Source organism: Cherax quadricarinatus, chromosome 88 (genome assembly GCF_038502225.1).
Source record: "Cherax quadricarinatus isolate ZL_2023a chromosome 88, ASM3850222v1, whole genome shotgun sequence".
NCBI classification, from domain to species: Eukaryota; Metazoa; Arthropoda; class Malacostraca; order Decapoda; family Parastacidae; genus Cherax; species Cherax quadricarinatus.
The window spans coordinates 6,124,424-6,196,077 of record NC_091379.1 but is presented as its reverse complement, the minus strand read 5'-3'; the positions used below and the strand labels follow the sequence as shown (position 1 = coordinate 6,196,077).

The 71,654-nt window shown below is 41.3% G+C and overlaps 2 protein-coding genes across 3 annotated transcripts in view; both read left to right on the top strand.

Moving 5' to 3' along the window:
- The window catches only part of LOC128698519 (zinc finger protein on ecdysone puffs), a 26,623-nt gene extending 1,624 nt beyond the window's left edge, over positions 1 to 24,999 (top strand). The window contains exons 1-17 of one of the 2 annotated variants that reach the window (XM_070103921.1): positions 1,297 to 1,415; positions 2,192 to 2,263; positions 2,441 to 2,617; positions 3,269 to 3,503; positions 4,778 to 4,849; positions 6,873 to 7,171; positions 9,448 to 9,550; positions 14,501 to 14,581; positions 15,315 to 15,416; positions 17,301 to 17,429; positions 18,218 to 18,313; positions 18,744 to 18,834; positions 19,345 to 19,452; positions 20,172 to 20,314; positions 20,679 to 21,047; positions 21,224 to 21,312; positions 23,845 to 24,187. In XM_070103921.1, the coding sequence (XP_069960022.1) occupies positions 2,193 to 2,263; positions 2,441 to 2,617; positions 3,269 to 3,503; positions 4,778 to 4,849; positions 6,873 to 7,171; positions 9,448 to 9,550; positions 14,501 to 14,581; positions 15,315 to 15,416; positions 17,301 to 17,429; positions 18,218 to 18,313; positions 18,744 to 18,834; positions 19,345 to 19,452; positions 20,172 to 20,314; positions 20,679 to 21,047; positions 21,224 to 21,312; positions 23,845 to 24,040 (2,361 nt within the window). In that variant the 5' untranslated portion in view covers positions 1,297 to 1,415; position 2,192 and the 3' untranslated portion in view covers positions 24,041 to 24,187. Of the gene's footprint in view, positions 1 to 1,296; positions 1,416 to 2,191; positions 2,264 to 2,440; positions 2,618 to 3,268; positions 3,504 to 4,777; positions 4,850 to 6,872; positions 7,172 to 9,447; positions 9,551 to 14,500; positions 14,582 to 15,314; positions 15,417 to 17,300; positions 17,430 to 18,217; positions 18,314 to 18,743; positions 18,835 to 19,344; positions 19,453 to 20,171; positions 20,315 to 20,678; positions 21,048 to 21,223; positions 21,313 to 23,844 lie in introns of those variants that run through there. The other variant, XM_053790777.2, reaches the window with a different exon arrangement.
- A 2,938-nt stretch (positions 25,000 to 27,937) lies between these two features.
- On the top strand, positions 27,938 to 60,267 carry LOC128698518 (glutamic acid-rich protein). Its single transcript, XM_053790776.2, has 17 exons — positions 27,938 to 28,097; positions 29,850 to 29,906; positions 30,772 to 30,942; positions 34,804 to 34,978; positions 36,513 to 36,590; positions 37,313 to 37,602; positions 44,200 to 44,437; positions 46,134 to 46,217; positions 48,057 to 48,158; positions 48,387 to 48,497; positions 48,660 to 48,752; positions 51,896 to 51,974; positions 52,589 to 52,693; positions 55,245 to 55,384; positions 55,916 to 56,119; positions 56,996 to 57,162; positions 57,261 to 60,267. The coding sequence occupies exons 2-17, from the start codon at positions 29,851 to 29,853 to the stop codon at positions 57,322 to 57,324; spliced, it is 2,157 nt and encodes a 718-aa protein (XP_053646751.1). The 5' UTR covers positions 27,938 to 28,097; position 29,850; the 3' UTR covers positions 57,325 to 60,267.
- Positions 60,268 to 71,654: the final 11,387 nt, after the last annotated feature.

The window sequence follows — 71,654 nt, the reverse complement described above, 5'->3', positions numbered from 1 at the left end:
GCTTGAAGACTGCCAGGGGTCTGTTGGTAATCCCCCTTATGTATGCCAGTATTACTGTGTATTGTATGCCAGTATTACTGTGTATTGTATGCCAGTATTACTGTGTATTGTATGCCAGTATTACTGTGTATTGTATGCCAGTATTACTGTGTATTGTATGCCAGTATTACTGTGTATTGTATGCCAGTATTACTGTGTATTGTATGCCAGTATTACTGTGTATTGTATGCCAGTATTACTGTGTATTGTATGCCAGTATTACTGTGTATTGTATGCCAGTATTACTGTGTATTGTATGCCAGTATTACTGTGTATTGTATGCCAGTATTACTGTGTATTGTATGCCAGTATTACTGTGTATTGTATGCCAGTATTACTGTGTATTGTATGCCAGTATTACTGTGTATTGTATGCCAGTATTACTGTGTATTGTATGCCAGTATTACTGTGTATTGTATGCCAGTATTACTGTGTATTGTATGCCAGTATTACTGTGTATTGTATGCCAGTATTACTGTGTATTGTATGCCAGTATTACTGTGTATTGTATGCCAGTATTACTGTGTATTGTATGCCAGTATTACTGTGTATTGTATGCCTGCAGTACTGTGTATTGTATGCCTGCAGTACTGTGTATTGTATGCCTGCAGTGCTGTGTATTGTATACCTGCAGTGCTGTGTATTGTATGCCTGCAGTGCTGTGTATTGTATGCCTGAAGTGCTGTGTATTGTATGCCTGAAGTGCTGTGTATTGTATGCCTGAAGTGCTGTGTATTGTATGCCTGCAGTGCTGTGTATTGTATGCCTGCAGTGCTGTATATTGTATGCCTGAAGTGCTGTGTATTGTATGCCTGAAGTGCTGTGTATTGTATACCTGCAGTGCTGTGTATTGTATGCCTGCAGTGCTGTATATTGTATGCCTGAAGTGCTGTGTATTGTATGCCTGCAGTACTGTGTATTGTATACCTGCAGTGATGTGTATTGTATGCCTGAAGTGCTGTGTATTGTATGCCTGCAGTGCTGTGTATTGTATGCCTGCAGTGCTGTGTATTGTATGCCTGCAGTGCTGTGTATTGTATGCCTGCAGTGCTGTGTATTGTATGCCTGCAGTGCTGTGTATTGTATGCCTGCAGTACTGTGTATTGTATGCCTGCAGTGCTGTGTATTGTATGCCTGCAGTACTGTGTATTGTATACCTGCAGTGCTGTGCATGGTGTACCTACAGTGTTGTGTATTTTCTACCTTCAGGATTCTATGTATATACCTGGAGGTTATTCCGGGGATCAACGCCCCCGCGGCCCGGTCCATGACCAGGCCTCCCGATGGATCAGGGCCTGATCAACTAGGCTGTTACTGCTGGCCGCACGCAGTCCAACATACGAGCCACAGCCCGGCTGATCCGGCACTGACTTTAGGTATCTGTCCAGCTCTCTCTTGAAGGCAGCCAGGGGTTTATTGGCAATTCCCCTAATGCTTGATGGGAGGCTGTTGAACAGTCTTGGGCCCTGGACACTTATGGTGTTTTCCCTTAGTGTACCAATGGCACCCTTACTTTTTATTGGGGGCATTTTGCATCGCCTGCCCAGTCTTTTACTTTCATCGGGAGTGATTTCTGTGTGCAGATTTGGGACCATTCTGACTTGACTCACGAAATCGTAATGAGACACGATTGCAAACAAACCATACCCCGGCCGGGATTGAACCCGCGGTCAGAGAGTCGGGCTGGAGTTTTGAGACTCTGACTGTGGGTTCAATCCCGGCCGGGGTATGGTTTGGGACCATTCCTTCCAGGATTTTCCAAAGGGGAGTATGACTCAAGAGTCGGTGGTAACAGCAATCGTTACAGGTAGACTTCTCTGTTTTTATTACTATCTACTATATATTTGGTGTTCTGGCATTTTATTTCAAATACTGTACTATATACATGTACATGTATATATGAATGATAGTTTTAGTACAGTACTTGTGATAATGGTGTGCTTGCTGTGCTGTCTTGTTTGTCTGCAGTGCTTTTGCAAGTTGTTGAAGAGATCTTGATCCAGGGAATCGAAGCTACAATTCCCATCCTTGTATGAAGCCTGACTTTCCTTTCTCCAGGCACTGTTTGAATCCTACGACATTAGTATTTCCTCATGAATACGATAATCTTCGCATGCACCGTACCCATGTCTTAATTTTGCTCATTTTTCAGGATGCCAGGATATTATGACAAAGGAGAGTATGACTCAAGAGTCGGTGGTGGTGGTAACAGCAATCGTTACAGGTAGACTTCTCTGTTTTTATTACTATCTACTGTATATTTGGTGTTCTGGCATTTCATTTCAAATACTGTACTATATATATGAATGATAGTTTTAGTACAGTACTTGTGAGCTGTGTTTTATAGTAACTTATTTTACAGCGTTTCAGTAAATTTAACTCTGACCTGTTTAATTCTTAGAGGAAGAGGCCGAGGGCATGGCAACTATAGCTGGGGAAGCAGCAGAGGTAGCAGCACTAGTGGAGGTGGTGGGAGGGATTACAACCATGGTGGTAGCAACTACAACAGTGGGAGATATCGTGGAGGTGGAGGACATGGTGCTTCTGGAGGCTACAGAGAGTCTGGGGGACATGACAGGCAAGTTGTCTGGATTATGTAATGCTCTTGAAGCTGGTTTAGCATTCTTCCTAGATACTGCATGCAATTTAGCAATTGACTGGCAGTTAAAGTATGTAATAATGTTGGTAGAATTACCGATAATATGTAAAGTAAAAGGACACAAGTTCAACTAATGTGACATTTTTATTGTAGCAACGTTTCGCTCTCCAGGAGCTTTGTCAAGCCATTACGGCTTGACAAAGCTCCTGGAGAGCAAAACGTTGCCACAATAAAAATGTCACATTAGTTGCACTTGTGTCCTTGTACTTTACACAGTTAAAGTATACGGTGATCATACTGTATATTTTCTTCTTTCATCAGACTGGCCTGTTTCCCACCATAACAGGTGGCCCAAAAAGAGAAAAAAAAGTTTCTCTTTTTAACTTCAGTAATGTATACAGGAGAAGGGGTTACTATATATTTTGTTGCTCTTAAAATTTAATTTACAGTAACTGCATTCAAAAATTTGGATGTAGTCTAGCCTGAAACTGCTCTGAGCATCTGATTACAGGTTTTATTTGTATATAGCTGCAAACAATTTAAGGCAAGTTATCATAGAGTATGTAATGGTGATTTTCATTTTATCCTGCTATAGTGGAAAATATATTACCCAGGACTAAAAATTTTCAGATACGGGGATACCAGAAGGTCGAGTGCACAAATGGAAGTATGGGACGACATGGGATCCAGGGAGACATCCGGTGGTGGTGGTGGTTATTCATCTCGCATGTCCAATGCTGGTGCATCCGGTGGGATGGGTGGAGGGGGCACATCAGATCTGATTGGCTCCCTCAGCCAACTAAGTCAAATGGGAAGCGATAGATCAAAGCTGGCCATGAATATCTTAAATGCTGTTTTGTCTACAGTAAGTTGGCCATCCTAAATCAGCTGGGCCCTTTTCTATTTATTAATTTACTAACCTATTCACTGAAGTTAAAACCTAAGGACACACTGTGCAGCGCTTATTAAAAAATAATTTTACAAAATTGCAATTTGAGAGTGCAGTAAATTTCACAAATTGTAAGCCTGTTTCACTACCTCAATACATTACTGCTACTTAGCAACATTTCCAGTCTAGTCAGTGGTCCAACTTGGACTGAAAAGTCATTATTATCTTCTTTCTCCTGTGTTAGGTTATTTGTGTATTGTTCCAGTCACTATCATGCCTTTTGTTCTTTATTTCCAGCCTACTTTATATTTGATTTTCATTTTTCTCAACATTTAATGTTTTAGGTAGCTAGAAGAGCCATTTTCCCCCATAACTGTCTTGATACTGGTAGTTACTGGTTGTCAATTACTGTATATACCATGTCAAAAATTGTAGGCCTTTTGTGAATAGTCCTACTAATTAGATAGCATGGTTGGTATGAAGAAATTGCCATATACAAAGTATTGTATTGGGAAATGGGGTAATGCTAATAAACAGTAGCTACAGAATTGACAGATGTACATGTATTAGTAATGTGTAATGACTGGCACTGAACACTATATTAAATGGCAAGGCATTTAATTATGGGCAGTTTGGAGGGATATGTTGTGTATCTTTATACGTATATGCTTCTAAACTGTTGTATTCTGAGCACCTCTGCAAAAACAGTGATAATGTGTGAGTGTGGTGAAAGTGTTGAATGATGATGAAAATATTTTCTTTTTGGGGATTTTCTTTCTTTTTTGGGTCACCCTGCCTCGGTGGGAGACGGCCAACTTGTTGAAAAAAAAAAATAGCAACAATGAAGTTTATTTTCAGATATAATTTATGTTCATGTTAGTACTACTTGTACTCTTCTGTAGCAGTTCACACGTTAAAATGGCGAGTAATAATTTACCATACATACCCATGTTTAGGTCAAGATTTTATGACCAAATTTTTAAGCATAAATTTGAGGGTCAAGATATTTATGGATTCTACTTTTGAAAGGTTGAGGGAGGGAGGGAGAAAGGAGACAGAGAGGAAGACAAGGAGGGTGGCTAATAATGCATAATGGATATTGTTTTGTTTAATTATTTTCCTTCTGAAAAGTAAATACTGTACTACCATACCTTGCTTCAAGTTTTAGATTATTTAGGTAGTATTTGGTTGTTTTCAATATTGTAGTACTGTATTTTTTCATATAGTGTTAATATTGTGTATCATTTCAGGATTCATCAGTGGCTGAGAGCCATGATAGTTGGGAAAATGGTCCACCCAGGAAGATGAGACGTATGGATTGGGTACGTATGTGAATTATTACAAAATTTGGGTACCCCAAGCCTATGATGGTTTTATTTCAACTTTAGAATTGTGGTATGAAAACTCAAATGGTATTGCATATTTTTACAAAGTATTGAAGTGACGTTGACTGAAGTTTTATTTTATGTACTTTTAGTTCCACACTACTTTAGAAGCTTTCTAGATATTTGGCAGTTCTTTATCATCAATTTTGATAAAATTTAGCTCATTCTACTCTTGATCTGCTGGTTTCTGAACATGAAATAGGATGGCTTAAGCATAATCCTCATTATCATGATGATCGTGGTACTGTAGTAAATTAAAGTATATTTTTGTGCTTTATAGTATTCTTTCAATGCACTGGCCATATCCCACCGCTTTATAGTATCATTTTCTTATATTCTTTAGAAAATGGAAAAAATTCATGATATTAGTTAAAATATTTAAATTTGTTGATTTAGGTTGATGTGGAACCTTGTAGTAATGAAAGGTGTTCATTAGTTTGCTGATTTGAAGGTTAACAAGTAACACAAATGAAATTAGGGCAGAAAATATGCATACCTGCTGAGGTTACATATAAACATTCATAAGTTAGCATAACATAACTGATGCTATGTAGATAAAACATTGTGGCTTAAGATCAATCATTATTATTGTTTTGTAATTTTTAGAAGATAATTAGATATGGGACAAGTTCATTTAATTCATTCTGAATGTAGATATTAGCAAAATTTAAATGGTTCACTGGCGTTAGGTGCAGGAGGGGAAGGTGGGATGCATAGGTGAGGGGTAGGTGGTATAGAAATAGTTTGTTAGTTGCTCTCCTATCATCATCACTTTGTATGGAGAGACTTGTGGTGTGGTACCTGTAGTGTAAGAAGTGGGAAGAAAAAATTACCTTCAGTAATCCATGGAGGGGAATTTTTGTATGACAAAATAATGAAAAGTAAAATTCTTGCATATCATGTAATTATTTTTACAATGAGGAAAGTCATTACAATATTACAAAGTTTGCATGTAAGCTAACACTTGACTTTACCTGGTGATGCATTGTGAATCCTCGGTTTGAAAGAAGCGAGGTACATGCCCGTGCATGATACATTTCATGCAAATTCCTGATCTTGTGACCACAGACTCCTGAAGCAAAGAAAATAGTTTGCTGATTATAATAAGAAACAATTATTTTATGATAAAAGAACCATGAAACTTTTTCTGCAGTCTGTGTTGAGCAGGTGATCTGAGTACTGTACTTGGGTACTAGAACTGTCTTCAGTAAAACATTTAACTTCAAAAAGCACTGTACACCACCTCGTGAGCTTTTCTTATACAGGTGCACTATTATATAAATATGTGATTGCCAGGTGCTGGTCTCTTGACTTAAGTCTGCCAGTAATGAAGTGTGTGGCTCAGGGTACACACAGGTGAGATACTGTAAGCAGGTGCTTAATGGCATGCCAGTTAATCACTGGCAACGGTTGCCTTTTATTGACCACTTGTACATTTCACAAATTAAATTAATATGTTCTTGTTTATGTTCAGATGAATCACGGTGGTATAACATGCTACATAGTGGTAGGTTATTTTAACCTTCCTCTCAAGATGACATTATCATCAGCACCATTTGACATATGGATGAAAGCACTATATCTGCTCCACATGGAGAAGATTTTGATATTTACAATTGAAAAGTTTCCACCAAATTACTAGGTCAATATCTCAAGCTTCAAGTTGGGGATGATCTTGCAGATTAATAATTATTGGCATCCCTGTGTCACAGTATTGAAGTGCTTTACAGTATTAGTGATCTTCTCTTGCCCGAAAGTTTTAGGGTAAGCTGGTGCTGTGGTGATTGTCCCACATTATATACCTTTACTGCTGGTCCTAGGCCCACCCAGAAATTACCCACATTGGTCTGCCGAGGTCAGATACTGCCTCGTGCTAACATGGGATTCCATCCCTTGGATAACCTCTGCTTAAAGCAGACAGTTTGCCGAGGGGTAACTGAGTGGTGAGTGTCTTCCACAGGATGGAATGCATCCACCACCTGCGCGCAGGTATCCCTCGCGTGTCCGTCGCTACAGCCCTCGGCGGACCTGGGTACCCCGTGGCCGAGGTGGCCGCCCCTACTTCCCCGCTGAACAGCATGCTGGGAATGAGTACCAGTCCAGGAAGGTGGCAAGGGCCCGGCGTGGTAAGCCCTGGCATGATACCAGGAATAGTAAGGGCCCTGCCAAGGACCAGAAGGTGAAGGATGAGGGAAAATCATCTGATGACCCAGAGGGGGACACTGCTGATGCAGAGGATGCAGCTGATGCCAGCCAGAGGTAAGCTGCCTACATTTACCTCTGTTACACCTGTGCCTCACGGAACTTCCGTGACAGAGACTTGCCTCTCTGTGGGTGTGGGGAAAAGGGCTGGGATTTTATCTTTCAGGCAATTCCCAGTTAAAAAAAGTGGTGTGCTGCTGGAACTTCCTTGTAGCTTTCCATCAGGTGATGTATTTACATATTCCATATTAATTCTGTAAGGATATACAGTAGTGTATTACTGTAATGAATGACTATTTTATACATGTGATAATTAGGTTATAATACTCCCAAGTTTAGTTACAATGTGATTAGATGCATGGCTTGTGGCATTCTGTGGGTGGAACAGTTGACTTGGGTCATTCATGTGATATTAAAGGACATAATTATTATATAAAATCAGAGTAGTATTGACATAGTTTACTTTTACCGTACAGTGTAGCAAAATTATTTAGTTTATATAAAATTCTTTGACAAGTGCTTTAGGTATTCTCAAAATTTTTAATGCAGGAGTATTTGAAGTGTTAGGGAAGTACTGCATATGACTGACTGGCTTGAGACTGGAGAATATGTAGGGGTAAAACAAACCAAGATATTGGTTAAGTAGATAATTTTACTTTCTGTTAGTGAAGCCACACTGAATGTTAAGAATGTTGCTGAGTGTGGTTGAAGAGTGTGTTTCAGAAATCGTATGAATTTACTAGTGGCATTGTTCTTTACAGGTACAGTACTGTACAACCATGTACAAATCCTGTTGCTTTATGCACATAGGACATTAAAACGTGTGATGACGTTTCAGTCCTCTGTGACTTGTTAATGGTCCAAGTGGAACAAAATGTCATCGTACATTTGTTTGGTATATGCGGGTTGTGTGTGTGTGTTCACACAATCACTTGCACCCTTCCTGAGGGACACAGACATTATTAGTAATAAAGGCAAAATATTCTTGACCCCTACACCTCTTTCCTAGATTTATATGCCTTCCTGCTATATGACCCTTGTGGGTTTAGTGCTTAGTTTTGATAATAGTGTAGTATATGCCCTCCTAGTTGTCCTATTTTGCTCCATCCTGGTTTTTGTATTTTTTTAAAATGGCACTGTTTTGCTAGGTCCCCTCTCCCTCCCCATTACTACTACTACTACTGCAGATTACATTGCTGAAGTATAAGATGCCTGTTGCTCTGAAATTAGGCAGTTGATAAGTCTTCAACATGCACATGCATGTACACACAGCTTAGCTTAAAACCCATAAGCCTTTTTCAGTTTTTTTTATTTGCCATTTGTTTTGTTTTATTTTTCTTGTTGTATTTATTGTTTCTATAGACCTGATTTGATTAGAAGAAATCTCTTGCCTTACAAGATGTTTTTGGAGCCTTTGTTGAAACTGCAGTACTTTCTATGTTCATGTATTTGGTGATTAATAAAGGGATAAAATCATTATTGGCTGTTAGTGACATCTAAACTGTCATGTGTGGGCACCTCTGCAAAGACAGTGATTATGTGTGAATGATGGTGAAAGTTTCTTTTTTGGGTCACCCTGCCTCAATGGGAGATTGCCGGCGTGTTGTAAAAAATCATTAACGCTTGATAAGTTGAATGTTGTATTAGTTGTAGATATTTAAAATAATGGTGAAAGAGTGAGGACTCCTGGTTTTACACCTCTGTAACTGCAATTTAAGCAGTTAAAGTTACTACCTGTTGACAGGCTTTTTATGAACGGGTAAGTAGCAGTAATTAGTGAATGAAGTGGTGTTTATGGGCTAATGAAAAATAGAGAGATTGATTAGAAAGTAGTGAATGAAAATGAAAGTTCCCAATTGTTGACTAGTAGTAATAATCTCTCGGAATGCTTAATTATACCAGTTTCCGCCACCTCCTTGTGTGCATTAGTTTTAACATGGTGTGTGAGGAAGTGTTCAGATATTTACTGAGCTTACCAGTCTTCCACCATCTGGTAAAAGGTTGTATGTTCATTAATATTAATGAGGGTTGCAAGAAAATGTTCACATTCAGGATTGCTAATGAGTAAATTGCTATTATATTGTAAGGATTTGTGAGGTACAATTTTATAAACCTGGCTCTCAGATATCAGCTGTCAGTTTATTAATTGTTTGAGTAAAATTGAAAGTCCATATCAGTTGATTATTCGTGAAGTTATGGGCACCACCATGTGGTTCATGATGTATATTTAGTTACATTGGTGGAGGTTGGACTTCAGCCCAGTTTTAGTAAGTAAATGTTAGGAAAGCAAACATATATACTTGCAAGTGAACTAAGAGACTTGTCATTAACAGTGAGACTGAGAAGGTGGTAAAGGCAAAGGTAGATGAAGCAACTGGTGAGGAAGCAGAGGGTGATGAAGATGATGATACAGAGAAGAAAGATAAGGAAAAACAGGTGAGTGAAGGGATGCCTTGTACATTCTTTGTCTTGGATGTGGTAAAGTTGTTATTAACCCTTTGACTGTTTCCGACGTATAAATACGTCTTACGAGCCAATGTTTCTGACGTATTTATACGCATAAATTCTAGCAGCTTCAAATCAAGCAGGAGAAAGCTGGTAGGCCCACATGTGAGAGAATGGGTCTCCATGGTCAGTGTGCACCATATAAAAAAAATCGGGGAGCCAGTGGTGCATTGTGGGAATGCCATTTCAGTTGTCATTTTTCAGCATGTCTAGCGGTAAGAAATATGTGATTCCCCAGCAAATCTGGGACTCTTCTCTTCCCAAGTGATGCTCTAACACAGATGGAAGTGTCAGTGAAGATCAATTTCATGATTTGGAGGAGTTTGAGACCAAAAGCAATGGAGGAGGAGGAGGGGGAGGAGGGGAGGAAGAGGAGGAGGAGGAGGAGGGAAGGAAGAGGAGGAGGAGGAGGAGGAGGAGGAGGAGGAGAAGAGGAGGAGGAGGAGGAGGAAGAAGATGATGTAATAATATTGTTCCCTTGAAGCAAGAAAAAAAAAAGTCCACCCCATGACAGTGACAAGATAAGGGGAGATAACATCTGATAAGAGCTGACTTTGATGAGGGTAAAGGAGGGTAATATTACATGACCATTGCCCTCCCTTTGTTTTTGCTGGTACACAAACATTTCTGTCTGTCTATTTGTCTGTCTGTCAAGCTCCCTGTCTGTCCATCTAGCTCTCTGTCTCAGAGAGAGCCACAAGACTGTGTCATCACGTTTACTCACATCTTCAAGCAGAGTATAGCACTTTGTCTGGATTTCTTGGGTTATCCTAGGTAATTTACACTATGTATACTTGTATTTATGTGTACCTGTGAGACAGAGATAGGCAGACAGATAGAAAGAGAGACAGATTGAAAGATATAAAATGAGGGAGAAAGATAATTAGATAGAATGGAGGAGGGGAAGCAGCATCCGACCCCATTGTTTTGACAGGCGGTAGGGTAGTGACTAATGACACAATATGTCACTTTGACAGCTGCCGACTCCTGACTCAAAACAATTATAAGCCACACACTTGCACACAAGGAGGAGGAGGAGGAGGAAGAAGAAGAAGAGGAGGAAGAAGAAGAAGAGGAGGAAGAAGAAGAGGAGGAGGAAGAAGAAGAAGAGGAGGAAGAGGAGGAGGAAGAGGAGGAGGAGGAGGAGGAAGAGGAGGAGGAGGAAGAGGAGGAGGAAGAGGAGGAGGAAGAGGAGGAGGAAGAGGAGGAGGAAGAGGAGGAGGAAGAGGAGGAGGAAGAGGAGGAGGAAGAGGAGGAAGAGGAAGAGGAAGAGGAAGAGGAAGAAGAAGAAGAATTGTTTGTTTGTTTTTGTAAACAAGTTTTGTAAACAATATATTGATAATTATGTTTGTGTGCTTGTTGTGTTGTATACAAGGAGTGTATATATATACATTGCACCTTACTTTGGTCTCATAGGCCACATAAGTTATGTGAAAAAATAAAATAGTGAAAAAAACAAAAAACCTTCAATTACAAGTAAACTAAAGTTTACCGGGTGAGCGGCAGTCGCCGCTGTTGCCATACGCGGCTCATTTTCTGCAAACTTCATGGCTCTATATCTCGGTAAGTACCGATGGCAAAAATTTTTTTTTTGGACTAAAACACTCAGAAAAATAATCTTAACATTTTCATAAGAAAAAATAATTTTTTTTTTTTTTGAATATTTGGCGACATAGAATGACAGTTTCAGAGAGGGACCTGAAACAGTCAAAGGGTTAACTATTTGTAATTGAGGGAAAGCTATGCTTGCAGTGTCACATCTTCAGTGTTTGTCGTATTAGTTTGGAGTTGCAAGTTTGTAATACACAGTACATCTTGGTATTCATTCCAACAATGTTATGATATTCATGAAGAAATATGTCAGTGAGACAAGATTACAGATCAAAGTCTTCCCTTTTGTCTTGTATAAATATCAGCAACACTTTGCCATTTTTCCAGCTCTCTATCAGTTTAATGTTTACAATGATTCAATGAACTTGTAGTATAGAATGCAATCATTTTACATATTTTTTGAATAACTAGTGATACTTCATTTGATGCTATTTTTGTTTTTAACTGGTGGTAAAAACATTTTTCTTTGGGTAATTTAAGGTTTATTACATCTTCACTTGCACATTTCCACTTCTGATTTGCCATTTTTTGTTCTTTACCCTTTTTTTTTTTTTTTTTTTTTTTTTTTTTTTTCTTTTTAGTCTGTTATAAAGTGTAATGTGATACTGTTCAGATATGTTCTTGTTTATTTTATATGCTTTAGTATTTCTTCTTACATTGGTATACTAATTTCTAACTTGTTTAATTTTGTAATTTTTGGGGTTGGGGGGTTGGGCTTTGTGTTGGTATCAAGTTTTTCATGATCATGGCATTACCACGTTTCCTGTTAAACCATTCTTTGTCATTCAATTTATTAATTTACTTTCTTTGAATGCTACTTTGTTTAGCTAATCCTGTTCTCCATCCCCAAAGGCATGGTGACTCAAAAAAGAAAACCTTATGAAGCTTTTTTTTTTTTTTTATTATTTATTATTATCACACTGGCCGATTCCCACCAAGGCAGGGTGGCCCGAAAAAGAAAAACTTTCACCATCATTCACTCCATCACTGTCTTTCCAGAAGGGTGCTTTACACAACAGTTTTTAAGCTGCAACTTTAACACCCCTCCTTCAGAGTGCAGACACTGTACTTCCCATCTCCGGCCTGCCGGTTTCCCTGAACCCCTTCATAAATGTTACTTTGCTCACACTCCAACAGCACGTCAAGTATTAAAAACCATTCGTCTCCATTCACTCCTATCAAACACGCTCACGCATGCCTGCTGGAAGTCCAAGCCCCTCGCACACAAAACCTCCTTTACCCCCTCCCTCCAACCTTTCCTAGGCTGACCCCTACCCCGCCTTCCTTCCACTACAGACTGATACACTCTTGAAGTCACTCTTTCGTTCCATTCTCTCCACATGTCCGAACCACCTCAACAACCCTTCATCAGCCCTCTGGACAACAGTTTTGGTAATCCCGCACCTCCTCCTAACTTCCAAACTACGAATTCTCTGCATTATATTCACACCACACATTGCCCTCAGACACGACATCTCCACTGCCTCCAGCCTTCTCTTCGCTGCAACATTCATCACCCATGCTTCACACCCATATAAGAGCGTTGGTAAAACTATACTCTCACACATTCCCCTCTTTGCCTCCAAGGACAAAGTTCTTTGTCTCCACAGACTCCTAAGTGCACCACTCACCCTTTTCCCCTCATCAATTCTATGATTCACCTCATCATTCATAGACCCATCTGCTGACACGTCCACTCCCAAATATCTGAATACATTCACCTCCTACATACTCTCCCTCCAATCTGATATCCAATCTTTCATCACCTAATCTTTTTGTTATCCTCATAACCTTGCTCTTTCCTGTATTCACTTTTAATTTTCTTCTTTTGCACACCCTACCAAATTCACCCACCAATCTCTGCAACTTCTCTTCAGAATCTCCCAAGAGCACAGTGTCATCAGCAAAGAGCAACTGTGACAACTCCCACTTTGTGTGATTCTTTATCTTTTAACTCCACGCCTCTTGCCAAACCCTCTCATTTACTTCTCTTACAACCCCATCTATAAATATATTAAACAACCACGGTGACATCACACATCCTTGTCTAAGGCCTACTTTTACTGGGAAATAATTTCCCTCTTTCCTACATACTCTATCTTGAGCCTCACTATCCTCGTAAAAACTCTTCACTGCTTTCAGTAACCTACCTCCTACACCATACACCTGCAACATCTGCCATCTGCCACATTGCCCCCCTATCCACCCTGTCATACGCCTTTTCCAAATCCATAAATGCCACAAAGACCTCTTTAGCCTTATCTAAATACTGTTCACTTATATGTTTCACTGTAAACACCTGGTCCACACACCCCGTACCTTTCCTAAAGCCTCCTTGTTCATCTGCTATCCTATTCTCCGTCTTACTCTTAATTCTTTCAATAATAACTCTACCATACACTTTACCAGGTATACTCAACAGACTTATCCCCCTATGATTTTTGCACTCTCTTTTGTCCCCTTTGCCTTTATACAAAGGAACTATGCATGCTCTCTGCCAATCCCTAGGTACCTTACCCTCTTCCATACATTTATTAAATAATTGCACCAACCACTCCAAAACTATATCCCCACCTGCTTTTAACATTTCTATCTTTATCCCATCAATCCCGGCTGCCTTACCCCCTTTCATTTTGCCTACTGCCTCACGAACTTCCCCCACACTCACAACTGGCTCTTCCTCACTCCTACAAGATGTTATTTCTCCTTTCCTTTACAAGATGTTATTTCTCTCTTTTCTTTTTATATTTAGTAATTCATACAGAAAAAGGGGTAACTAGCCCCTTTCTCCCTATCACATTAAAAAAAAATTTCAACATGCTGTCCATCTACCAAGGCAGGGTTACCCCAAAAAAAAAAAAATGCTTTCACCACCATTCACAACTAATGACTGTCTTTGCAGAGGCATGCAGATATGACAGTTCAGATGTCACTCCAGAACTGTCCTGTCTGCATGCCTCTGCAAAGACAATGATTATATGTGAATAATAATGGTGATTTTTTTTTTGGGGGGGGAAGGGGGGAGAGGGCATGCTGCCTCGGTAGGAGATGGCTAGTGTGTTGGAAAAAAAAAAAATAATCAGTACCAATATCTTTATATTTGATAAAAGTTTTCACTGTACAGGTTTAATATTTTAATTCCAGTGTTACATTTATTTGGATGCTTGATATATACTTTGTTTCACCCGTACAGTATAAAGCAATTTTTATGCCTTATTGTATATGAAAATAAAGATGGTTTGCGAAATTAACACGAGCATGTTTTGTCAGTGTGATGATGAGATCACTTGGCTACCCAGGGAGGCTCTCCGCTGCCACATGTGCAACCTCAACAAGTTCCCCGACTTGAAGGTAAGTCTGGTAATGAGAGTAATTTAGCTGTGAAGACTAGGATGTGCTCTTATCAAATCAGTTATTATATTATTGTTTCATAGTCATAGTGCACTTTCCATTTATTATGCATTACTTTTTCATTGCATTTATTTACTCAATTCATGCTTAAATTTATGTTGATTCTCTAAATTTATTATTTTTGCTGCTTTAATGACACATTCTTGGACAAAAATATGATATTAATAGGAAAGAGATGTATATTTCAGTTTACATCAGAGAGTAGATTAAGACCAAAATATACGAATTGTTCTTACCTTAAATAACAAAAAGGTACAATACCGTGACTGGAACAATACACAAATAACCAGCTTTTCTCTCCCATTTGCGGGTTGTTTATTGTTCTTGTTTCATAGCTATCAAAGCTGGTTTCTCATAAATAAAAAAAGGCACAATACCGTGACTGGAACAATACACAAATAACCCGCACATAGAAGAGAGTAGATTACAACCATGTGTCAGTCGGACTTGGACCATTGACAAAGTGACTTTGTAAATGGTCCAAATCAGACTGAAGCGTCGTCGTAAGCTCCTCTCTTCTATGTCCGGGTTATTTGGGTATTGGTTTTTCATTTTGCATTGATAAATATTAAACGCTTAGGAAAGTCAGTATGTTTAGTATGGTAACACTTTTTTTTTTTTTTTTTTTTTTTGAAGAGTTAATTAAATAACTAATTTTTTGTATTGGTCGTAGGCATATTTGCGGCACCTGGAAAGCAAAAAGCATGAAAATATGAAATATTCATTCCATGCCAAGGGTGCTGCCATTCTGCATTTCCTGAGGGCCGAGTCTAAGGTAATATTTTAAATTATGCAGTTTTCTTACTGTTGAAGAGTTTTGGTTTATACCACTTTTGTGAATATTTTACATGAACTTGCTTAACCCTTTGACTGTTTTGGTCGTATATATACATCTTACGAGCCAGTGTTTCAGACGTATATATACTCAATAATTCTAGCGGCTTCAAATCAAGCGGAAGAAAGCTGGTAGGCCCACAGGTGAGAGAATGGGTCTGTGTGGTCAGCATGCACCACATAAAAAAAATCCTGCAGCACACAGTGCATAATGAGAAAAAAAAAATGATAGTTTTTTTGGATTAAAACGCCGACTTTGAGGTGTATTTTCGTATAGTATTTATCGATGTATTTGCGTTTTCATGGTCTTAGGTGATAAAATGGAAAACATATTACAGAAATAGAGATGATTTTCATTACTTTGACAATGAAAACGACCTTGAAACTGAGCTCAAAGTAACGGAAATGTTCGATTTTTACCAATGTTCAGGAGTAAACAAATCACACCACACGTCCAATACACATCAACTGGGGAGTCTAATATTCTTTCACTAGTGCACTGATATTATTTATACCATTTTTACAATAATGCAGTAGTCTGCATAACAGTAAATTTTGTATTTTTTTGTATGAATAAAAAAATCAAAATAGAAAGCAATAATAATATAAGAGGGGTCTAGAGATGTGACTAATGAACAGAGGATATGTTATTTTAGTGCCAAGAATGTCTACATTGTTTATTCTAGGCCCTATTTTGAAACTGGCATCTTTTTTAGTTTGCGTGAAATTGGCCAAATTGCCAATTTCTGACCACAATATTGGGTAGTCCAAATTGGTAAATGGGAGGTTTCTTGTACTCAGCTGATAGATAAAATGGAGTTCTAAAGAAATAGCTATGAGTTTGGTCAACTGGAACAACGGAATTGGCTGAAAATAGGGCTCAAAGTCGGCGAAATCGCCGATACGCATATGTCGCCGAGACCGCTAACTTCGCGGGAGCGTAATTCCTCGAGTTTTCGACCAAATTTCGAACTTCTGGTGTCATTACCATCGGGAAAAGATTCTCTATCATTTCATAAGAAAAAAATAATTTTTTTTTTTTCAAAAATTTAGCGACATAGAATGACAGTTTCAGAAAGGGGCCTGAAACAGTCAAAGGGTTAATGGTAAGGTTTTACCTTAAATGTAATGTAAATTATCTTTATAAATTTATTTTTAACCCGTAAACGGTCCAAGCAGATCCACGTTCACATGTGTAGTGCTACAAAAGTAGATCTACATTTTTTTTACATATTTTCAAATATAACAAAAAAAAAAAAGTAGATCAAAGTTTTTTTACACATTTTCAAATGTAAAAAAACAAAAAGAAGATCTACTTTTTTTTACATACTTTCAAATGTTGAAAAAACGTATATATACGTTTGGACCGTTTACGGGTTAAACAGCTATAAAAATTTTTATATATTATTATGAACCTACCTAACTTCCTCTAGATAGGCAGTTTTTTTTTTTTTTTTTTTTTTTTAAACGAGTCGGCCGTCTCCCACCGAGGCAGGGTGACCCAAAAAAGAAAGAAAATCCCCAAAAAGAAAATACTTTCATCATCATTCAACACTTTCACCACACTCGCACATTATCACTGTTTTTGCAGAGGTGCTCAGAATACAACAGTCTAGAAGCATAAACATATAAAGATACACAACATATCCCTCCAAACTGCCAATATCCCAAACCCCTCCTTTAAAGTGCAGGCATTGTACTTCCCATTTCCAGGACTCAAGTCCGACTATAGGCAGTTAGGTTCATAAAAATGTGCTAATCATTTAAAGATGTAATGAAAATTGATTAATATGTAACTTACGTTCATCATCTGGAAATACTACAGTTAGCCTCACAGCGGAGAATGTTGAAGAGTCAGAGACGGGGTATTAAGGGCCCTGTGATGCGCTGCCGCAAGTGTCAGTGTGATGTCTTTGGTTACATCAGAGAACACGCCAAGACTGTAGAGCACATTGTGAGTTGACTTCTTTCTTAATTCTAAGCAGTCAGTGTTGATCATTTACATTGAAGATGTAAAGTTACTGTAGGAGAGGAATAAGAGATGTAAGTGATGAAACAAGGGATACCAGGAAAAAATTGTGCAGAGGATGAAAAGGATAGAGGTGTATGAAAGAAAAATGAGTAATTTAGCACAGATGTATGTATGTACATTATACAGTGGGAAGTGTTTGCTAGATACATGAGCAATTACATTTTGGAAGGAGTATCATTCGTGGGAATATTTAATGTGCGATAAATAATGGTAAGTGGTGTAATTATTATGCAGAGAATTTGGAGCATAGAAATCAGAAGATGGTGTGGGGTATACTGAAAAGGACTTGAGAGTTTGAGGTGGTTGAGGGCATTTAGAGAAGATACAACAATATGGGATTTCCAAGAGGGCATATAAATCTGAGGTGGAAGTAAGAGGGAGTAGGGGTCATCCCAGGAAGGGTTGGAGGAAGGAGGTTTTGAGTGCTAGGGGCTTGAACATGTAGTAGGGTTGTGTGAACATGTTAGATCAGAGTGGAGACAAAAAAAATTTTGTGGACTTGTCATGATGTTAGTGTGAGTAGGGGTTTACAGAGTTCATTAACTGGACTTTAAGTCCTGGCAGTAGGAGGATGTTGCAATTTGTAAGGCTGTCTGAATTGTGATGTCAGCATGCCTATGGCATGTTGTGTATGGGGGAGGTAAATGTATCTGTGTTAAAAAATTAACACTAAATTTTTGGCTGCTTAATAACAAATTTGTTGACCTTAGGCATTGAGGAACTACCTCCGAGTTGACTGCTGTAACAACACATACTTCAACAGGGCAGATCTGGAAGAACACAGACTCTCTCTTGTCCACCTTAAGGTAAGCATTGACATCTTCAATTGTAATCAGTTTTTTTAAATAAAAGAGGGTCAGACCTTTTTCATACAACTTAAGTCTGTGACTTAAAAAGCTCATTTTTTCCTGTGGTTTGATAGTATCATGGTACATCTAGGTTTTATTTCTGTTTTGTGTAGTATGTACCTTTACTAGATACTCAACCTAATTTTAGGATATGTTGAAAAAACACGCCATTCCTGGATTAAACATCGTTTTTTATATCTAAACACTAGACATATATGTGAAGTTTTTATTCTTTTGTCCATGAATGGATGACAGTGTGTGATGTGCATGAAATAAAGTAAAATTCCTATTGCCTGGGAGTTCATATCCTTGCTATCCTATGGAAAATGACAATGTTTGTATTTAAGAAAATTAAATTTTCATGATTTTATTAAATTTTTTTTAACAGAATCAGCTGGAACAGAAACAAAAACAGAAACAGATGGAAGATGAGGAGGAGGAGGAGGAGAAGACAGATGACATTGGTGTTCCCGAGGATGGTGAGTTATATTTTGTCCAGTGTTTTGAAACAGTGGTAGACTTGCACATAATTAGGTTAAGAATTGTCTGAAACATGATTTAATAAGAATATAAGAGCTGGCCTATGCTGGGCAGGTCCAAGTCACATCCACTTAAGAAGGATGAAGCACTGCATCAGACCCACTAGCGCAAGCAAGTCAGGTTCCAGCTCGCACCCACCCTCACCTACTCCTATATTTGTCTAACCTATTTTATCTTTAATGACGGTACTCGGGAGTTGGTTCCACTCATCCACAACTCTATTAGCAAACCAGTGCTTTCGTATATATCCTTTCCGAACCTAAATTTTTTCCAGCTTGAAACCTGTGTCGTGAGTCTTGTCCTGGTTAGATACTTTTAGCACATTATTTTCATTCCTTGTATTTATTCCTGTTTTCCATTTATACACCAAGTCATATCTTCCCCCTTTCCCAAGTAATTCTGCTGTTGGGTTTTATGTATGATCATGCTTTTTGTATTTCATGCTACAGAGGAAGGGAAATTATTTGCTAAAGCTATAGCTCAGTTGAAGAAAAGTCCAGCTGCAGTAGTGACGAACCCAGAAACTCTGATGCCTTATGACCCCTCCATATCTCAAGGTACGTTAAGGTGGTTACTAAAAATGTTTTAAGGCTTCCCTACACCCCCTCCCCCCATTCTGTTGTATGGGTTTTTAATAGATCTGATTCATTTACCAGGAGGCTGTAAGGTATGACAAGTCATTCTTGGTTATATTTTATTATCTGACAAATAGAGTAGATGTTCTATTTTTGGGATTATGAATTCAAAATGGAAGGGAAGTGTAATATAGGAGAGGCCTGGGGATGTGACTTAATGAACAGAGGATGTGCTGTTTTAGTGATATAAATGTTTATATTGTTTATTTTGCATTCTGTTTTTAAATTGGTATTACTGTATTTTAATTTTGTGTAAAATTGGACAAATTGCTGACTTCTATGCACTTTATAGGGTAGTTGTAGTACTTGAAAGGGCAGTTTCTTGTGCTCTGTCGATAGAACGGAAGGCATACTAGGGAATTAGCTAAGAATTTGGTCAAATGGAGCGATGGAATTGACTTAAAATAGGACTCAAAGTGGGCACAATCTCTGATGCTTAAATTACACTCAGATCGCTAACTTTGTGCCTGCATAATTCTGTGAGTTTTCCATCAAATTCTGTATTTTTGGTGTCATTACCTTCAAAAATTTGCAAACAAAAATGCAAACATGGAATGATTGCAAGTAGGCACTAACCCAATAATTAATGTTATATTTAATGTGAATATTGTTCGTGTTAGTGATGTCTTTTTATTTTTCAGGTTTAAACTTCATTCAGATGAAGTCGCACTACAGGTGTGAAGTTTGCCCTCAGGCTCGTTTGCAGAGCGCTAAAAAAACTGAGAGTCACTTTAAATCCTTGGAACATTACAATAACTTGAAGAGTCATCTTAACAAACTTGAGGTTAGTTGGCAAGAACTAGACCTCATTATTGTTGTTATTACAGGATGGGTTGGATTGTTGTGGTTCTGAGGGGGGTCGTTTGAATTTCATTGTTTATGCACTTCTTGCAAAACATTTTTTCAGTGATTAAGATTTTTTCCTTAAGGGTCACCTAGCTTTTGCTGATGTTATAAAAAATTTCAGATATTGCTCACCCAAGTTCTTGGGGAATTGCAACTAGTTCAAGCAGCATTGACATGGTTCTGCATAAATTCTTGAATAATGTATTGTAAAAGTAAATATTGGTGGGAAGTGCAGTTATGCCCTCTAAATTTTATCTTGGTAGTTAAATGTTAATTATAGTAACACTTGTATTTATATCCAGGAGGAGAAAGAGCTTAAGAAAAAGAGGCTTGAAGAAGAAGCTGCAAAGGCAGAGCTAGAGAAAAAGAAACAAGATGAAGCAAAGAAGAAGAATGGGGAACAGGATGAAGGGGAGGAGATCAGTTTCGAGGACATGCACAACATGGAAACAGTAGATGAAGCATCAGATGATGGAGATATGGAAACTGGTGGCAAAGTTAATCATGGAGCAGCCGATGATGAAGATGAAATACTGAGTGGTGAGGATTTTGATGATGATGATGATGATATGGGAGAAGGTGGCGATGATGAGGATGAGGCTGAGGAGGAAGGTGAAGGTGAAGAGGATGCAGAAGACATTGAAGAGGAGCATGAGCATCCAGAAAGCTGTGTGAGTTAATGATAATTTCCCTGTATTTTGAATGGGTTGTTGACACGTTTTAAACCTATGGGAAATGAAGTTTAGCTTATATTCTCACTCAAGCATTATTTAACAGTTTCTTGAAAGATTTCACTGTGCAACATTTTCATGCACAAGTACTAATTGTGACTTTCTGGATGTTATAGGATGATGATAAGAATGAGGCCTCAGCATCTGTAACAAATCATCCCAAACAAGAAGTTAAGTCTGAACCTAAAGAGGAAGAAGATATTACGTGAGTATTGAGTTTTAAAATGTTTTATTGAAAAGTTTATGGTTGGGAATTTTTGTCATTGGATACCCAACATTTAGAGATAGTTTCTAAAATCTTCTTCTTTCTTTCAACACACCGGCCGTATCCCACCGAGGCGGGGTGGCCCAAAGGAAAAACGAAAGTTTCTCCTTTTACATTTAGTAATATATACAGGAGAAGGGGTTACTAGCCCCTTGCTCCTATATATATCACTAAATGTAATTTTGGTCGCCTCTTACAACACGTATGGCTTACGGAGGAAGAATTCTGTTCCACTTCCCCATGGAGATAAAAGAGGAAATAAACAAGAACAGATGTGGCAGATGTTGCAAGTGTATGGTGTAGGAGGTAGGTTACTGAAAGCAGTGAAGAGTTTTTACGAGGATAGTGAGGCTCAAGTTAGAGTATGTAGGAAAGAGGGAAATTTTTTCCCAGTAAAAGTAGGCCTTAGACAAGGATGTGTGATGTCACCGTGGTTGTTTAATATATTTATAGATGGGGTTGTAAGAGAAGTAAATGCGAGGGTCTTGGCAAGAGGCGTGGAGTTAAAAGATAAAGAATCACACACAAAGTGGGAGTTGTCACAGCTGCTCTTTGCTGATGACACTGTGCTCTTGGGAGATTCTGAAGAGAAGTTGCAGAGATTGGTGGATGAATTTGGTAGGGTTTGCAAAAGAAGAAAATTAAAGGTGAATACAGGAAAGAGTAAGGTTATGAGGATAACAAAAAGATTAGGTGATGAAAGATTGAATATCAGATTGGAGGGAGAGAGTATGGAGGAGGTGAACGTATTCAGATATTTGGGAGTGGACGTGTCAGCGGATGGGTCTATGAAAGATGAGGTGAATCATAGAATTGATGAGGGAAAAAGAGTGAGTGGTGCACTTAGGAGTCTGTGGAGACAAAGAACTTTGTCCTTGGAGGCAAAGAGGGGAATGTATGAGAGTATAGTTTTACCAACGCTCTTATATGGGTGTGAAGCGTGGGTGATGAATGTTGCAGCGAGGAGAAGGCTGGAGGCAGTGGAGATGTCATGTCTGAGGGCAATGTGTGGTGTGAATATAATGCAGAGAATTCGTAGTTTGGAAGTTAGGAGGAGGTGCGGGATTACCAAAACTGTTGTCCAGAGGGCTGATGAAGGGTTGTTGAGGTGGTTCGGACATGTAGAGAGAATGGAGCGAAACAGAATGACTTCAAGAGTGTATCAGTCTGTAGTGGAAGGAAGGCGGGGTAGGGGTCGGCCTAGGAAGGGTTGGAGGGAGGGGGTAAAGGAGGTTTTGTGTGCGAGGGGCTTGGACTTCCAGCAGGCATGCGTGAGCGTGTTTGATAGGAGTGAATGGAGACAAATGGTTTTTAATACTTGACGTGCTGTTGGAGTGTGAGCAAAGTAACATTTATGAAGGGATTCAGGGAAACCGGCAGGCCGGACTTGAGTCCTGGAGATGGGAAGTACAGTGCCTGCACTCTGAAGGAGGGGTGTTAATGTTGCAGTTTAAAAACTGTAGTGTAAAGCACCCTTCTGGCAAGACAGTGATGGAGTGAATGATGGTGAAAGTTTTTCTTTTTCGGGCCACCCTGCCTTGGTGGGAATCGGCCGGTGTGATAATAAATAAAAAGAACTAGAAAGAAAATAGAAGAAGACCCAGAGGGTGTGTATATATATGCTTGTACATGTATGTGTAGTGTGACCTAAGTGTAAGTAGAAGTAGCAAGATGTACCTGAAATCTTGCATGTGGACGAGACAGAAAAAAAAAAAAAGACACTGGCAATCCTACCATCGTGTAAAACAATTACAGGCTTCCGTTTTACACTCACTTGGCAGGACGGTAGTACCTCCCTGGGCAGTTGCTGTTTACCAACCTACTACCTATGTAAGTTTCTAAAATATTGAGGAATAATAATATTGAGAAGACTACACTAATATAATTTAAATACTATTTTTTTTTTTTAATGCACCGGCCATCGCCCACTGAGGCATGGTGACCTAAAATTAAATTTTTTCTTTTTACATTTAGTAATTTATTCAAGAGAAGGGGTTACTAGCCTGTTGCTCCTGGCATTTTAGTCATCTCTTACAACATGCATGGCTTATGGAGGAAAATTTTTTCCCACTTTTCCATGGAAATTTAGTGCTAGTTCTTGTGCACATAATGCCATTACATACCTGAATATTTCTCTTGTTACAAGACTGATACACTGACATATCAGGAAATTACTTCAAGCTTTTAAAACTCTTAAGTATGTCTTTCCTGATTTGGCTATTCAAAATGTATAGCAGACAATGGGTTTAACAATAATGTAATAACAATACTCGAACAATAATTTAATGTAATTCAACATTGGTAAGATGTTTCACTACAAATAGGATTGCTAAATTGATGAATGACTTAATGTAACAAGTAGAATTAGCACATCTGTCCATGAAAAAATTCTTATTTCAAACTTTAGCATTTGTCCCATGCTAGACTTGTATAATATTTATTTAAATAATTTTTATATTGTATTCTCTACAGCATGAAGGAAGAACTAATAAAGAAAGATGAAACTGAAACCAAGTTAGAATCTGAAACTAAAGAAGGGGTGAAGGTGCAGGAGCCAACAGTGAAGGAGGAAGACATGCCCAGCCAGACCAAAGTTAAGATTGAAGTGGCTACTCCCCGTGGCAGGAGAGGTAGAGGGAGGGGCCGGGGACGAGCTGCCAGGAACTAAGTCATGGCTCTCTCTCCTTAATGTAGACTTGTTTACAATAATTACAGTCAGTAATATGTTAAAAAACAATTACTGGAAAGTGAATTTTAAGGATAGCATTTAAAATAGAAAAAATTTGCAAATCTGGGGAGGGGAAACTGGTTTGTTCAAAATCGTGAAGTTGATCACCAGTTGTCTTGCCAGTAATTTTTTTTTTCTTTTTTTTCACTTGTAATTTTTGTGTTGACAGGGCATAAAAAAAGCAGCTTAATCTGGCAGGTGTAAGTCAGTCTAATAAATCTAGTTGTTTGTGTGGTCCTGCAGTTTGTATAGTCCAACTAGTGGTGTTAATTTCATAATAAATGCCTATTACGTGTTATGTATGTTACAAATGTACCAGTACATTTTCAAGAATTTGCTCAACTCAAAAACAGCAGTTTAGGACAACTGGAATTGCTGTTTGCACTAGAGGATAATGTACTAAGAGGACAGTTATTCTTGTTGCCTCTTGTGCAATAATCCAAGAGTAGAAATTTTTATCATAATTGAAGGCATTCAGTTAATTGATGCAACAGAAATCTTATGTATCGAGTTTGTAATTATCTCTGTGGGGGGCGATGATACTCCAAGGTGGAGATATGACTAAAGGTTGTTAGTAATGACTGCAAGTTAATTGTGTATGATTGCAGTAGTTATAAAACTAATTTTACACAAGCAAAATTTTTTTTTTTTACAAATATTGATGCAGTTTTGAAATCAAATTTGTAATTTACATGTATAAATATGAAATGATTGTAGTAAACCTTTATTTTGGACTTGAATGTCCAGTGTCTCAGTCTTTAGGTTTAGGTCAGTATCTTAAGGTTCTAAACCATTGTCATACTCTTAAGTTTTTTTTTCTGTATGTCAGATTATATTCTGTATTTTATTGACTGGTAAATCCTAATGAGATTGAAATAAAAGTTTCCAGTATTTGAAAAGTTTTTTTTAATGAAACCTTAATGCAGTATTCACAACAACTCTCGATGGACGCCCATCTTGAGTGGGGAAATTAAAGCCTATGTTTTTTTTTTATTAGCACATCGGCCGTTCCCCACCAAGGTAGGGTGGCTTGAAAAAAGAGAAACTTTCACAATCATTCACTCCATCACTGTCTTGGAGGAGGTGTGCTTACACTACAGTTATAAAACTACAACATTAACACACCTTCAGAGTGCAGGCACTACTTCCCATCTCCAGGACTGAAGTCTGGCCTGCCAGTTTCCCTGAATCCCTTCATAAATATTACAGTGCTCACACTCCAACAGCACGTTTAGTCCTAATAACTTGTCTCCACTCGTGCCTATCTAACATGCTCACGCTTGCTGAAGTCCAAGCCCCTCGCATACAAAACCACCTTTACCCCCCCCCCCCCCAACCTTTCCTAGGCTGACCTCTACCCCACCTTCCCTTCATTACAGATTTGTACACTGTCATTCTATTTTGTTCCATGATCTCTGTCCGAACAACCCCTTCTCAGTCCTCTGGATAATAGTTTTGGTTATCCTGCACCTCCTAATTTCCATACTATGAATTCTCTGCATTATATTCACACCACACATTGCCCTCAGACACATCTCTGCTGCCACTGGCCTTCTTGTTGCAACATTCACCACCCATGCTGTGCAAGCATGTAAGAGTTTTGGTATAACTATACTCTCCTACATATCCCCTTTTTGCTTCCATGGATAAAGCTGTCTCCACAGATTCCTCAGTGCACCACTCGCCTTTTTCCCCCCATCAATTCTACGATTCACCTCAGCCTATGTATTAGTATGGAAAAAAGTTCCTATACTCTTTGCTGGGCAAAAGTGACATCTGGCAACTCAGACATTGTAAATAGAGGAGTAAAGACTTCTTTCAACAAACCAGCCATATCCCATGGGGCAGTTTGGCCCAAAAGAAGAGAAAAAAAAAGGTTTTCCCTTTTAAGTTTAGTAATATATACAGGAGGAGGGGGTTGCCACCCTCTTCCTCACGGCATTTTAATCGCCTCTTACGACGCGGCTTACGGAGGACGAATTCTGTTCCACGTTCCCCGGAGGAGTCGAGACTATCTTCATGAATTAACACTAACGATGGTGATTGGTAGACAAAAGTAATTGCTGGTACTTTCTATGTATCTATGGCCCGGTGGCCTGGTGGCTAAAGCTCCTGCTTCACACACGGAGGGCCCGGGTTCGATTCCCGGCGGGTGGAAACATTTCGACACGTTTCCTTACACCTGTTGTCCTGTTCACCTAGCAGCAAATAGGTACCTGGGTGTTAGTCGACTGGTGTGGGTCGCATCCTGGGGGACAAGATTAAGGACCCCAATGGAAATAAGTTAGACAGTCCTCGATGACGCACTGACTTTCTTGGGTTATCCTGGGTGGCTAACCCTCCGGGGTTAAAAATCCGAACGAAATCTTATCTTATCTTATCTCAAGGAAGTTTCTTGTTGCTGCTGAGGGGCTCTTGATCTAGGGAACTGGATCTGTGCTCCAGTTCCCTGAATTAAGCCTGAATGTCTTCCATCCCCTCCATAGGCGCTGTAAAATCCTATGGGTTTAGTGCTTCCCCTTGATTATAATAATAATATGTATCTGTACAAAAAGAAAATTATGAATGCAGACTTTAATTTCCATTCAGATATAATATCCAGCATAAAACCATGGAAATGTGATAACTTGAGAGGGTTGTCTGCCTTGGAGGTGGGTATCCGTTGTTTTATCTTGGCGACCAGGTTTAATACGATTGTTATAGTCAGTAGTTTTTTTTTAATTTAAGATATGTATATATTGGACAAGTTAAAATTTTAAAGTTTGGGCATAATATAAGCTGCGTTTGACAAATTTTTGACTACCTATCTACACTGTCATAAAAAGGTCAGGTGTTGTAAGTTGACCGCGAGGTGTAATCTCACCCTTATATGCCTTTCTGTTGATCTTTGATGATGTGAGAAATCACGAAAGTGCTTGGAATTTCACTATTTTTTCGTAGTGGTTGATCTGCATGTGTGTGTTTGAATGACCTGTGTCTGTCTTATGTACATGAAATTTTCAATAAAATTATTATCTTTATTATTGGGAGCGCTAAACCGGTAGGAATTATACAGCACCCCGGGAGGGATATGGAAGGCATTCAGGTTCAATTCAAGGAACTGGAGCAGAGATCAGAGTCCCTCGCCAGTGTCAAGGAACCTCCCTAGAGGGAACAAAATATAACAAAATGAATAATAATGGTTGACACTTGAATCATCTCTTGTGGTTAATTGAACACCGTCATCCACATCATTGTTCCAGTGAAGTTACTGTAATCACGGGGAGCGCTAAACTCTTAGGTGTCAAATAGCGTCTGAAGAATGAGAAGCATAGAGGTTCCATCCATTTAGCCAACTATTAACCAGCAACAGCACTGGGGTTGAGGACCATCACAACCCTTCAACCCAACATCAGTTTTAACTATGGGACTGGGAGGAGTTGAGAGACGGTGCTATGACCGTCACAACCCAACAGCAGCTTAATATATAAGACAGAGGATTATTATTATAATCATGGTTTAGCGCTTCCTCCTTGATTATAATAATTATATTATTATTATAATTATGGGGGAGTGCTAGACCTGAAGGTATTCAGACTCAATTCAGGGAACCGGAGCATAGATCCAATTCCCTACATCAAGAGCCTCTCACCAGCATCAAGAAACCTCCCTTGAGGGGTTAAAACAGAGGAGTTGAGGGACATTAGCAGGATCACCATCTGGAAAAGACCCGGGCCGAGACAAGACCAGCGAACCTACTACAGTACAGAGGAACGTTACAAGGAAGGTCAGGACCCTTCAACCCAACAGCAGGTTTTATCCCTGGGAGAGGGAGGAGCTAAGATACAGTACTAGGACCGTCACAAACCTCCAGTCCAGCAGCAGCAACAACAACAACATCATCCTCGTGGAGGTTGTGACTAAAACCCTCAAGAACTTTTACTGTGGTGCTCCAGAAGACACAGAAGAATTTGTAATTGAACTTGTAGCGCGAAGAAACAGAATCTGTTTATTTTAGGTAAGTAAGAACTCCATGAAGGTGCAGATGACAGGTGAATGGTGCAGGAGATGAGAGAGAGAGTCTCCGCCATTTTATTTTATTTTAATAATGGGAAACGTTGGTTGTAGAGGTTATACATGCCTTGAGGGGAATTGAGATGTAGTTATATTACATCCAGGGACAGGGAGAATGAATGCAGTTGCTTGGATCAAGAGCCATAGAACACGTCACTGCTCCTGTAGGGAAGGTCTTCAGTCATGGCCTCGTAGGAGTCACTGATAGTAATAATAATCTATATTTCAGCATAATACAATGTTTCTACAGAGATGGGGGATATTTAGATGTGCATGCTGAAAGCCCCTTGTTATGCACAGCATTTCAGGCAAATTTAGCTAACTAACTTTACTTTTCTTACTTTACGTTCTTACTTTACTTTCTTACTTTACTTTCTTACTTTACTTTCTTACTTTACTTTCTTACTTTACTTTCTTACTTTAGTTTCTTACTTTACGTTCTTACTTTACTTTCTTACTTTCTTACTTTACTTTCTTACTTTACTTTCTTACTTTACTTTCTTACTTTACTTTCTTACTTTACGTTCTTACTTTACTTTCTTACTTTACGTTCTTACTTTACTTTCTTACTTTACATTCTTACTTTACTTTCTTACTTTACTTTCTTACTTTACGTTCTTACTTTACGTTCTTACTTTACTTTCTTACTTTACGTTCTTACTTTACTTTCTTACTTTACGTTCTTACTTTACTTTCTTACTTTCTTACTTTACTTTCTTACTTTACTTACTACTTTACTCACTTTACTTTACCTACTACTACTACATTTCAGCGTGATACATTGCTTTTTACAAAGGTAAAGGACCCCATTGGAAATAAGTCACTTTGACTGACTTTTTTGGGTTATCCTGGGTAATCTACACATATGCTGCTATGTATGATAATTTATGTAACTGTATTTGTACCTGTACCTGAATAAACTTACTTATTTAGGTGTAGATGCAGAACGCCTCTTAATACACACAGAGCATTTCGGGCAAACTTAAGACTAACTTAAGGTTATCATCTCCCCCTGTGGTTGTTTTGCATATCCTAGAGGGAATAGTACCAAACGTGCACATGAAAATCACCCCCTATGAAAGCAAAAGACTCGGCAGACAATGCAACATCCCCGCAATGAAAAGCAGGGACGCCACTAGCAAGATAAGAGACAACACGGTAAGTGTCAGGGGCCCAAGACTATTCAACAGCTTCCCAGCATACATACGGGGGATTACCAGTAGACCCCTGGCTGTCTTCATGAAGTCTCTTGGCAAGCACCTAAAGTAAGTTCCTGACCAGCCGGGCTGTGGTTCATATGTCAGTTTGCGTGCTGCCAACAGTAACAGCCTGGTTGATCAGGCCCTGATCTACCATGAGGCTTGGTCACAGACCGGGCCATGGGGGCATTTACCCCTGAAACCATCTCCAGGTTTACTCCAGGTATGATAATTGTACTTATGAGTACCTGTACTTAATAAACTTACTTGCACTCTATGAAAAGTGAGAAGCTCATGAGGAAAAAAAATTCTGAAATTATAGCCATATATATCACACAGTATTGTACATCTACTAAAGTTTGACATTTTTCTCTTTATATAAGCCGTAGACACAAATTAAAAGAAAGGTAGGTCATTTCATGTATTCTGTATGTCCAATGGTTAAGTTAGGTTGCTGTGTGTCCTAAATGATTGTGTGCTTTATTTTTTATTGACAGGATGCCAGCTTATAAGAAGGATGGTTATGGTGATGACCGAGGTGGTGTTCGTTACAGGTTAGTTACTGTTAAATGCTTAATGCTTTAAAATACCAAAAGGTTGTTATGTAAGACACGTGCAACAGTTAGGTATCTTTATTTTGAAATGTTTTGCCTATACAGTAGGCTTATTTAGTCAAGTACAGAAAAGTTGGTAGAAGCAGAAGAGATGTGAAGATGACGTAATCAGTCCATCACCCTTGAAAACGTAGTTTTGAGGTGGTCAGTCCTTCAGCCTGGAGAAGAGTATTTATTCCATAGTCTGAGACAATGTGAAGTTGAAGTGACAGTATGAAGCGTTATATATTGTCAGGAGGTGAGATGTAAGCTACTAGTAGTAATATTCACTCTGTCAGACACTGCAACACAATGGTATCTTGGTACAGAACTGAAAACACCTTGAACAACTTCTGTAAGTGAGAAAGGTTGGACTTGAGAGGGATGTGGCCTCTTAATGATTAAATTCTTTCTTCTGCTAGTGGCCTACAGCTCACCTGACAATATATAAGGCTCCATACTGCCACTTCAACTTCACATTTTTAGACTATGGAACATATGCTCTTCTCCAGGCTGAGGGACTGATCACCTCAAAACTGTCTTCAAGGGTGATGGACTGATTACATTGTCTTCACATCTCTTCTGCTTCTACCAACTTTTCTGTACTCGACTGATGAAGCCTGCTGTGTAGGCGAAACGTTTTGAAATAAAGATACCTAACTGTTGCATGTGTCTTACCTAACAACAGGTTAGTTACTCTTACCAAGCATGTTTAATTGTTAATGTTGGTTGTGATTCTCATGAGTAGGAGCCTTCCTTTACACAGTATCCTTTGTAATATTAACTTTCCTTTTGGATATTTGTGCACTACTTTCTTAACCCACAGGGGACGAGGCCGTGGTGGGTTTGGCCGGGGAGGACGAGAGAGTGGTGGTGGTGGGCGAGGCTATGGACGTGGTGGAGGCAGTTATGACCGTGATAGATACAAGTGGAACGACAGAGGAGGCAGACATGAAGGATCTGGAGGTTACAGAGACAGAGGCTATGGCCAGAACAGGTGGGTCCGTGCTTTTAACATCACAAGAAATGCAGTAAGATGTTCATTTGCAAAAAATACATGTGAATTCAAATGACGATATAACACCAAATTCCACATATGAGCAAATTTTGACAAGACCCTCTTTCTGTACAGCATTTTGGACAAGTCTTTGTCTAGCAGTTTTAATTCATATACTGAGTATTTTCAAAAAGGGTCGTAGACTAATTTATATGCAAATTGAATACATGTATACAGTGGAACGTCGTTTGAATGTACCAAATCTATAACAATTCGGAGTCTGAACAGATTTGTTCAGAAAAAAGTGACCTGGTCTTTGAAAAATTTTCTGGAGTCCAAACAAAATTGAAAAAACTTTACACATCTTAAAAGTGCTTAGACGTGACCTCTAACATTGGCCTAACTCTCAGAGACTTTTGGAAGAGTCAGTTCAATGTCCTTTAGTGTGTGAGGCTGATAATTAAAGCCTGGGAAATACTGTTTCAGACATCAAACTTTTCGCAGTTTGAACTCGACCTAGGAACCAATTAAGTTCTGACACCTGGGTTCCACTGTACAATACTTGTTACTGTACGAACAAAACAAAAATGTCTAGTACTACTATTAACCGTTTCAGGGTCCCCAGGCCCTCTCCCAGACTTGTTCTCAGGGTTGCCCAAATTTAAAAAAAAATTATTTTTTCTTATGAAATGATAGAGAATCTTTTCCTGATTATAATGACAACAAAAGTATGAAATTTGATGGAAAACTTACGGAATTATGCTCTCGTGAAGTTAGCGGTCTCGACGATGTTTACACATCGGCGATTTTGCCTACTTTGAGCCCTATTTTCAGCCAATTCCAGTGTACTAGTCAACAAAAATCATAACTATTTCGCTAGAACTCCATTTTTTCTATCGAATAAATACTAGAAACCACCCATTTACCGATTTCAACTATCCAATACAGTGGTCAGAATTTAGCAATTTTGCCAATTTCACACAAATTTCAAAAGATGCCAATTTCCAAATAGGGTCCAGAATAAACAAGAAAGACATTCCTGGCACTAAAATAACATTTCCTCTGTTCATTAGTCATGTCCCCATGCCCCTCTTACATTCTTTTGCTTTCCACTTTGAATTTTTATTCTCTCAAAAAATAGAAGATTTACTGTTATGCAGACTACTGCATTAGTGTAGAAATGGTATAAATAATATCATCGCACTTGTGAAAGAATATTAGACTCACCAGTTGACGTGTATTGAACGCTTAGCATGATTTGTTTACTTTTGAACTTTGGTAAAAATTGAACATTTCTGCAACTTTGAGCTCAGTTTCAAGGTACTTTTCATTGTAAAACCAGTTAAAATCATGTCAATTTCTGTAATATGTCTTCCATTTTATAAAATGAGACTAGGAAAACTAGAATACAACAATAAATACCAACGAAAATACAGTGCAAAGTCGCTGTTTTAATCCAAAAACACGGTCAAAGTTTTTTTTTTCTCATTACGCACTGTGTGCTGCAGGAGTACGTCAAAAACCCTGGTGCGTAAGCTGTACTAGTACGTCTGAAAGCCTGAAAGGGTTAATGGAGGATTTAAGAATATTATGACATAAGGTCGATAATATAATGTTGGTGATGTACAAGTTATTTTTAGTGTAATTTAAAGTTTACCTGGAGATTACCTGGAGAGAGTTCCGGGGGTCAGCGCCCCTGTGGCCCGGTCTGTGACCAGGCCTCCTTAGGTCAGTGTCCCAGGATGCGACCCACACCAGTCGACTAACACCCAGGTACCCATTTTACTGATGGGGAACATAGACAACAGGTGGAAAGAAACACGTCCAATGTTTCTACTCTGGCTGGGAATTGAACCCAAGCCCTCACCGTGTGAAGCGAGAGCGTTAACTACCAGGCCACCAGAGAATTATTGTAATAATAATCATACAAGTGCAATGTGTTACTGGGCTTCACTTGATAAAAAACATACAAAAAGGTTAGAGATTGTGTCATCACAGTACAGTAATTTTTTTTTAATCACGCTGGCCATCTCCCACCGAGGCAAGGCGACCTGAAAAAGAAACACTTTCACCATCATTCACATTATCACCGTCTTGCTAGAGGTGTGCAGATATGACAGTAATACAGGCAGACCCTGCTTTACATTGCTTTGCTTTACAACATTCACTAATACAATACAGTGTTTGCTAATAAAGCAGTTTTCAGTTATACTCAGTCTTCATTTATTCAAACCTCCTACAATAAGTGTGTTCACCACTCACTGTGAGTTAAGAATGAAAATATTTTTAGGGTGAGTAATGTATACTGTATATGCATTTTTTAGTCATAGCTATATTGCTCACTTAATATATGATAGTGTAAATATGTTTTCAGGCTTTGAAAGTGAAAAGTGGCTGTGATTCACTTTACAGTGATTTTCACTTTACAGTAGTAGCGCAGAATCTAACCTGCTGTATAAGTGAGGCCTTCCTTTATTATTAAAAAAAAAAAAACAGACTCCATTTAACATTGCTTTTCACTGATGTAGTATAATATCATTTATTCAGAAGGGGTTAAATATACCTTGAGAGTCTAGGCAACTAGGTACAGTGGACCCTCGACCAACGATGGCATCGATTAACGATAAATCCGACGTGATACATTTTAACGCAAAAATTTTGCCTTGACTAGCGCTAAAAAACTCAACCAACAATATTCGTTCCATCTGAGACGCGTCCACTTCTGGCCAGTGTTTACAAGCCAGCCAGCCACAGCGATCACTTCCAAGCATACAATCGGAACATTTCATATTATCACAGCCTCTTTAGTGATTGCACCTGCAAAATAAGTCACCATGGGCCCCAAGAAAGCTTCTAGTACCGACCATACAGCAAAAAGGGTGAGAATAACTATGGATATGAAGAAAGAGATCATTGCTAAGTATGAAAGTGGAGTGCGTGTCTCCGAGCTGGCCAGGTTGTACACAAAACCCCAATCAACCATCGCTACTATTGTGGGCAAGAAAACGGCAATCAAGGAAGCTGTTCTTGCCGAAGGTGCAACTATGTTTTCGAAACTGAGATCGCAAGTACTCGAAGATGTTGAGAGACTGTTATTGGTGTGGATAAACGAAAAACAGATAGCAGGAGACAGCATCTCTCAAGCGATCATACGTGAAAAGGCTAGGAAGTTGCATGACAATTTAATTAAAAAAATGCCAGCAACTAGTGGTGATGTGAGTGAATTTAAGGCCAGCAAAGGTTGCTTTGAGAGATTTAAAGGGAAGGGAAGTAACCCTGGAAAAGGACTTGCCCCCTCAAGTCCTAATGGAAGGGGATTCCCCTTCTAAACACTAAGACCATCAACACTCTCCCCTCCTCCCATCCCATCAATCATCACCAGATCTTCAATAAAGGTAAGTGTCATGTAACTGTGCATGTCTTCTTCAGTTTGTGTGTATAAAAATTAATATTTCATGTGGTAAAAACAATTTTTTTTCATACTTTGGGGTGTCCTACACGGATTAATTTGATTTCCATTATTTCTTATGGGGAAAATTAACTTGACTAACGATAATTTTGACTAACGATGAGCTCTCAGGAACAGATTAATAGCGTTAGTCGAGGGTCCACTGTACAGTGGACCCCCGGTTTACGATCAGCTCCCAATACGACCAATTATGTAAGTGTATTTATGTAAGTGCGTTTGTATGTGTATGTTTGGGGATCTGAAATGGACTAATCTAATTCACAATATTTATTATGGGAACAAATTCGGTCAGTACTGGCACCTGAACATACTTCTGGAATGAAATAATATCGTAAACCAGGGGTCCACTGTATTTAACTTTTTTTTTTTTTTCTTTTTTTCCTAACAATTAGGTTCCGAGATGGACCAGGGGGTAGAAATCAGGGCGGCAGCTGGAACAGAGGGTCTGGCTCAGGCAGTGGCCACATGGATCGAGGTAGAGCTTCAGACTTCTACAATCCTCTTAGTCAACTGAGAGGCAAGGAGAGTGAAATTGCCATGAGCATTGTGAATGCAGTCCTGGCCTCAGTAAGTGTATTTATTCACAATTTAGAGTGGGCTATTTGGGCACTTGATTCATATAGCATGGATGCTCCTTACTCAGGATGGGGTTTTGTTCCGATGAACCCATCGCAAGTTGAAAATATGTTGAAAATAAATATAAGATTCAATAAATAAATAACTACTGTCACTGAATAATTAAATAAAAAACAATTGCTGTAACTGAATACCAGTATTGAAAAGTAAATTAATGAATACAAGTACAGTACTGAATGAATGTAAATCGTCATTGCACCATCATTAAGTTGAACTATCATAAGTCAGATCCTCGTAAAGTGAGGAGCATCTATATTTCAAAAACTGAAATATAGACATTATTACTATCATCATTATGGTAGAGCTCTTAATCCTGTAGTGGTAGTACAGCACTTGAAGAATGGGAGTTAATCTGTCTGATCCAAGGAAAAAAGTGGATTGTTGTAATTACTACTAGGGCAAGGAAAAATTCACTGGAAAATTGCTTCATAATTGCTTCAGATGGGAAATTATATGTGATGTCCATGTTTAGGAATAACCTGGACACTTGTGTTCCTGGGGAAAATTTAATAACGCTTGTAGGCAAGTGTATTAGTGGCACGCTGGGTCAGTAATTAAGATATTTTAACATAGGAAACTTAAGATTGAGGTTGTGAAGTATGTAGTGGCTGTATATATATATATTTTAAACACTGGCTGTTTCCCACCAAAGCAGGGGGGGGCCCCCCAAAAAAAAGGAAACTCACCGTCATGCACACTGTCACTGTCTTCCTAGGGGTGCGCATATATGACATTTTAGATGTCCCTCCTAACAGCAGATATCGCAAACCCATCCTTTAGAGTGCAGGCATTGTACTTCCCACCTCCAGGTGAGAGTCTGACTAACCAGTTTACCTGAATCCCTTCACAAAATATTATGTTGCTCACATATTTTTTGTTTTTTCAATGAGCTGGCTGTATTCCACCGAGGCAGGGTGACCATATAGTATATAGTTATATATTTTAATACTAAACATCTCCCACTGAGGGAGGGGTGCCTCGAAAAGGAAACACTTTCACCATCATTTACACTATCACTGTCTTGCCAGAGGTGCGCAAATATATGAAAATATACGTTGGGAGAAAACCCAGATTGGGTGAATTGAATTGCTTGCTAGGTCATTGGAGGTTGAATAGAAATAGTGGTACAGTGTGCTGAAATTGGTGGTAGCAGTTTATTTGTCAGATAACAACACAGTGTCATAACAGGTGAAAGAATTATGGTATATCAGGTTAAGCATTTACCAGCTTACCAGAGCTAGGTTGTATGCTCTATTTAATACACAAAGGATCACATGCTGGTAGTAGCTGAAGTGCTGCATAAAGTATTATGGCATAGAGGAAAGTAGTTAAGATCAGCTTTGGAAAACTACTTTATATACAAGGGTTTAGAAATAAGTAAAGTGGTTTGACTCATCGTTAATATTAATTGCTCATTCCACGGCTGTACCATATTTGACATAAACAAAACATTTTTGATACACAGTCGCAGAATTCATCTGGAGGCATTGGTCGCAGCAACTGGTATGATGGTTCTCCTAGGAAGATGAGACACATGGACTGGGTGAGTGGTAGTCCACATTATGCAAGGAATGTGGTGTCATGTTATTTTTCCCATTGTGACATGTTGCATGAGTCTGGAATGAGGTACTATCCTTATATAGCATCTGTATTTATTAATTTAGTTTACTTCTACTGTCCAACGGGATAAACTACAACCTGCTATAGTCCTGCACACCATTACTACATGCATTTCTTTCTTCTGTTTTGTTGTACACAAAATTATCACATGCCTTAGTCGTATTTTAGTACTAATACACTTGAAGCAAAGCTTATGACTTATTGATTTTCAATCTTTTATTCCCCACTGATTCATTTCAATGTCAAGCTTTGTATATAACTCGTGATCATGATACCTCGATAACTGTTTGATAAGTGTGTGATGCTGATTCTTTGTAACTTAAGGTTTTCCACGTTCTTGAAAACTTTAACAATCAGTGCTCATGATTCCTCTTTAAAATAACCTAAGGAATGTGGTAAAAGCCACTACATTGTTAAAAAAAATATTTAAATATGTCGTGCTTTCACAAAATCTGAGAGAGGTGGAAGATTGGTGTTGTGGTAGTCCCAGTATAGGTGATAGTACACTGCACTATCACCAAGCACTGCTCAGTGGGGTGAGCATCAGAGCCTTGTGTAAATATGGGATGTGTGTTCCCTCAAAGAGGCTCTGCATGGAGGTCTGTGAATGCTGCGGGATAACTGAGTGGTGAGTGTCTTCCACAGGATGGGGTGCGATCACCACCCATGCACAAGTATAACCAGCGTGACTTTCGCATAGTGAAGGGCTACAGGGGCAGCAGTGGCTATGCTAAGGCTCCTATGGATTATCGAAAGATGTCAAAATCCCAGTTAAGAAAGATTGAAATGGCCCGGCTAGAAATGCCTCAACCTGAAAAAAAGGAGAGCAAAGACAGTGAGAAAAAAGTTTCAGCAACAGAAGTAAAAGAAGGGGAGCAGGAGAGGGCCTCAGCTGAAGAGAGCGGTCCTCCTGCTGATGCTGACAGGAAACAGAGGTAAGCTCTTACACGATGTGTTGCTCTCAACCGACTCTTGTCAAACCTCTGAATTCCAAGAACATAAACTGAGTTAAGCCCACTTACTGTGGTAGTGTTGCCTAGGTAAAGCTTCTCAACCACTGTTGTGGAACATGCTTCTGGAGATTAGTAATCTCTCTCTGTCTTCAAGTGGCTCACCTGTGTGCCTCATGCATCAACATGTTGTATGTTGGTTAATTTGGAGGGGATTTACCTAGGGATTTACAAATCTGTGATTATGTGTGTGTGTTTACTGTAATCTTCCTTTACTTCACATTGAATTGATTTCTCTATAAAAAATAATAATAGTATAATTACAGCATTTCTTGACCTCTCATGATTGCCATTGTCTGATGTGTTTTCTCCGCAGAATGACCTTGTCCACAACTTGCGGTTTACAACCCTCATTCTTGGGACCATCTAATATAATACTTTATTGTGTGTTACAATTACTGTATTACAGGATATATTATAAACACTGCACAATTTTCAGGTACCTCTTTGTTCCTTTTTGGTTTAAAAACATGCCATACAATAAATATATTATTGTATACTATTATCTCAGAATGGTGTAGTGTTTCTCAGTTGAAACAGTTTTTAGCTGTAGTGGAATTAGTATAAAGTGAAGCAAAAAAAGATATTTTTGGCATTTTTATGAACTGAGCAAGTACAGTGGCACCCCGAGTTTCAAACTGCTCCCATCTCAACCAGTTATGTAAGTGTATTAGTGTACGTGCTTTTGTAAGTGTATTTTTGGGGGTCTGAAACGGACTAATCTAATTTACATTATTCCTTATGGGAACAAATTCGTTTGGTAACGGCACTTGAACAGCCTTCTGGAACGAAGAAAGTTCGAAACTCGGGTACCACTGTACATTCAAGTACTCCAGCCAAGAATTTCACATTTCATTCAGTGGGAAAGATTTGATAATTCATTCACAAATAACCCACATATTATACAAGAAACCTTAAGCAACATTTTTGTCCATACTGGCCCATTATCATATCTGAGAAATGTTAGAGGATAGATCAAAATTTTGTCTAAAATTTCCAAACTATGGAATGGGTGGGGACTGAATCCATGGTGAGTTCTAAAACTCACAGGCCAGCTGGCTGACTCTAATGATATTCTTCCAACTACGTATTGTAGTCAACTGGCAGAGTGGCTTACGCACTGGCTATGGGTTCAAATCCCATCTGTTCCTTGGTTTGTTTGCGGTCATTTTATTACTCAAATTTCCTCTATAAATAAATAAATGATCTTTATTTCTACAAGTACATATACATGGTATACAGGCCATAGCTGACATCAATGACATACTACTATATACAAAGCCCCTTGTTATGCAGAGCGTTTCGGGCAAATTAGGTCAATTTTGTCCCCAGGATGTGACCCATACCAGTTGATCAGCACCCAGGTACCCAGGTGAACAGGTGTCTTAGGGAAACATGTCCTAATGTTTCCACCCATACTGTATTTATTACAGGTTAGGTTAGGTGAGGTTTGTCAGGAAACAGGACTAGCATTTCCTGATGTGGGTCTTAGTTAGATGATGACCTGCTGTTGGAGCTTTTGGTCATTTGACCGAGACTTTCCGCTGGCTTACCCCTCCACCCCTTAAAAAATTATGGTCATAGTTACAACCATTTGGCATACTATTTATTACATTTGTATTTGACTGAGTAATTATCCTGCTGGAGACCTACTTGAGGAAAAAAGAATACATTAAATTTTTTTTTTCCTTCTCACTTGGGAAGTTTATAATATGCCAGTACATATATATATATATGCAAAACAACCACTGTGAAAGAAATAGTGAAATTCCAGATGCTCTCGTGATTTCTCATGTTATCAAGGACCTGTAATAATAGACCTATATCACCTGTTTACACACACACACACACACACACACACACACACACACACACACACACACACACACACACACGCATATGCTCACACACATGCGCACACACATGCACATGTATATGCGCGCACACGCACAGGCACACATGTACACGCATGTCGAGAGATGACCTAGTAGGAATCAGTGAAGAGGCGGGGCCAGGAGCTATGGCTCGACCCCTGCAACCACAAATAGGTGACTATACGCACACGGGGCCAAGAGCCGTGACTCGACCCCTGCAACCACAACTAGGAGAGTGTACACACACACACACACACACACACACACACACACACACACACACACACACACACACACACACACACACACACACACACACACAGTGAGTTTAAATACTCTGTTAAGGTGAACGTTATAGTGGGCAAAGATGTGCGAGTATGTTTTAATTTTTATGAACATCTGCTTGGAATTGTAGATGGCAAGGCTGCAGGAGTGGGTTTCTTTGAAGTTCTTAAGGTGTTTTTTTTTTTTTTTTTTTTTTTTTTTTTTAGATCTGAAGATGTGTTTTGAAGGTTTTTGGAGGTTTTAGTGCTCCTGAAGGTCCTGCAATGGTTCATTAGAGCTTGTGGGAGAAATGGGTAGTGCCCCACAGTAGTTTATTGAAGGTTTTATGAGAGTGGGTTAGTGCCCCATGGTGGTTTATTGAAGGTTTATGAGAGGGGGTTAGTAACCCATGGTGATTTATTGAAGGCTTTAAAAGGAAGGAGTGGTTAGTGACTCGTGTGGATTTATTGAAGACTTTGGAAGGAGAAGAGTGGTTAGTGCTCCATGGTAGTTTATTGAAAGTTAAGTAAGTTAATTAAGGCACAGGTACACACAAATACAATTATCTTGCATAGTGTAAATTATCTAAGATAACCCGAAAAAAGTCAAGACGACTTACTTCCATTGGGGTTCCTTCATGGTGTCTTTAAAACTACATTATTTTTTTTTTTATTATCACACTGGCCGATTCCCACCAAGGCAGGGTGGCCCAAAAAAGAAAAACTTTCACCATCATTCACTCCATCACTGTCTTGCCAGAAGGGTGCTTTACACTACAGTTTTTAAACTACAACATTAACACCCCTCCTTCAGAGTGCAGGCACTGTACTTCCCATCTCCAGGACTCAAGTCCGGCCTGCCGGTTTCCCTGAACCCCTTCATAAATGTTACTTTGCTCACACTCCAACAGCACGTCAAGTATTAAAAACCATTTGTCTCCATTCACTCCTATCAAACACGCTCGCGCATGCCTGCTGGAAGTCCAAGCCCCTCGCACACAAAACCTCCTTTACCCCCTCCCTCCAACCTTTCCTAGGCCGACCCCTACCCCGCCTTCCTTCCACTACAGACTGATACACTCTTGAAGTTATTCTGTTTCGCTCCATTCTCTCCACATGTCCGAACCACCTCAACAACCCTTCCTCAGCCCTCTGGACATCAGTTTTGGTAATCCCGCCACTCCTCCTAACTTCCAAACTGCGAATTCTCTGCATTATATTCACACCACACATTGCTCTCAGACATGACATCTCCACTGCCTCCAGCCTTCTCCTCGCTGCAACATTCATCACCCATGCTTCACACCCATATAAGAGCGTTGGTAAAACTATACTCTCATACATTCCCCTCTTTGCCTCCAAGGACAAAGTTCTTTGTCTCCACAGACTCCTAAGTGCACCACTCACCCTTTTTCCCTCATCAATTCTATGATTCACCTCATCTTTCATAGACCCATCCACTGACATGTCCACTCCCAAATATCTGAATACATTCACCTCCTCCATACTCTTTCCCTCCAATCTGATATCCAATCTTTCATCACCCAATCTTTTTGTTATCCTCATAACCTTACTCTTTCCTGTATTCACTTTCAATTTTTTTCTTTTGCACACCCTACCAAATTCATCCACCAATCTCTGCAACTTCTCTTCAGAATCTCCCAAGAGCACAGTGTCATCAGCAAAGAGCAACTGTGACAACTCCCACTTTGTGTGATTCTTTATCTTTTAATTCCACGCCTCTTGCCAAGACCCTTGCATTTACTTCTCTTACAACCCCATCTATAAATATATTAAACAACCACGGTGACATCACACATCCTTGTCTAAGGCCTACTTGTACTGGGAAAAAATTTCCCTCTTTCCTACATACTCTAACTTGAGCCTCACTATCCTCGTAAAAACTCTTCACTGCTTTCAGTAACCTACCTCCTACACCATACACCTGCAACATCTGCCACATTGCCCCCCTATCCACCCTGTCATACGCCTTTTCCAAATCCATAAATGCCACAAAGACCTCTTTTAGCCTTATCTAAATACTGTTCACTTATATGTTTCACTGTAAACACCTGGTCCACACACCCCCTACCTTTCCTAAAGCCTCCTTGTTCATCTGCTATCCTATTCTCCGTCTTACTCTTAATTCTTTCAATAATAACTCTACCATACACTTTGCCAGGTATACTCAACAGACTTATCCCCCTATAATTTTTGCACTCTCTTTTATCCCCTTTGCCTTTATACAAAGGAACTATGCATGCTCTCTGCCAATCCCTAGGTACCTTACCCTCTTCCATACATTTATTAAATAATTGCACCAACCACTCCAAAACTATATCCCCACCTGCTTTTAACATTTCTGTCTTTATCCCATCAATCCCGGCTGCCTTACCCCCTTTCATTTTACCTACTGCCTCACGAACTTCCCCCACACTCACAACTGGCTCTTCCTCACTCCTACAAGATGTTATTCCTCCTTGCCCTATACACGAAATCACAGCTTCCCTATCTTCATCAACATTTAACAATTCCTCAAAATATTCCCTCCATCTTCCCAATACCTCTAACTCTCCATTTAATAACTCTCCTCTCCTATTTTTAACTGACAAATCCATTTGTTCTCGAGACTTTCTTAACTTATTAATCTCACTCCAAAACTTTTTCTTATTTTCAACAAAATTTGTTGATAACATCTCACCCACTCTCTCATTTGCTCTCTTTTTACATTGCTTCACCACTCTCTTAACCTCTCTCTTTTTCTCCATATACTCTTCCCTCCTTGCATCACTTCTACTTTGTAAAAACTTCTCATATGCTAACTTTTTCTCCCTTACTACTCTCTTCACATCATCATTCCACCAATCGCTCCTCTTCCCTCCCGCACCCACTTTCCTGTAACCACAAACTTCTGCTGAACACACTAACACTACATTTTTAAACCTACTCCATACCTCTTCGACCCCATTGCCTATGCTCTCATTAGCCCATCTATCCTCCAATAGCTGTTTATATCTTACCCTAACTGCCTCCTCTTTTAGTTTATAAACCTTCACCTCTCTCTTCCCTGATGCTTCTATTCTCCTTGTATCCCATCTACCTTTTACTCTCAGTGTAGCTACAACTAGAAAGTGATCTGATATATCTGTGGCCCCTCTATAAACATGTACATCCTGAAGTCTACTCAACAGTCTTTTATCTACCAATACATAATCCAACAAACTACTGTCATTTTGCCCTACATCATATCTTGTATACTTATTTATCCTCTTTTTCTTAAAATATGTATTACCTATAACTAAACCCCTTTCTATACAGAGTTCAATCAAAGGGCTCCCATTATCATTTACACCTGGCACCCCAAACTTACCTACCACACCCTCTCTAAAAGTTTCTCCTACTTTAGCATTCAGGTCCCCTACCACAATTACTCTCTCACTTGGTTCAAAGGCTCCTATACATTCACTTAACATCTCCCAAAATCTCTCTCTCTCCTCTGCATTCCTCTCTTCTCCAGGTGCATACACGCTTATTATGACCCACTTCTCGCATCCAACCTTTACTTTAATCCACATAATTCTTGAATTTACACATTCATATTCTCTTTTCTCCTTCCATAACTGATCATTCAACATTACTGCTACCCCTTCCTTTGCTCTAACTCTCTCAGATACTCCAGATTTAATCCCATTTATTTTCCCCCACCGAAACTCCCCTACCCCCTTCAGCTTTGTTTCGCTTAGGGCCAGGACATCCAACTTCTTTTCATTCATAACATCAGCAATCATCTGTTTCTTGTCATCCGCACTACATCCACGCACATTTAAGCATCCCAGTTTTATAAAGTTTTTCTTCTTCTCTTTTTTAGTAAATGTCTACAGGAGAAGGGGTTACTAGCCCATTGCTCCCGGCATTTTAGTCGCCTCATACGACACGCATGGCTTACGGAGGAAAGATTCTTTTCCACTTCCCCATGGACAATAGAAGAAATAAAGAGGAACAAGAGCTATTTAGAAAAAGGAGAAAAACCTAGATGTATGTATATATATATGCATGTGCGTGTCTGTGAAGTGTGACCAAAGTGTAAGTAGGAGTAGCAAGATATCCCTGTTATCTAGCGTGTTTATGAGACAGAAAAAGAAACCAGCAATCCTACCATCATGCAAAACAGTTACAGGTTTCTGTTTCACAGTCATCTGGCAGGACGGTAGTACTTCCCTGGGTGGTTGCTGTCTACCAACCTACTACCTACATGTGTACATTTTATTACTCAGGAATATAGGAGGTAGCCAGTATTTACTCGAGGTTTGTGAATGTCATAGTGGTTTTTCAACCATATTCAGAGAATGTATTTTTGTGCATCACTAACAGTGTAATTTTCACAGTGACTCTGCTGATGCATCTGAAAAGGAAGTGGATGCAGATGATGCTGAGATGAAAGATGTAGAGTTAGAAGACAAAGAGGAGATCAGACAAGAAGAGGGGCAGCAGCTCGAAGAGGAAGAAGGGCAGCAGATCAAGCAGGAAGAGAAGCAGCAGATCAATGAAGAGAAGCAGCAGGTTAAACAGGAGAGGCAACATACCAAGCAAGAGAACAGCAAAACACTGAGTCAGGAAGATGAGGTAATGGAAACACCACAAATACTCCATGTGCCTGTAATGGCCATCAGTTCATGTAGTTCTATTTTATTTTTGTGTTCGTGTGAATTATATTTGTTTTTCAAGACAGATAAAGGTGGTGGTAAGTACAGTTCCTGCACTCTGAAGAAGGGGTGGAGATTTTGTAGGCATAAGCATGCCTACAGGCATGTAGTTAGTATTTGTGGTTATTCAACTACCCTCATATGATAAAGAAAGCATGGGTGGTGAATGTTGCAACAAGGAGAAGGCTGGAGACAGTGGAGATGTAGTGTCTGAGGGCAATGTGTGGTGTGAATATAATGCAGAGAATTTGTAGTTTGGAAATTAGAAGGAGGTGCAAGATTACCAAAGCTATTATCCAGAGGGCTGAGGAGGGGTTGTTGAGGTGGGTCAGACATGTCGAGAGGATGTAACAAAATAGAATGATTTCAAGAGAGTATAAATCTGTAGTGGAGGGAAGGCGGGGTAGAGGTTGGCCTAGGAAAGGTTGGGGGGAGGGGGTAAAGGAGGTTGTGTGTGTGAAGGGCTTGGACTTCTGGCAAACATGCGTAAGTGTGTTAGGAGCAAATGGAGACAGATGGTTTTTAGGACTTGACGTGCTATTGGAGTGTGAGCAGGGTAATATTTATGAAGGGATTCAGAGAAACCGGCAGGCTGGACTTAAGTCCTGGAGATGGGAATTACAGTGTCTGCACTCTGAAGGAAGGGTATTAATGTTGCCGTTTTATAACTAGTATAAGCGTGCTTCTGGCAAGACAGTGATGGAGTGAATGATGGTGAAAATTTTTCTTTTTCAGGCCACCCTACCTTGGTGGGAAATGGCTGATGTGTTAATAAGTAAATAAATAAAAGAAACTTGTTGGTTAGTCATCTAAGACAAGGTTCAACTCGAGCCTTCTAGTCATGACTGGGTGCAGGATCCTAATTCATTTTTTATGTTGCCAAGCTCCAGAAAATCATTATAATTATGATTGTTGGTTTCTTAGCAGGTGAAACACATCAAGTTTGATGACAGCAGTCCCTTCATAGGCTAAAAGTGTTATTTGACTGACTATTCCAGTCTTCATCTTCTTTATCCTAAAAAGTTAGCTCCAACTCTCTCTCTAATCACAAACAGTGATTTCACAGCAGTTGTATGATGGTTAGTGGACTCCTACTAGTCCTATATCAGGTAGTGAGAGCCAGCAATTTTACTCTGTTTCTTCCTCATACTCAGTTACTGTATCACACTTATTGCCCTGTTTCACAGATGTCAGGAACTGTTTTGAGGGAAATTTTTATCTTTCCATACTACCTCATCACTTCCAAACATTAATGTTGTATAGATATATTACTAGATCTGCTAACATATTAAAGTCTAATTTTCTTTCAGAAAATGGGATAGATGTAATAGAGAAGTAGTACTTTTATTTCACACTCCTGGTGCAACTTTGTGCTTTATTTTTTTTTAATTTATTACATTATAAGTTTTTTAAAGATGCTGTAATTACAGTTCTTGACATGCCATTCTTTATGTCTAGTGTGTATGGGATTATTTAATTTGCCAACCCCATTACTGTATCCACGTATTCAAACTTGTGCATACTGGGTGTATACATCTCTGTGCACTGCATACAGTTGTATAAGAAATCCATCTCGACTGCCTTCTAATCCATGGCTTATGCTTGTGTTGTTTCAGGGTCAGGAAGACACCAGTGTCATCATTCCTCGAGCAACTCTGATGTGCCACATGTGTGATATGACTAAATTTCCAAATACTAAGGTAAGTGCTAGCATGTCGCACATTGTGTGAGAAGGTATAATGAAAGAAACATCGTGCATGTGTATATTTTAAGTTAAAGTATAGATGAGAGAGACTTCCTTTGATGAAAATTTGAGATTATTCAAAAGTCAATCTTCTGTGGAATGCAGTGGTGTAGACAGATCTTTTTGTAAAGAATCTTGAAGTCTGTAGCATGCCTATTCTTCATATTTATTTAAAGTGCATTTCATCTAATTACCTGAGATTATATTCCTTTAATATTCAAAGGTTTTCCTGGTTAAAAGAGTTTAGGTAGTGGGTTGGTAGAAGTGAATGTTTTCAGATATTTGGGAGTTGACTTGTCAGCAGATGGGTTTATGAAGGATGAAGTAAACCATTAAATTGATGAAGGTAAAAAGGTGAGTGGTGCATTGAGGTATCTGGAGACAAAGAACGTTATTCATGGAGGCAAAGAAGGTAATGTACGAGAGTATAGTGGTACCAACACTCTTATATGGGTGTGAAGCATGGGTTGTAAATGCTGCAGTGAGGAGGCAGCTAGAGGCATTGAAGATGTCGTGTCTAAGGGCAATGTGTGGTGTAAATATTATGCAGAGAATTCATAGTGTGGAAATTAGGAGGTGTGGAGTTACTAAAAGTATTGGTCAGAGGGCTAAAGAGGGGTTGTTGAGGTGGTTTGGTCATTTAGACAAAATGGAACAAAGTAGAATGACTTGGAGAGTGTATACATCTATTGGGGAAGGAAGGCGGGGTAGGGGTCATCCTCGAAAAGGTTGGAGGGAGGGGGTAAAGGAGATTTTGTGGGCAAGGGGCTTGGACTTCTAGTATGCATGCGTGAGCATGTTAGATAGGAGTGAATGGAGACAAATGGTTTTTGGGACCTGTTGAGCTGTTGGAGTGTGAGCAGGGTAATATTTTGTGAAGGTATTCAGGAAAACCAGTTAGCTGGACTTGAGTCCTGGAAATGGGAAGTACAGTGTCTGCACTTGAAAGGAGGGGTTTAGGATATTGGCAGTTTGGAGGAACATCTAAACTATCATATCTGAGCACCTCTGCAAAGACAGTGATTATGTATAAGTGATGGTGAAAGTGTTGAAAGATGAAAGTTTTTTCTTTTGTTTTTGAGTTTTTCTTTTTGGGTCGCCCTGCCTCGGTGGGAAATGGGCCAACGTGTTAAAAAAAAAAAAAAAGCAATAGCATTTATTATGATTCTGTTAAAAGATTGTAGATTTTATTCAACCATTGTCAAGTTCTTTGTATGAGTTTACCTAGTAAGTTCAGTGGTGGCTAATTTCTTCATCAGCTTCTGACAATTTCATGCAAAAGCTGTATAAACTTCACTTCTCATAGGAGTTCCTTGATGCTTGTGAGGGGATCTTAATGCAAGGAATTGAACCTAATTACCATCGAATCTTCCAGGTGCTGCATGACCCCTACAGGCTCTGTTCTTCCCCAAAATATAATAATATCCTTCCTCCATAAGCCATGTTTGTCGTAAGAGGTGACTACAATGCCGGCAGCAAGGGGCTAGTACTCCTCCTGTATAAATTACTAAATGGAAAAAGAAGTGTTTCTTTATTTGGGTCACCCTACCTCAGTGGAAGATGGACTGCATGTTAAAAAATGTATAATAAAAATAATAGAAGAATAATGTATAAGCTTAAAGCATAAAGTTGTTGTTCCTTGGTGTATCATGTTACATGTTTGAGGGATTTGTCCTCAATACAGTATTTTGCATATTGCAGAAAAATTACCACCAAGATAGCCAGTATGTAGTCAGGTCTGTGACTAGGGTTGTATGTTCGTAGAGTAGTTACATTATGTATTTACATGTGACAGGCATACCTGAGTCATCTGGAAAGCAAAAACCACGAGATGATGGCTCGTACGTTCCACAACCGCAATGGTGCCCTTGTTGATGTGTTGATGGCCGATTCCAGGGTATGTAATTTTTCACCCTTTTGTTGTACTTGTTTGTCTATACTGTGAATGTCATTTTGTTAGGTTAAGCAGTAATGTGCAACTTTTATCAATTCTAAATATAACGTTTTAGTGTAAAAATAAATCTTGGTCAGAAATTTTGCTTAAAATACTGTTTTGAAGAACTAAACTCTTGCCTTCTAATACAGTGTATCAATACTCATTAAGTTCCATTGCAACGCATCACAGTTGGTATGCATGAGGATGCCCAAGAAGAGGTCTGGTTATAGTCACTGCCCAGCATGTCACTTTCCTACGAACACCAGTATCCAGGAGCACTTCCAGACCACCGAACACACGGTCAGTGAGACGCTACCCTCATGAGCTTTGTCTGTAACATACGAATAGTTCAGGTGACGGTGGTGAGGAAAGTTTATATCTTGTATAAGTTAGCCAGAAACTAGGAGTATTATATTGTGTTTATGAATGCTCTTGTTGATAAGTGATTTATTTATTTCTTAGCTGGTGAGTCAATTCTCGAGGGTCAGGTGCTGCAGCAATAGGTACAATCGAATGATCCTGGAGGAACACCGCCTTTCCTTACGTCACCTGAAGGTAAGACTTATTTGCATTGCTTCTAGTGTGGCAGTTTCTATATTGTTTTGTGAATTGTTGGTTATAAACTTTGTGTTTTGTGTTAATTGTTAAAATTTCTATATTGATACACTTGTCAACATAATTTGTATTATCCTTCATTTATATATATTTGTTATGTGTTTTATATTTGGTATATGTGTAATATGTATTTTTTGTTTGTATTAATGTTCAATTAAGTCTGCCTAAAATGCTCTTATGTAACCAGTAGCTTTCTCTAATGTATGGAATAAATGTTTTTTTTTTTTTTTTTTTTTCAACAAGTCGGCCGTCTCCCACCGAGGCAGGGTGACCCAAAAAAAAAGAAAGAAAATCCCCAAAAAGAAAATACTTTCATCATCATTCAACACTTTCACCACACTCACACATTATCACTGCTTTTGCAGAGGTGCTCAGAATAAATGTACCCTAATTTATAACAAAAAAAAAGAAAGAAAATCCCCAAAAAGAAAATACTTTCATCATCATTCAACACTTTCACCACACTCACACATTATCACTGCTTTTGCAGAGGTGCTCAGAATAAATGTACCCTAATTTATAACAATTTTGTATTTTTTAAATTTTTTCTTTTTTTAGTTTTATTCCGTAACTATTTTTTGCAGAGGTAAATCTGATATCAAAAAGTAAAGAATTTGTTAACACATCAGCCATTTCCCAAAAAGAAACATTTACTATGGATTTCATCATAGTTATCTTCCTGAAAGTATATGGAAGTCATGACCCAGTGATGCACCAGATAGTAACATACACACAGTGATGCACCAGATAGTAACAGACACAGTGATGCACCAGATAGTAACATAGACCCAGTGATGCACCAGATAGTAAGATAGACCAGTGATGCACCAGATAGTAACATAGGCCCAGTGATGCACCAGATAGTAACATAGACCCAGTGATGCACCAGATAGTAACATAGACCCAGTGATGCACCAGATTGTAAGATAGACCCAGTGATGCACCAGATAGTAACATAGCCCCAGTGATACACCACATAGTAACATAGACCCAGTGATGCATCAGATAGTAACATAGACCCAGTGATGCACCAGATAGTAACATAGGCCCAGTGATGCACCAGATAGTAACATAGGCCCAGTGATGCACCACATAGTAACATAGACCCAGTGATGCACCACATAGTAACATAGACCCAGTGATGCACCAGATAGTAACATAGACCCAGTGATGCACCAGATAGTAACATAGGCCCAGTGATGCACCAGATAGTAACATAGGCCCAGTGATGCACCATATAGTAAGATAGACCCAGTGATGCACCAGATAGTAACATAGACCCAGTGATGCACCAGATAGTAAGATAGACCAGTGATGCACCAGATAGTAACATAGACCCAGTGATGCCCCAGATAGTAACATAGACCCAGTGATGCACCAGATAGTAATATAGACCCAGTGATGCACCAGATAGTAACATAGACCCAGTGATGCACCAGATAGTAACATAGACCCAGTGATGCACCAGATAGTAACATAGACCCAGTGATGCACCAGATAATAACATAGCCCCAGTGATGCACCAGATAGTAAGATAGACCCAGTGATGCACCACATAGTAACATAGAGCCAGTGATGCACCAGATAGTAACATAGACCCAGTGATGCACCAGATAGTAACATAGGCCCAGTGATGCACCAGATAGTGACATAGGCCCAGTGATGCACCAGATAGTAAGATAGACCCAGTGATGCACCACATAGTAACATAGACCCAGTGATGCACCAGATAGTAACATAGACCCAGTGATGCACCAGATAGTAACATAGGCCCAGTGATGCACCAGATAGTAAGATAGACCCAGTGATGCACCAGATAGTAACATAGGCCCAGTGATGCACCAGATAGTAAGATAGACCAGTGATGCACCACATAGTAACATAGACCCAGTGATGCACCACATAGTAACATAGGCCCAGTGATGCACCAGATAGTAACATAGGCCCAGTGATGCACCAGATAGTAACATAGACCCAGTGATGCACCAGATAGTAACATAGACCCAGTGATGCACCAGATAGTAACATAGGCCCAGTGATGCACCAGATAGTAACACAGAGTACTGACTGATACACAAATAACTCGCATGTAGAAGAGAAAAACTCACGACAACATTTCGGTCCAGCTTGAACCATTAACTAGTCACACACTGATTGATATTCTAAAGTGCAAGCTCTTGGGGAGTCTTCGTTTTATCTTTGCACAGAGAAAGCTGTTTGTTGTAGTCAGCCTTGATGCAGTGACTCCCACACAATACAGTACCAGCATCCTGTAATTTTTTTTCATTCCCAAATTCTATAGTTTTTTTCCAAAAAAACTAGTGTCATAGGGGTTCTTAAAGGAGATTTGAGGGTTGAAGGTAGACACACTAGTTGGATGGTAACGATATATATTGTCAGACTGTGATAATGGGAGATGGAGCCCAGCCTGCCGTGTCACTGCCTTGCTGGATGTTATACGCCGACTGAGGCCGAGGTAGCTCGCCTCACACTCAAGCTGTATCCCGTGACATCATACAGTCACAGGCCTAAGGGATCTTCTATATAAAGCACATGGATGATACTATAATGCTCAGCTAATCTATACAACACATGTAAGGGGATTCAGCAACTATGCTGACACTAGAATAGAGTTAGAGATGATATACATTTTTTTTTTGTTTTTCTTTTTTTTTTTTTCCTTTTTTACTATGTCAGGATGATATATGCACAAGGTCAACTGAAACTCTAAGTATACTGTACTGTATACAGTATTTATATATATGCATAAATAATTATGTATACAGTGCAGCAGTACCTGAAACATTTAGTTCAGGAATTTACTGACTTGTTTGATTCCATTTCCTTGAGTGAGTTTTGCAGCCTTTGACTTCTTAGGCTGTACTCTGTCTGCAGTCTTCTTTGTCCTTCCCCAAGCTTCATAACTTTGCACTTGGGATTACACTCCAGGAGCCTGGTAGATATCAATCTGGACAGGCTTGCAGCCTGTCCAGATTGATATCTACCAGGAATATTTGAATATTTGAAGGTCATACATTTGCACTAGATTGGCATTTTTTTGACTGACATTTGTCTTCCCACAGAACCAGTGGGACATAGAGCAGGAGACCCAGAAGAAAATTCAGAAGGAAGAAGAGAAAGAGAGAGAGAGATTAGAAAGTGGTAAGTATAGCTAGAGAAGTGAAGAAAAGATAGATAATGGCCAGAGGAAAGGTCAAGTACTACAGTGGTATAAACCTTGGTAACTGATACTGACGAATTGGTTTAAAAGACACGTGAGCAAGCACTAGGACATATTTATTTGGAAGGGAGCAAGGGGCTAATAACTCTTCCTATATAAATTACTATATGTAAAAAGAAAAACTTTTGTTTTTCCTTTTAGGTCACCCTGCCTCAGTGGGAGATGGCCAGTGCGTTGAAAAAAAAAAAAAATATTCATTAGAAAACGTTTGGGTGCTAGGACCATGATCACTTCATTAAAATGACAGAGTGGGGTGTGAGTGACATTTTTCAGGTCACTATACATAGCTTATGCCCTTCTCTCTGCCTATATATACTGTCTTTTTAATCTCTGTGCATTAGAAATGATCAAGGTCCCAGAATTGAAATGTTTTCTGATAAATATGTCCTAGTGTTTGCTCACATGTCCTTTTAAGCCAAGTACTACAGTATGTGCAGCTAAAATATGTTGTTGGTTTAGCAGTTGTGGATGAATCAGTATCACAGTTAAGACTATAGGACCTTACAGTCATGCAATTGTTTTGTATTCACAACAGATGCATCATTCCACAAAGAGGTTTACAGTCTCAAGACGTCAAACAACTGCGAGGAGGAGCTGACGCCAGCCACTTTACCCCCATATGATCCTGATAAATTTATAGGTAAACTGGACAACATACAAGTTATTTTGCTAAATCAACATACAAGCTTAAAGGTTTAATGCCTAAATGAAAAATTAAGTACAGTTTCTGTTGTACATTAACCCTTTGGGGGTTGGCAGGTCCTCTCAGAGACTTGTTCTCAGGGTCAGCCAAATTTAAAAAAAAAATAAAAAAAATTTTTTCTTATGAAAAGATAGAGAATCTTTTCCCAATCATAATGACACCAAAAGTATGAAATTTGATGGAAAACTTAGGGAAATATGCTCTCGCGAAGTTAGTGGTCTCAGCGATGTTTACGCATCGGCAATTTTGCCCACTTTGAGCCGTATTTTCGGCCAATTCCAGTGTACTAGTCAACAAAAATCATAACGATATTGCTAGAACTCCATTTTTTCTATCGAATGAGTACAAGAAACCACCCATTTACCAATTTCAACTATCCAATACAGTGGTCAGAATTTAGCAATTTTGCCAATTTTACACAAATTTCAAAAGATGCCAATTTCCGAAGAGAGTCCAGAATAAACAAGAAAGACATTCCTGGCACTAAAATAACATTTCCTCTGTTCATTAGTCACGTTCCCACACCCCTCTTACATTCTTTTGCTTTCCACTTTGAATTTTTATTCTCACAAAAAAAAAAAAATAGAAGATTTACTGTTATGCAGTCTACTGCATTAGTGTAGAAATGATATAAATAATATCAGCGCACTTGTGAAAGAATATTAGACTCACCAGTTGACGTGTATTGGACGCTTGGCATGATTTGTTTACTTTTGATCTTTGGTAAAAATCGAACATTTCTGCTACTTTGAGCTCAGTTTCGAGGTAATTTTCATTGTAAAACCAGTCAAAATCTTCTTAATTTCTGTAATATGTCTTCCATTCTATAAAATGAGACCAGGAAAACTAGAATACAACAATAAATACCATACGAAAATACAGTGCAAAGTCGCTGTTTTAATCCAAAAACACGGTCAGTTTTTTTTTCTCATTATGCACTGTGTGCTGCATAATTTTTTTTTTATACTGTGCACACTGACCACATAGACCCATTCTTTCATATGTAGGCCTACCAGCTTTCTCTCGCTAGATATGACGGCGCTAGAATTTATGCGTACTAGTATGTCAAAAACCCCTGCTCGTAAGCCGTACTAGTACGCCTGAAACCCCGAAAGGGTTAATATTATATCTGTGGGTTTACAGCAGTTCAACTACATCAGTTTGTATTACTGTATGTCTTTATCATTTGCAATAATGATAAGGAAAGCTATGCAATGCACATGAATCTCCTATGTTTTCTCTTGTTTAAACATCATAATACAGTATGTGTTTGGGCCATTTCTTATATTTTTACATATTAGTGTAATTAATACAGCATGTTGATGAGGGTAATGAAAGATTGGATATCAGATTGGAAGGAGGAAGTGAAAGTGTTCAGATATATGGGAAGGGACTTTTTGGCAGATGGGTCTGCAAAAGATGGGGGTGAGCCATAGAATTGATGGGGGTTGGAGAAGGTGGGTGGTGCATTGAGGGATCTGTGGAGGCAACGAATATTGTACTTGGATGCAAAAAGGGAAGTGTATGAGAGTATCATGGTACCAACACACTTATATGGGTGTGAAGCTTGGGTTGTGAATGTTGCAGAAAGGAGGAGGCTGGAGGCATAGAGATGTCATGTCTGAGGGCAATGTGTGATGTAAACATTATGCAGAGAATTCATAGTTTGGAGATTAGGAGGCACAGGGTTTCTAAAAGTATTATCCAGAGGCTTTTGAGGTGGTTCGGACACTCGGGATGGAAGAAAATAGGATGACTTGGAGAAAGTATAAATCTGTAATGGAAGGAAGGTGGGGTAGGGGTTGGCCTAGGAATGGTTGTGGGAATGGGCTAAAGGAGGTTCTGTGTGCAAGGGACTTGGACTTCCAGCAAGTGTGCATAAACATATAGGTAGGAGCGAGTGGAGGCAAATAGTTTTTATGTGCTGTCGGAGTAAGCAATGGAACATTTATGAAATGATTCAAGGAAATCAGTTAATCAAACTTGTCTTGGAGGTGTTAAGTACAGTGCCTGCAATCTGAAGGAGCAGTGAAGATATACAGTGGAACCTCAAATATTGAACTTTCTTCGGTCCAGAAGTCTGTTCAAGTGCCTTTACCGAATGAATTTATTCCCATCAGGAATAATGTAAATTAGATTAGTCCATTTCAGACCCTTAAAAATGCACTTATAAAAGCACTTACAAAAATACACTTACATAATTGGTTGTGTTGGGAGCAGTTCGATTTTTGAGGTTCCACTGTATTGCAGTTTTTGTACTGTAGTTTTGGCATGCCTCTGGCAAGACAGTGATGGAGTGAGTGATGATGAAAGTGTTTGTTTCTTCTTTTTTGGGTCACCTCATCTCTATGGGTAATGGCCAGTGTGTTAAATTACTTCCCATTGTTTTCTCTTCAAAAAAAAAAAAAAAAAAAAAATTCTAAAATCAACTTATTTTGTGTTTACATCTTTCTTTACATATTTTCTCACCATCTAAATGATTTTTCAGGTTTGAACTATCTTTACAAAGAAAAACTGTATCGCTGTGATCTGTGCCGAAGCGAATTACGAAATCCCAAGCACACAGAGTACCACTTCCGCTCTATTGATCACTACTACAACCTGTGTCGACATCTCACCGAAGAGGAGGTGCGTACTTTGTATGGTGTACTCATGAAGATAAAGAATTTCAATACTGTTCAATAATAATATACACCTACCATCCGACTTACGACCTGCTCGACTTACGACCACTCGACTTACGACCGTGTTTTTTATGCCAAATTTTTGGGAAATAAACAACTATTTGTGTTGTACACAGTGTTTATCCTAAACCTTACAGTATAAAATACAGTACTAACAACATAAAAAGTAAAGTAAAACATGAAATACCAAAATAAAACAATAAAATAAAGTCATTACAAAAGTGTTTTGTTGATATTCAGTAGTAAAGTGCGACTTACGACCATTTCGACTTACGACCGGTTTCTCGGAACCGAACTCGGTCGTAAGTCGGATGGTAGGTGTATGTGCATATAGACAAGACAGTGATAGTGTGAATGGTGGTTGTGAAAGTGTTTCTTTTTCGTGTCACCCTACCGAGGTAGGGTGACACGAAAAAGAAACACTCATTCAGGCAATAATGTAAATTTTACTTAGAATTTGTATTTTCATTTTAAGGAAAAGAAAGAACTGGAAAGAAAGAAATTAGAAGTAACTAACAAGGAGCAAGAAGAATTGAAGACCAGAGAAAATAATGGTGACGAAAATGATAGCTGTGAGGACATGAACAACATGGAGACTGTGGACGAGGCTCTGGAAGATGCTGACATGGATGCTCAAGCTGGTGGTTCCCATGCACAAGTCTCTGCTGATGACAAAAATGTATATGGTGATGCTGTGTTATGAAATATCAATGTGTAATTTTGAGTCTGTTAGTGTCTCTTGAAAGTAGCTTACTTCATACCTCTTGACTTTAAATCGTAATAACACGATAGCAAACAAATCATGGAATGTACTGGCCTGTGAGTTTTAAGATTCACTTGCCATGGGTTCAAATCCCACCTGTTCCATGATCTGTACCTGTTAATATAGAAATCCTAGGCAGTTAGGATGTTAAATAATAGTTTCTTAACTATAAAACATATTCTCAGCTGTGTTCCACAGGATGGTGGTATTGACGTGTGTATCCTTGTTGCAGTGTTGTATTTTCCTAGCCTAAGAGTCAATCCACTTTTAGTAGCTAAAATAAGAGCCCATAAATAACAGCTAAAATAGCTCAATATTGAAATTTTGCATTGAGAAAAACAAATTTGTGTTTGCCATGTGCTGGAGTGTTGATTGTGGCCACACACCAATATCCAACACTAATTCTGTTTATATTAATGTTCATTTAAAGACGATTAATAACGAGTGTAAGTATTTCATAAGTAATACTGTAGTGTACTTATCTGATGGATCTGTGTCTGTTCGAAAGTGACGATCCATGCACTTGGGTAAGGCTAGTGAGCTGTGCACTTGGGTAAGGCTGGTGATCTGTGCACTTGTGTAAGGCTGGTGATCTGTGCACTTGGGTAAGGCTAGTGAGCTGTGCACTTGGGTAAGGCTGGTGATCTGTGCACATGGGTAAGGCTGGACTTAGGCAGGGACTTAGGCGGGGGTATTTGGGTGCCAGGATACAAAGTGTAGTAGCAACAAAGCCATGTTTTAATTTGCATTTGTGGACTGTAAATGTATTGTAATAATCTTTGTCTGTTTTAGGAAGGTGCTTCATCATCAGCAGACACTACTAGAGGCTTGGAGAGAAGTTCAGATAATCAAAAGCAGTTGCAGCAGGAGAATGAAGAGGAGCAGTGTGCAGGAAGTGGAAACAATCAGGAGGAAGCAGATGATGGAGAAGACATGGTTCTTCATACAAAAACTGATGTGTGAGCTATTTTAAAAAGTTAAATGGAATATTGTAATGTTATTTACAACTTGGTCTTCATTGACAGCTCTATTTATAATTTTGTGTATCTCTTAACAGAGGTGATGATGAAGAGGTCATGGATGAAGAAGGTTTGGACTATGAACCTGGTGTTGGAGTCTAGTAGGAGGATACCATTAAGGCTGAAGGTTTAGACTGTGAACAAGGAGTCAGAATCTAGTAGGAGGGTACTAGTGGAACTTGATGAAATGATTGTCTTCAACAGTGAGAGAGAGCCATGCAGTGTTCTTATATCTTCCTTCATCATTGTCTAGATTGTGCTGCAATGCACTGCTGTTCTTAACAACAAGCACCATTGTATATTTTACTCAAACTTGAACCTTTCCTAACTGAACTGGGTATAATAAATGCAATAACCTATCATACATTGATAAATTAGAGAGAGAGAGAGAGAGATGGCTTTTTTTGTGAAGGCTTTGGACAATAGTGTTAGTATAGCATGTCATAGATTTTTCCCTTCTTAGCAGGCCCAGCATCCATTATGAGTTACCTTCTCAACTACAACATCTCTTGAGACAACTCAGTGACTTCACAAACCTGAGTGAATTTAAATTGTGTTGAATTTTTCAGCTGGTAAAGTTTTCTGCAGTGTGAGTCTTAAGAAATGCTGTATTAACATCTCATCAGTGAAATTTAGTGAATTTATTTATTTTATAATTTTACTAGAAGAATATATGCTTATTTTAATTTTGTTATGAATGTGATTTATAAAATCATGTGTAAGTGATTTTGTTAATCCAGGCAGTTAATTACAAAAGTTAATTTTTATTGATTTTTATTTTTCAGCAGAATGCATTTTTGTTTACTAAGCGGAAGATGAAAAACCTCGTATAGCCGTACTTCCATATTTGTTTAGAATTCAATGTATATTTTCTCTTTGTGAAATTTTCATGATTATCCATAACTAAGCACCACCTTTGATTCACGATACTGTATGTGGATGCTCATAAAGTGTTTTCACCTTTCCTATCTTCATTATTATTTTCTCTCTTGTGTGGAACGAACGGTAATTATTGTGTCAGAGGGCATCATTTGTTCTCTTATATGATGTGGAACAAATAGTAATTATGTTTGAGGAACATTATCTTGCACTCAGTGGTAAATTCTGTAGCACAGATATCCACATAAGAGTACAAAGATGTTTCCTTCACTGTTACTTGTAAGTACAGTACTGTGAAAGTCTTAGAACTTAATACAATTTAATCCGAATAACAAAGAATGAGTGTTAATATTTTCAGTTCAAGATGAATGCAGGCCAAATATGTATTTAAAAATTAAAAGTGAATGACAGGTGCACAAAGCTCCAAAAGAAATCAAAATATTTTATCCTAAGTAAAACTGTCCATGTATCTTAGGTTGACATCAGTAATGTTGTCTCTTGCAGCTTTAATAGGAGAGCAGCCTCTAGAATACGTAAGCCTATTTAGTGTGGGGCTATAGTCTGACTGTGTCACCCAACAATAACCCCACTATGATCAAGTCGCTGCGTGGAATGCAACTTTCAACTCTTGATATTACCATGTAGCCATTGAAAGAAATCCAGTAGTATCCTCAGTCATAAGGATAACAATATAGGTGTTTTGCTTTATTTAGTAGATGTGTTTCAGGCCCATGGCAGCTGTTTTGCACTCGGTCAGGTCATCAACACTTAATTCCGCATAATAAGAATCTACGTATATGTTTTGTGACCCCACACTGATTGCATAAGGCAAATGTGCATCACACACAAGGAACTGCCTATAGTAATAGAACATCACATATAGCGAATACACATAAAGTAATGAAACCTGCATGTTTAACATGCTTGAGACAGTAATCTTGAATTTTAATGTAAAGTGTTTCAAAAGGATAGGAAGCTAGTTCATGAAAGGAGATTATAATCAATCTATTTTGCAAAATCTTGAAATAAATGTGGGGCAAAACCCAAGTCACTGTTCTCTACATGTGTGGATATGTAAATCTAAATGGTTAGATTGTCACCACTTTTTTTTTTATTATGTTTTAGAAATGCTAATGATTGTGCTTCCTGCTCAACGTATGTTAGTTCTGTGATTGAAATATAAATCTTGTCATTTTCCAATAAAATTCAGGGGACCTTTTGAACCAAACATATTAAATATGCACTGAAAATATATGGACAACAGTAGCTGGGGAGTATACTACGTATACAGTATTTAATAAAGAATTTTTGAAAGTAAGGATGTTGATTGTAAAGGTTTTTGTTTCAGCTAAATATTCCCTTATTTTATGTAATAAATGTTTATCATATATCACAGAATAGTAAAGATTGCAACATATACTGTCAACTACTGAAGACTTAAGACTCATTACATGTTCTGATGTTCCTATTGTATTTAGTATTTTTGTCAGTGATTTGCTTCATTTTTCTGAAGTGCACAAGTTATTTTTGCTGTCAAGACCCCATAGTTGACATTATATTCATAGTTGACATTATATTCATGGGGAAACGCTAAGCCTATTAAGTTTATGCAGCTCCTGGGGAATGGAGGTAATCAATTTGATGTGAGGAATGGGAAGGCAGCTCCCATTCCATAGATCAAGAACCCTTCACTAGCATCAAGGTGCCTCTAAATAGTAGTTGACAGAGTTCATGTTTTACCATATCTTAATTTTCATGTGTAAATCAGTTATGAGAAAGCTTAGCATCACAGCCAAAGGTGATTATCAGTTGTAAGAAACCGAACATCACAGCTGGCAGGAGATCTGGCTAGTAAATGTACGATCACGTACATTGAAAATTTTTTCCAGGCAGATTTGTATTTGTTATGTTTCAACTCGAGGATTGTGATAGTTAACCCTTGTGCCTAGATGTAAACAGGAATCTCACTGGTTGCTGTACATAATTAAGCTGCAGCAATGACACTTGAAGACTATGCTTGTTATAACTTATAACTGTCTTCTGCAAACGTGGGTTTAGCAAGTGTCGTTGAATGTGGTACTGTAATTTATTATAAGTGATCGAGGTCTTTTTTAAATTTACTCATTTTCTGAACTCCTTTTATGAAAAATAAATAAGACAAATTTTCATCTTTTATCATACCCTTGATTATCATGTGAAAGTTGGTAAGAATTAATAAACAAAGTCAATGCAGGCTGGCACATCTGAAAAGGTATTCTAATAGATTTGAAACTGATAAACATTAGATGGGATGGAGCTGTATAGTCCTTGTGGCTTAGCACTTCTTTTTTGATTATAATAATTAGATGGGATGGAGTCATCAGGTGTACTCTTTCTGGGCAGCCACATTTTTTGTAGTGGGGAAATGAGCTTCTGCAGATGCCATAGACACCAGGTTGGGCTTCCCAAGCCCCAGAAAAGGTCCCCAGGCTGCCAAAAAGGTCTCCAGGCCCCAGGAAAGGTCCTCAGGCCCCAAAAAGGTCCCCAGGCCCCAGAAAAGGTCCCCAGGCCCCAGAAAAGATCCCCAGGCCCTGAAAAGGTCCCGAGGCCCCTGAAAAGGCCCCCAGGCCCCAGAAAAGGTCCCCAGGCCCTAAAAAGGTCCCCAGGCCATGAAAAGGTCCCCAGGCTGCTGAAAAGATCCCAGGCCCCAGTAAAGGTCCCCAGGCCCCAGAAAAGGTCTCCAGGCCCCAAAAAGGTCCCCAGGCCGCCAAAAAGGTCCCCAGGCCACAGAAAAGGTTCCCAGGCCACCAAAAAGGCCTCCAGGCCCCCCAAAAGGTCCCCAGGCCCCAGAAAAGGTACCAAGGCCTCTGAAAAGGTGCCCAGGCCCCAGAAAAGGTCCTCAGCCCCCCTAAAAGGTCCCCAGGCCCCGAAAAAGTCCCAAGGCCTCTGAAAAGGTTACCAGGCCCCTAAAAGGTCCCCAGGCCCCGAAAAAGTCCCAAGGCCTCTGAAAAGGTTACCAGGCCCCTAAAAGGTCCCCAGGCCCCAGAAAAGGTTCCCAGGCCGCAGAAAAGGTTCCCTGGCTGCCGAAAAGGTCCGCAGGCCCCAGAAAAGGTCCCCGGGCCCCAGAAAAGGCCCCCAGGCCCCAGAAAAGATCCCCAGGCCCCAGAAAAGGTCCACAGGCCCCAAGAAGGTCCCCAGGCCCCCAAAAAGGTCCCCAGGCCCCAGAAAAGGTCCCCAGGCCCCGAAAAGGTCCACAGGCTCCCTAAAAGGTTCCCAGGCCCCGGAAAATGTCCCCAGGTCCCCGAGAAGGTCCCCAGGCCCCAGAAAAGGTCCCCAGACCCCAAAGAAGGTCCCCAGGTCCCAGAAAAGGCCCACAGGCCCCAGAAAAGATCCCCAGGCCCCAGAAAAGGTCCACAGGCCCCAGAAAAGGTCCACAAGCCCCAAAAAGGTCCCCAGGCCCCCGAAAAGGTCCCCAGGCCCCAGAAAAGGTCTCCAGGCCCCGAAAAGGTCCCCAGGCCTCGGAAAAGTCCCAAAGCCTCCGAAAAGGTCCCCAGGTCCCAGAAAAGGTCCCCAGGCCCCAGAAAAAGTCCCAAGGCTCCAGAAAAGGTTCCTCCGGGTTTAGCGCTTCCCCTTGATTATAATAATAATCCAGAAAAGGTCCCCAGGCCCCAGAAAAGGCCCCCAGGCCCCAGAAAAGATCCCCAGGCCCCAGAAAAGGTCCACAGGCCCCAGAAAAGGTCCACAGGCCCCAAAAAGGTCCCCAGGCCCCAGAAAAGGTCCCCAGGCCCCGAAAAGGTCCATAGGCCCCGAAAAAGTTCCAAAGCCTCCGAAAAGATCCTCAGGCCCCAGAAAAGGTCCCCAGGCCGCAGAAAAAGACCCCAGGCCCCAGAAAAGGTCCCCAGGCCCCAAAGAAGGTCCCCAGACCCCAGAAAAGGCCTACAGGCCCCAGAAAAGATCCTCACGCCCCTGAAAAGGTCCACAGGCCCCAGAAAAGGTCCACAGGCCCCAAAAAGGTCCCCAAGCTCCCGAAAAGGTCCCCAGGCTTCAGAAAAGGTCCCCAGGCCCCGAAAAGGTCCCCAGGCCTCGAAAAAGTCCCAAAGTCTCCGAAAAGGTCCCCAGGCCCCAGAAAAGGTCCCCAGGCCCCAGAAAAAGTCCCCAGGCCCCAGAAAAGGTCTCCAGGCTCCAGAAAAAGTCCCCAGACCTCAAAAGAAGGTTCCCAGGCCTCAAAAAAATCCCCAGGCCCCCAAAAAGGTCTAAAGGCATCAGAAAAGATCCCCAGGTCCTAAAAAGGTCCAGAGGCCCCCGAAAAGGTCCCCAGGCCCCAGGAAAGGTCCCCAGGCCGCCGAAAAGGTCCCCAGGCCGCCGAAAAGGTCCCCAGGTCCCCGAGAAGGTCCCCAGGCACCAGAAAAGGTCCCCAGGCCCCAGAAAAATTCCTCAGGCCCCGAACAGGTCCCCAGGCCACGAAAAGGTCCCCAGCCACCGAAAAGGTCCCCAGGCCGCCGAAAAGGTCCCCAGGTCGCCGAAAAGGTTCCAAGGCCCCAGAAAAGGTCCCCAAACCCAAGAAAAGGTCCCCAGGCCCCAGGAAATCTCCCCAGGTCCCGAAAAGGTCCCCAGGCTGCCGAAAAGGTCCCCAGGCTCCAGAAAAGGTCCCCAGGCACCAGAAAAGGTCCCCAGGCCCAAGAAAAGATCCCCAGGCCCTAAAAAGGTCCCCAGGCCACGAAAAGGTCCCCAGGCTGCCGAAAAGATCCCCAGGCCCCAGTAAAGGTCCCCAGGCCCCAGAAAAGGTCACCAGGCCCCGAAAAAGTCCCCAGGCCCCGTAAAGGTCCCCAAACCGCCAAAAAGGTCCCCAGGCCACAGAAAAGGTTCCCTGGCCGCAGAAAAGGTCTCCTGGCCGCCGAAAAGGTCCCCAGGCCCCTAAAAGGTCCCCAGGCCCCAGAAAAGGTCCCCAGACCCCAGAAAAGATCCCCAGGCCCCAGAAAAGGTCTCCAGGCAACAGAAAAGGTCCACAGGCCCCAAAAAGGTCCCCAGCCCCCCGAAAGGTCCCCAGGCCACAGAAAAGGTCCCCAGGCCCCAGAAAAGGTCCAAAGGCCTTGAAAAGGTCCCCAGGCCCCTAAAAAGTCCCAAGGTTTCCAAAAAGATCCCCAGGCCCCAGAAAAGGTCCACAACCCCCAAAGAAGGTCCACAGACCGCCGAAAAAGTCCCCAGAAAATGTTCTCAGGCCGTATAAAACGTCCCCTGGCCACCGAAAAGGTCTGAAGGCCCACTAAAAGTTCCCCAGGCCCCAGAAAAGGCCCCCAGGCCCCAGAAAAGATCCCCAGGCCCCAGAAAAGGTCCACAGGACCCACAAAAAAGCCACAGGCCTCAAAAAGATCCCCAGGCCCCCGAAAAGGTCCCCAGGCAGCAGAAAAGGTCCCCAGGCCCCAGAAAAGATCCCCAGGCCCCAGAAAAGATCCCCAGGCCTTAGAAAAGGTCCACAGGCCCCGAAAAGGTCCTCAAGCCCCCGAAAAGGTCCACAGGCCCCAGAAAAGGTCCCCAGGTTCCAGAAAAGGTCCCCAGGCCCTGAAAAGACCCCCAGGCTCCGAAAAAGTCCCAAGGCCTCCGAAAAGGTCCCCAGGCTCTAGAAAAGGTCCCCAGGCCCCAGAAAAGGTCCCCAGGCTCTGAAAAGGTCCCCATGCTTAGAAAAAGTCTCAAGGCCTCCGAAAAGGTCCCCAGGCCCCAAAAAAGGTCCCCAGGCCAAGGAAAAGGTCCACAGGTCCCAAAGAAGGTCCCCAGGCCGCCGAAAGGTCCCCAGGCCCCAGAAAAGGTTCCCAGGCCGCAGAAAAGGTCCCCTGGCAGCCGAAAAGGTCCGCAGGCCCCCTAAAAGGTCCCCAGGCCTCAGAAAAGACCCCCAGGTCCCGGAAAAAATCCCCAGGCCCCAGAAAAGGCCAACAAGCCCCAGAAAAGGTCCACAGGCCCCCAAAAGATCCCCAGGCCCTCGAGAAGGTCCCCAGGCCCCAGAAAAGGTCCCCAGGCCCCAGAAGAGGTCCCCAGGCCCCGAAAAGGATCACAGGCCACGAAAAAGTCCCAAAGCCTTCGAAAGGTCCCCAGGCCCAGGAAAAAGTCCCCAGGCCCCAGAAAAAGTCCCCAGGCCCCCGAAAAGATCCCCAGGCCCCAAAGAATGTCCTCAGGCCGCCGAGAAGGTCCCCAGGCCCCAGAAAAAGTCCCCAGGCCCCGAAAAGGTCCCCAGGCCTCGAAAAAGTCCCAAAGCTTCCGAAAAGGTCCCAAGGCCCCAGAAAAAGTCCCCAGGCCGCAGAAAAAGTCCCAAGGCCCCAGAAAAGGTCCCCAGGCCCCAGAAAAGGCCCTCAGGCTTCAGAAAAGATCCCCAGGCCCCAGAAAAGGTCCACAGGCCCAAGAAAAGGTCCACAGGCTTCCAAAAGGTCCCCAGGCCCCCGAAAAGGTCCCCAGGCCCCCCAAAAAAGTCCCTAGGCCCCGAAAAGGTCCATAGGCCCCGAAAAAGTTCCAAAGCCTCCAAAAAGGTCCTCAGGCCCCAGAAAAGGTCCCCAGGCCGCAGAAAAAGACCCGAGGCCCCAGAAAAGGTCCCCAGGCCCCAAAGAAGGTCCCCAGGCCCCAGAAAAGGCCCACAGGCCCCAGAAAAGATCCCCACTCTCCAGAAAATGTCCACAGGCCCCAGAAAAGGTCCACAGGCCACGAAAGGTCCCCAGGCTGCCGAAAAGGTCCCCAGGCCCCAGAAAAAGTCACCAGGCCCCGAAAACGTCCCCAGGCCTTGAAAAGGTCCCCAAACCGCCAAAAAGGTCCCCAGGCCTCAGAAAAGGTTCCCTGGCCGCAGAAAAGGTCTCCTGGCCGCCGAAAAGGTCCCCAGGCCCCCTAAAAGGTCCCCAGGCCCCAGAAAAGGTCCCCAGGCCCCAGAAAAGATCCCCAGGCCCCAGAAAAGGTCTCCAGGCAACAGAAAAGTTCCACAGGCCCCAAAAAGGTCCCCAGGCCTCCGAAAGGTCCCCAGGCCACAGAAAAGGTCCCCAGGCCCCAGAAAAGGTCCAAAGGCCTTGAAAAGGTTCCCAGGCCCCAAAAAAGTCCCAAGGTTTCCAAAAAGATCCCCAGGCCCCAGAAAAGGTCCACAACCCCCAAAGAAGGTTCCCAGACCGCCGAAAAAGTCCCCAGGCCCCAGAAAAGTTTCCCAGGCCGTATAAAAGGTCCCCTGGCCGCCGAAAAGGTCTGCAGGCCCACTAAAAGGTCCCAGACCCCAGAAAAGGCCCCCAGGCCCCAGAAAAGATCCCCAGGCCCCAGAAAAGGTCCACAGGACCCACAAAAAAGCCACAGGCCTCAAAAAGATCCCCAGGCCCCCGAAAAGGTCCCCAGGCAGCAGAAAAGGTCCCCAGGCCCCAGAAAAGATCCCCAGGCCCCAGAAAAGATCCCCAGGCCCCAGAAAAGGTCCACAGGCCCCGAAAAGGTCCTCAAGCCCCCGAAAAGGTCCACAGGCCCCAGAAAAGGTCCCCAGGTTCCAGAAAAGATCCCCAGGCCCTGAAAAGATCCCCAGGCTCTGAAAAAGTCCCAAGGTCTCCGAAAAGATCCCCAGGCTCCAGAAAAGGTCCCCAGGCCCCAGAAAAGGTCCCCAGGCTCTGAAAAGGTCCCCATGCTTAGAAAAAGTCTCAAGGCCTCCGAAAAGGTCCCCAGGCCACAAAAAAGGTACCCAGGCCAAAGAAAAGGTTCCCAGGTCCCAAAGAAGGTCCCCAGGACGCCGAAAGGTCCCCAGGCCCCAGAAAAGGTTCCCAGGCCGCAGAAAAGGTCCCCTGGCAGCCGAAAAGGTCCGCAGGCCCCCTAAAAGGTCCCCAGGCCTCAGAAAAGGCCCCCAGGTCCCGGAAAAAATCCTCAGGCCCCAGAAAAGGTCCACAAGCCCCAGAAAAGGTCCACAGGCCCCAAAAAGATACCCAGGCCCTCGAAAAGGCCCCCAGGTCCCGGAAAAAATCCCCAGGCCTCAGAAAAGGTCCACAAGCCCCAGAAAAGGTCCACAGGCCCCAAAAAGATCCCCAGGCCCTCGAAAGGTCCCCAGGCCACAGAAAAGGTCCCCAGGCCCCAGAAAAGGTCCAAAGGCCTTGAAAAGGTTCCCAGGCCCCAAAAAAGTCCCAAGGTTTCCAAAAAGATCCCCAGGCCCCAGAAAAGGTCCACAACCCCCAAAGAAGGTTCCCAGACCCCCGAAAAAGTCCCCAGGCCCCAGAAAAGTTTCCCAGGCCGTATAAAAGGTCCCCTGGCGGCCGAAAAGGTCTGCAGGCCCACTAAAAGGTCCCCAGGCCCCAGAAAAGGCCCCCAGGCCCCAGAAAAGATCCCAAGGCGCCAGAAAAGGTCCCCAGGCCCCAGAAAAGGCCCTCAGGCTTCAGAAAAGATCCCCAGGCCCCAGAAAAGGTCCACAGGCCCAAGAAAAGGTCCACAGGCTTCGAAAAGGTCCCCAGGCCCCCGAAAAGGTCCCCAGGCCCCCCAAAAAAGTCCCTAGGCCCCGAAAAGGTCCATAGGCCCCGAAAAAGTTCCAAAGCCTCCAAAAAGGTCCTCAGGCCCCAGAAAAGGTCCCCAGGCCGCAGAAAAAGACCCGAGGCCCCTGAAAAGGTCCCCAGGCCCCAGAGAAGGTCCCCAGGCCCCAGAAAAGGCCCACAGGCCCCAGAAAAGATCCCCACGCTCCAGAAAAGGTCCACAGGCCCCAGAAAAGGTCCCCAGGCCACGAAAAGGTCCCCAGGCTGCCGAAAAGGTCCCCAGGCCCCAGAAAAAGTCACCAGGCCCCGAAAAGGTCCCCAGGCCTTGAAAAGGTCCCCAAACCGCCAAAAAGGTCCCCAGGCCTCAGAAAAGGTTCCCTGGCCGCAGAAAAGGTCTCCTGGCCGCCGAAAAGGTCCCCAGGCCCCCTAAAAGGTCCCCAGGCTCCAGAAATGGTCCCCAGGCCACAGAAAAGATCCCCAGGCCCCAGAAAAGGTCCCCAGGCAACAGAAAAGGTCCACAGGCCCCAAAAAGATCCCCAGGCCCCCGAAAGGTCCCCAGGCCACAGAAAAGGTCCCCAGGCACCAGAAAAGGTCCAAAGGCCTTGAAAAGATCCCCAAGGCCCGCAAAAAGTCCCAAGGTTTCCCAAAAGGTTCAGAGGCCCCAGAAAAGGTCCCCAGTCCCCAGAAAAGGTCCACAGGTCCCAAAGAAGGTCCCCAGACCGCCGAAAAAGTCCCCAGGCCCCAGAAAAGGTTCCCAGGCCGTATAAAACGTCCCCTGGATGCCGAAAAGGTCTGCAGGCTAACTAAAAGGTCCCCAGGCCCCAGAAAAGGCCCCCAGGCCCCAGAAAAGATCCCCAGGCCCCAGAAAAGGTCCACAGGACCCACAAAAAAGCCACAGGCCTCAAAAAGGTCTTCAGGCCCCCAAAAAGGTTCCCAGGCAGCAGAAAAGGTCCCCAGGCCCCAGGAAAGATCCCCAGGCCCCAGAAAAGATCCCCAGGCCCCAGAAAAGGTCCACAGGCCCTGAAAAGGTCCTCAGGCCCCCGAAAAGGTCCACGGGCCCCAGAAAAGGTCCCCAGACCCCAGAAAAGGTCCCCAGGCCTTGAAAAGATCCCCAGGCTCCGAAAAAGTCGCAAGGCCTCCGAAAAGGTCCCCAGGCCCCAGAAAAAGTCCCCAGGCCCCAGAAAAGGTCTCCAGGCCCTGAAAAGGTCCCCATGCTTAGAAAAAGTCTCAAGGCCTCCGAAAAGGTCCCCAGGCCGCCGAAAGGTCCCCAGGCCTCAGAAAAGGTTCCCAGGCCGCAGAAAAGGTCCCCTGGCCGCCGAAAAGGTCCACAGGCCCGAAAAAGGTCCCAAGGCCCTCGAAAAGGTCCCCAGGCCCAAGAAAACGTCCCCAGGCCCCAGAAGAGGTCCCCAGGCCCCGAAAAGGATCCCAGGCCACGAAAAAGTCCCAAAGCCTTCGAAAGGTCCTCACGCCCCAGAAAAAGTCCCCAGGCCCCAGAAAAAGTCCCCAGGCCTCAGAAAAAGTCCCCAGGCCCCAGAAAAGGTCCCCAGGCCCCAAAGAAGGTCCCCAGGCCGCCGAAAAGGTCCCCAGGCCCCAGAAAAGGTCCCCAGGCCCCAGAAAAAGTCCCAAGGCCCCAGAAAAGGTCCCCAGGCCCCGAAAAGGTCCCCAGGCCTCGAAAAAGTCCCAAAGTCTCCGAAAAGGTCCCCAGGCCCCGAAAATATCCCCAGGCAGCCGAAAAGGTCTCCAGTTCGACGAAAAGGTCCCCATGCCGCCGAAAAGGTCCCCAGGCCCCGAAAAGGTCCCCAGGCACCAAAAAGGTCCCTAGACCGCAGAAAAGGTCCCCAGGCTGTCGAAAAAGTCCCCAGGACTCGGAAAAAGTCCCCAGGCAATGAAAAGGTCTTCAGGCCTCCGAAAAGGTCCCCAGGCTCCAGAAAAGGTCCCCAAACCCCAGAAAAAATCCCCAGGCCCCAGAAAAGGTCCCCAGGCCACAGAAAAGGTCCCCAGGCCCCAGAAAAGGTCACCAGGTCCCAGAAAAGGTCCTCAGGCCCGAAAACGGTCCTCAGGCCTAAGAAAAGGTCCCCAGGCCCCAGAAAAGGTTCTCAGCTTTCGAAAAAGTCCGCAGGCCCAAGAAAAGCTCCCCAGGCCCAAGAAAAGGTCTCCAGGTCTCAGAAAAGATTCCCAGACCCCCAAAAGGTCCCCAGGCCTCGAAAAAGTCTCCAGGTTTTGGAAAAGGTTTCCTGGCCGCCGAAAAGGTCCGAAGGCCCCAAAAAAGGTCCCCAGGCCCCAGAAAAGGTCCCCAGGCCCCAGAAAAGGTCCCTAGGCCCCAAAAAAGGTGGGTAATTGAAATTTCAACGATGAGAAATTTCAATTACTCAGATATAAACACAAGGAAATTAAATCTTCATCAGAGTACAAAACAAATTCTGGCCACAAAATAGAGCGAAACACCAACGTCAAAGACCTGGGAGTGATCATGTCGGAGAATCTCACCTTCAAGGACCATAACATTGTATCAATCGCATCTGCTAGAAAAATGACAGGATGGATAATGAGAACCTTCAAAACTAGGGAGGCCAAGCCCATGATGACACTCTTCAGGTCACTTGTTCTATCTAGGCTGGAATACTGCTGCACACTAACAGCACCTTTCAAGGCAGGTGAAATTGCTGACCTAGAAAATGTACAGAGAACCTTCACGGCGCGCATAACGGAGATAAAACACCTAAATTACTGGGAGCCCTTGAGGTTCTTGAACCTGTATTCCCTGGAACGCAGGCGGGAGAGGTACATGATTATATACACCTGGAAAATCCTAGAGGGACTAGTACCGAACTTGCACACGAAAATCACTCACTACGAAAGCAAAAGACTTGGCAGACGATGCAACATCCCCCAATGAAAAGCAGGGGTGTCACTAGCAGGTTAAGAGACCATACAATAAGTGTCAGGGTCCCGAGACTGTTCAACTGCCTCCCAGCATACATAAGGGGGATTACCAACAGACCCCTGGCAGTCTTCAAGCTGGCACTGGACAAGCACCTAAAGTCGGTTCCTGGCCAGCCGGGCTGTGGCTCCTACGTTGGTTTGCGTGCAGCCAGCAGTAACAGCCTGGTTGATCAGGCTCTGATCCACCAGGAGGCCTGGTCATCTTGTAAGACTGTAGTGTGTCTTGTAAGACTGTAGTGTGTCTTGTAAGACTGTAGTGTGTCTTGTAAGACTGTAGTGTGTCTTGTAAGACTGTAGTGTGTCTTGTAAGACTGTAGTGTGTCTTGTAAGACTGTAGTGTGTCTTGTAAGACTGTAGTGTGTCTTGTAAGACTGTAGTGTGTCTTGTAAGACTGTAGTGTGTCTTGTAAGACTGTAGTGTGTCTTGTAAGACTGTAGTGTGTCTTGTAAGACTGTAGTGTGTCTTGTAAGACTGTAGTGTGTCTTGTAAGACTGTAGTGTGTCTTGTAAGACTGTAGTGTGTCTTGTAAGACTGTAGTGTGTCTTGTAAGACTGTAGTGTGTCTTGTAAGACTGTAGTGTGTCTTGTAAGACTGTAGTGTGTCTTGTAAGACTATAGTGTGTCTTGTAAGACTGTAGTGTGTCTTGTAAGACTGTAGTGTGTCTTGTAAGACTGTAGTGTGTCTTGTAAGACTGTAGTGTGTCTTGTAAGACTGTAGTGTGTCTTGTAAGACTGTAGTGTGTCTTGTAAGACTGTAGTGTGTCTTGTAAGACTGTAGTGTGTCTTGTAAGACTGTAGTGTGTCTTGTAAGACTGTAGTGTGTCTTGTAAGACTGTAGTGTGTCTTGTAAGACTGTAGTGTGTCTTGTAAGACTGTAGTGTGTCTTGTAAGACTGTAGTGTGTCTTGTAAGACTGTAGTGTGTCTTGTAAGACTGTAGTGTGTCTTGTAAGACTGTAGTGTGTCTTGTAAGACTGTAGTGTGTCTTGTAAGACTGTAGTGTGTCTTGTAAGACTGTAGTGTGTCTTGTAAGACTGTAGTGTGTCTTGTAAGACTGTAGTGTGTCTTGTAAGACTGTAGTGTGTCTTGTAAGACTGTAGTGTGTCTTGTAAGATTGTAGTGCATCTTGTAAGACTGTAGTGTGTCTTGTAAGACTGTAGCATGTCTTGTAAGACTGTAGTGTGTCTTGTAAGACTGTAGTGTGTCTTGTTAGACTGTAGTGTGTCTTGTAAGACTGTAGTGTGTCTTGTAAGACTGTAGTGTGTCTTGTAAGACTGTAGTGTGTCTTGTAAGACTGTAGTGTGTCTTGTAAGACTGTAGTGTGTCTTGTAAGACTGTAGTGTGTCTTGTAAGACTGTAGTGTGTCTTGTAAGACTGTAGTGTGTCTTGTAAGACTGTAGTGTGTCTTGTAAGACTGTAGTGTGTCTTGTAAGACTGTAAGACTGTAGTGTGTCTTGTAAGACTGTAGTGTGTCTTGTAAGACTGTATGTCTTGTGTGTCTTGTAAGACTGTAGTGTGTCTTGTAAGACTGTAGTGTGTCTTGTAAGACTGTAGTGTGTCTTGTAAGACTGTAGTGTGTCTTGTAAGACTGTAGTGTGTCTTGTAAGACTGTAGTGTGTCTTGTAAGACTGTAGTGTGTCTTGTAAGACTGTAGTGTGTCTTGTAAGACTGTAGTGTGTCTTGTAAGACTGTAGTGTGTCTTGTAAGACTGTAGTGTGTCTTGTAAGACTGTAGTGTGTCTTGTAAGACTGTAGTGTGTCTTGTAAGACTGTAGTGTGTCTTGTAAGACTGTAGTGTGTCTTGTAAGACTGTAGTGTGTCTTGTAAGACTGTAGTGTGTCTTGTAAGACTGTAGTGTGTCTTGTAAGAGTAGACTGTGTCTTGTAAGACTGTAGTGTGTCTTGTAAGACTGTAGTGTGTCTTGTAAGACTGTAGTGTGTCTTGTGAGTCTTGTAAGACTGTAGTGTGTCTTGTAAGACTGTAGTGTGTCTTGTAAGACTGTAGTGTCTTGTAAGACTGTAGTGTGTCTTCTAAGACTATAGTGTGTCTTGTAAGATTGTTAGTGTCTTGTAAGACTAGACTGTGTCTTTTAAGACTTGTAAGACTGTAGTGTGTCTTGTAAGACTGTAGTGTGTCTTGTTAGACAGAAGTGTGTCTTGTAAGACTGTAGTGTGTCTTG

Bases quoted from the DNA above. Each gene is read 5' to 3' on its own strand.
- LOC128698518 (XM_053790776.2), top strand. From the start codon at position 29,851: ATGCCAGCTTATAAGAAGGATGGTTATGGTGATGACCGAGGTGGTGTT. The intron at 44,438-46,133 runs GTAATGGAAACA...GTGTTGTTTCAG, and splicing joins CACTGAGTCAGGAAGATGAG to GGTCAGGAAGACACCAGTGT. The intron at 48,753-51,895 runs GTAAGACTTATT...GTCTTCCCACAG, and splicing joins TTTCCTTACGTCACCTGAAG to AACCAGTGGGACATAGAGCA.